Source organism: Cydia pomonella, chromosome 21 (genome assembly GCF_033807575.1).
Source record: "Cydia pomonella isolate Wapato2018A chromosome 21, ilCydPomo1, whole genome shotgun sequence".
Classification (NCBI taxonomy): domain Eukaryota; kingdom Metazoa; phylum Arthropoda; class Insecta; order Lepidoptera; family Tortricidae; genus Cydia; species Cydia pomonella.
In genome coordinates, this window is record NC_084723.1 from 9,281,373 (window position 1) to 9,352,690 (window position 71,318).

The 71,318-nt window shown below is 37.8% G+C and overlaps 2 protein-coding genes across 4 annotated transcripts; one reads left to right on the forward strand and one right to left on the reverse strand.

Moving 5' to 3' along the window:
- The first annotated feature begins 9,232 nt into the window (after nucleotides 1–9,232).
- LOC133529737 (2-aminoethanethiol dioxygenase) lies at nucleotides 9,233–17,660 on the forward strand. The gene has a single exon (XM_061867536.1). It carries the CDS (start codon nucleotides 11,249–11,251, stop codon nucleotides 12,113–12,115), a length of 867 nt encoding a protein of 288 aa, XP_061723520.1. The 5' UTR covers nucleotides 9,233–11,248; the 3' UTR covers nucleotides 12,116–17,660.
- LOC133529735 (phosphoacetylglucosamine mutase) lies at nucleotides 16,925–59,221 on the reverse strand. 3 transcript variants are annotated; one of them, XM_061867534.1, is made up of 13 exons: nucleotides 58,974–59,221; nucleotides 48,784–48,854; nucleotides 47,647–47,779; nucleotides 47,021–47,116; nucleotides 45,816–45,967; nucleotides 45,107–45,145; nucleotides 40,790–40,992; nucleotides 39,495–39,619; nucleotides 25,854–26,013; nucleotides 24,975–25,129; nucleotides 23,555–23,744; nucleotides 22,751–22,921; nucleotides 16,925–22,170 (listed from the first exon to the last, which is right to left on the reverse strand). In XM_061867534.1, the coding sequence occupies exons 1-13, from the start codon at nucleotides 59,075–59,077 to the stop codon at nucleotides 22,090–22,092; spliced, it is 1,680 nt and encodes a 559-aa protein (XP_061723518.1). In that variant the 5' UTR covers nucleotides 59,078–59,221; the 3' UTR covers nucleotides 16,925–22,089. The 3 variants fall into 3 exon arrangements, with proteins under 3 accessions (XP_061723518.1, XP_061723517.1, XP_061723519.1); XM_061867533.1 differs by having other exon boundaries at nucleotides 45,098–45,145; XM_061867535.1 differs by lacking the exon at nucleotides 45,107–45,145 and having other exon boundaries at nucleotides 58,974–59,218.
- Nucleotides 59,222–71,318: the final 12,097 nt, after the last annotated feature.

Genomic DNA, 71,318 nt, shown 5'->3' on the forward strand with positions numbered 1-71,318 from the left:
TCTCGCGCAAACTATTCAGTTTAGAAAAAAATGATATTAGAAACCTCAATATCATTTTTAAAGACCTATCCATAGATACCCCACACGTATGGGTTTGATGAAAAAAGATTTTTCGAGTTTCAGTTCTAAGTATGGAGAACCCCCAAAATTTATTGTTTTTTTTCTGTTTGTGTAAAAATCCTAATGCGGTTCATAGAATACATCTACTTACCAAGTTTGAACAGTATAGCTCTTATAGTTTCGGAAAAAAGTGGCGGTGACATAATCGGACAGACAGACGGACATGACGAATCTATAAGGGTTCCGTTTTTTGCCATTTGGCTACGGAACCCTAAAAATCGAGTAACATACATACAAAAAAAAAACAGTCGAATTGAGAACTTCCTCCTTTTTTGAAGTCGGTTAAAAAGGATTATTTTAAATACTACGTCGGTGGCAAATAAGCATACGGCCCGCCTGTAGCAAGCAATCTCCGTAGTATATGTACGCCTGCAACTGCAGAGAAGTTACATGCGCGGTGCCGACCCTAACACTCCGCACCCTGGTTGAGCTCTGGCAACCTTACTCACCGGCAGGAACAACACTATGAGTAGGGTCTAGTGTTATTTGGCTGCGGTTTTCTGTAAGGTGGAGGTACTTTCCCAGTTGGGCTCTGACATCCGTTGACATCCGTTGTGCTGTGCCCTACCACACAAAGCGAGATGACATTCATAGTGCTCAAACCTCTCTTTTGGACGTAGTTTAAGGACAGCCTAGGCAAAATCCACTATAAAATAATAATGAATTAATTTAGGTATCTAACCCCTGACAAGCGTTTTATCCCAATGTTCATAATTAAACAATTTCGCCTTACTTTAATTAAGCGCATTATTTCTGCCTGCGGTTATAAAAAGGACAATTACATTTAAAAAATCTGGTCTCTCAGAAATGAATCGGGTTTTTCCATTTTTCCTCAATAAGTATACAAATTTGTAATTTACTAAGCATTTTTTACTGGGTACAAAAATAATTAAATAAATAGTTCAGCGGCAATTAAAACAGTGAAACCATACAGATGCAGATGAAGAAATATCGCCCAACTCGCCAGTTTTACTCTAAAACAACAACAACATGTCCAGAGCCGTAACGCGGGCCGTAAACCCGGATCCCTTTCATTATTGTACAATAGACAAATAATTAGTTGCCGCGAATATTTTCTTTTCGGGAATTAAATGGTCTATGCGGGGTAATTGGCAGGCGTGTGCCTCTACCGCGGGTTTTCAAATTACCTAGTCATTTCTCCTACTAACGTATTCGACTCTATCGGATTTCACACTAGAACAATGTTTTAGCACAGATATGTATAGGTATGTATTATCATTTATCAATATCTGTGTCGGACTGCGGTGGCAGCATGGTTCCATTTATATCACTAGTCACTATCACTATACCCGTTACTTTCACCCTCACATACTTGTTAGAACGTGACAATACTTTGTTTCAATGTCAAGGAAGGAAAGTAATGTTTTTCATACAAAAAGACTGGTATAGTAGTATAATATTATGGAGATATAAACTACTATTAAGGGCTTCAGAAAGGAATAGACTTAAGTCTTTACGTACTGACAATAATAAATAACAGTGGTGTTACTAGCTAACTAGTTTGAATCTAAAAGAGGCCCTTGAGGCGTTGTACCAAGTCATCGCTGTATCGCAATGCTGATGCATTGTGCGAAAAAGCCGCTAGGTCTTCGGTCACCAGTTACGTGTTACGTCAACCAGATGCTTCTCGATTTCTGCAATTTCTTACGTAAAAATCTTGAGACACAATATGTGAATACAAATTTAGAAAAAACAAAATATAGGTACATACTACTGGAAAACTTTCAGCCCACAGAACGAATACCCGCGGTAGCGCCCCGCCTCGGCCCAATTTCCTAAGAATTATTTTTCCAACATTCTAGTATAGCATTTTATTAGTTTACAAAAGATAATCACCACGGTTCCCCGAACTACACGTGTCGTCTGCACACAGAAACACAGTTAACTAATAAAAGACCTTAAGTCTATTGTATTAAGGTATATGAAAAGTCACTGAACTGTGTCAAAGTTGGTGTAATCGCTTTAGTGCCTGTCCCTGTCTTACGGTTTGTTTAATAGGTGTTTTTAAGTTTTTTAAAGATCCAGTGGTGTTTTAACGGTGGAAGAAGCATGTGCGATGACTGTATGTTATTGTTTCACGTTCGTTTATTGCCTGGAAAAAAGATTCATTGTCTATGGTTGGTAAAAAAATTATTCGGGTGAGGTGTGACTGCTTTAAATCATCAGAAATCCAACTAGGTAGACTCCGACAAGCCAACTTTGTCAGTAAAAGGCGGCAAATTTTAAAAATGTAGGCGTGAAGGATCGGTCTTCCATACAAATTAAAATTTGCAAAAGTATCATAGGATTCACAGGTTCTTCCGCTGAACTCCATTTAGCTGCAGTACTGGACTTAGTTGGTTTTTACGGTACAGAAAAGACAAATCATTAGGTTGTAAGCTTAAGAGGAAATACCAGCAGAGCCCCTTCTCAGATTTGAGAATTTGAAGTAAATGTATCCGTCGCGCTGACGGGGCGGTTCCTAAAATTAGTCCGATATGGACAACTGCAGCTTATAGGCGGGAAACCCTGCGTAAAAATACATTTTCCTCCTCAAAAACTTAACTAATCGCCATTAATTTTTGGAAACAGTGAAAAAGGAATTATCTGCGTCTGACCGTTATATGCCCATTTTGTATGCTAGGCGTCTGTTTACGGCGTATTTTTTTGCGTTTTTATTAGCGCTGTTTGAAGTTCTCATAAAAACCAGAATGACAAAAAAGGTATAATGGTAATATTGAACTAAAATATTCATCTAGGGCCAAAAATCCAAAGAGAAAAATGTCGAGAACCTTTGTATGTAAAAATAACCACTAATGTTTCCCCTTAATCTGTGTATGAACCATTTCTATGTCCTCTCTTTCCTTTATTGTCGGACGCTAACTATACCTAAACATGAATAACTATCAAAAGATCACAGACGCCATTTTATGTAACAGCAGTAACAATACGCACTCACACGAGTAAACACAGGAAGCTCCCTTTGTGTCTGTCCGTCTGTCCGTCCGCTAGACTTGTTAGTACAATGTATCCGCTTGATATCTACTTGTATGTGAAACTTATGTCAGATATTTTGGGACTGGATAATATTATAACGTAAAATATTTTTGTTAGTTGTTTTTATACTACTTCGGTGGCAATGGCAAACAAGCGTACGGCCCGCCTGATGGTAAGCTGTATCCGTAGCCTATGTACACCTTCAACTTGGTTGACAGGCGAGTGTTAACTGCGTCATGAAAAAGTCATTGAACTCATTTTAGCGCCTTATTTAGAACCAAAGGGTAAAATGGAGCCTTATTACTAAGACTCCGCTGTTCGTCCATTTGTCTGTCTGTCTGTCTGTCTGTTCGTCTGTCACAAGGCTGTACTTAGCATAGCCGTAATAGCTAGACAGTTGAAATATCACAGATGATGTATTTCTGTTGCCGCTATAGCAACAAATACTAATAAGTACGGAATCCTCGGTGGGCGAGTCCGATTCGCACTTGTCCGGTTTGTTATTTACATAAAAAGTTCTAGTTTCTATTTTCTGTACTTACCTACCCAGAAACTAAGAGCATTTGTAAACCTATTCATAATTTCGGTTCAGCCCCAAATCTGCGTCGGGACCGCATTTAGGCCATACGTTATACGCAGTGACACAAAGCTCCACTGTCCAGGGGTTCCAGGTTTGGGGAACAGACCAGGGTGCTTAGCCAACATGCAAATCGCTTACGTTCCGTGGCGATCGAAACGCAACTGTCACTGTCGCGCTAATAAGTAAGAGTGATAGAGAGATACAAAGCGTTTCGTTGTCGTAGTAGGGTGCTTAGCCAACGTGCCAATCGTTAATGCTCCGTAGCGTAATCATCTCTTTCTATCACTCTTCCATATTAGGGCGATTATGACAGTTGCGTTTAGTTCCTTACGGAGCGTTAACGATTGGCACGTTGGCTATGCACCAAGATAACTTTTATTTTTCTGGCAACACACTTTGGAGGCACTATCATAAACCTAACCACCATAAATATAATGTTTTGGCCACAAAACATGATGTTTGGACCAAATATCCCTTTTGCTTAATAAACCTTAATGCTTACTCTCTACCTACATGTGCATCGTATTTTATGACATCGTGGAATACAAACGCTGACTGAAGACACAAGCTTCATAATCAAGAAGTAGCCAATTCTATATCCAGCTCAAAGCAACAATAGCAGCAGCATTAGCTAAATCTAGATCTAGGAGTCGTTAGATCTTGTAACATCCGTGCTTTAACGTCGGCTATACAGTCAGATTTAAAATGACATATGTCTTTAGGAATTTTGGCGTTAGTGGCCTAGCGGTAAGAGCGTGCGACTTTCAATCCGGAGGTCGCGGGTTCAAAACCCGTCTCGTACCAATGAATTTTTACCAATGAGGAACTTATTTACGAAATATCATTTCATATATATATATCAGTCAGGTAAGTTCTCACCATCAGGCGATTCGTAAGCTCGTTGGCCCCCCAATAAACCTTAAAAATAACAATGTGGTTATACCAAACCAAAAAACATATTTATATTTCTAAGGTTGGAAGTCAATTTTGACATAATGGAAATTCGAAACATTTTTTAACCTTGGTGGAGGGAGACGCCTTACAAAACAGTATGCTGATTTTTTTTATACTACGTCGGTGGCAAACAATCATACGCCCCGCCTGATGGTAAGCAGTCTCCGTGGCCTATGTACGCTTGCAACTCCAGAGGAGTAACATGCGCGTTGCCGACCCTAGCATCCCCCCTCGTTGAGCTCTGGCAACCTAACTCACCGCTGCGGAGGAGGGGCACGTCAAATGTATGGCTATAATGCACGTAACGTGGAAATAGCCATGTCAGATTAACGTCAGTCCATACAATATAGCCCTTACAGGCGACTCCGGTTGTTAAATCCAAACTTTAAACCCACCTAAAAAAAAACTATAATTAACGTACGTATACGATACTGTTAGGCCGATTGTTGTATGACGTCTACAAGCGGCCTTAGAATGATCTATCATTGGGATGGGATCCTTTCTTGCTTCGGCGTAGCTGCAACCAACCTAGCTAGCGACACGGCATCGGCAAGCCACAAACAGCTGCTTAAGTAACTAGATATAGATACATGCACGCCATGTAGTAGGTACCTAATTAATTATGAGCTAGAACTCACAACCTAATTGAAACCCCGCAGAATTCTCAGTCTTTCAACCATCTGCAATGAACACTAATATAGTTCGCTAAGCGGTATAGGCTTCACGCCTATTTGTTCAAAAAAACATTTTGTACTCAATCGAGGGATTTGTTCCTGATCCTGATATAATTAGACCTCAAAGACCATAACAACCATAAGTAGAGAAAGACTAAATTAATATTGGTTATTTTTTGGCGAAGGGTCGGTTAGCTGTGTGAATAAATTCACTAATGGCAGTTATAATGCTCCCCTGTTGCTCACTCACTAAATGTTGGTGTTCTAGCGAATGGATGGCTTTATGCTGCAAAAAGCATATTTGAAAAAGTAAAACAATCTAGCTACGTTGATATATTACATAAACCTAGGTAAGCTAAACAATCTTGTCCTATTTACTCCCATTTCCCTCTTGTCACTTTCATATGGATCTAAATCTTACTTATATCACATATATTAGATAGGTTGACCTAGATATATTGAGAATCTTTAAGTACCTTCTTATAGTGGCGGATGATCGTATTTTACTGGTTTTGCTTTATTGAATTACAGTATAGAAATTTTCGCAATCGCAACCCGTACCACGCGACCAAAACATCATAATCGCCGTAAAATTTATGGCGTTTACATGTTTAGGTCACGAGATTCACGCTCCGCTTCTATGGTTTGTTGTCAAAACAACAACTCAAGGCGCAAAATACTGGTTCTCTGTGGCGTTTCTATTCGTAGTAACAGTGTTGACCGAAACTTACTACAAGTCACCATTAACCATTATAAATTTAACGGTTCAATTTATAGTGGTTAATGGTGAATTGCAATTGACTTTCGGCCAACACTACGTAGTACTGACTACGTCTTCAACACACGCACTTCGGTTTGTGGTGACAAAAATGTCAAATATTAGGTATGGGCTGACATTTTCACACCGTTTCACGACTGTCAACTGTCACATAACAAATTTGTCCCTTAGTCTCCAGGCAGACTCCACTGTCACTTACATAACTAGTAAGAGTATTGTAACTACTTTTATTTTAAAACATCCTAAAAAGTGATTACAGCTTTAAAAATAAAACACCTAGTCAATTTTGCCGTTTTAGGCAGTGTTTGAAGGGCTCAAACGCTTAAATGTCAAAGACAGGAAAACAGGCTGACACATAGGTTTTTTTTATAATATTAATCTGGTTTGAAAAAATCATTGCTCTAGGGTCAAAAAGCGCGAAGGATAGAGTTAAGTACATTTGTATGGAGAAATTACCAATCCACTTAATTTAATTCGTGGTTACCTCTCGTCCACCTCAGCCCGGAAACCTGATGCCCAATCCGTGTAATTGCAGATGTTGGTCTGAAATAATTTATTTTAAACAAAACGGGGGAATCGGCGCAATGATAGCTTTTACTGCTAATGTGCTCTAACTGCGTCATGCCCACGACCACGACAGACTTAGGATTTTTTCATTTCATTATTAGTCTTTAAGCCGCGACGCAAAATTAGAGGTGTTATGCGTTTAGCGCCAATGCATTGACATATATCTATAAGAACGGGTCTTACCAGCACTAAGAATGGTGTTAATTCAGCGGTGTCACTCACGAATTCGAGCCAATAGTACAGTCTAACGCAACTATGTAGTTGCGACCAATCGCGCGCGTGATGCGAACTTATCAACCAATCGCGTTGTGGCGTTAGACTGCACGATTGGCTCGAATTCGTGTGCAAGACACTGCTATACTTTCCTCATTCTTATTGCCATGACATTACAAATCACCATTATTGCAACATTAGACACTTATAAAGACATCTATATCTACATTTACTTTTGGGAACTAAATATAAAGTCACACTTTGCAGTATGGGTATCAGCTGTCTTAGTAGATTAATTAGTCTATGATTCGCTTGCATGCACCAATCAGCATGAGCGATCTTCAAGGTCGTGTCAAAATAAATCGAAACCAAAACAAATTTTCAAATCAGAAACGGGTTGTTATGTGAAATTTTGTATAGTATGTATTTGTTGTTTATTAATTTTACTAAGGTTCTGCAGTTTCGTGGTGGCATAGAGTATTAAATATAAGTAAACTATTTACGCAACTCGCAGCCTCGTCCGTTATATCAAATAATTAACAGATTGTTTACGACATTATTGGGCTCAAATATAGACGTGGCCTTCAGTATCTTCAGATTCTTCACTACATTGCTTAGTGAAGCTACATTCAGTAGGAAGTCTTTTGAGGTAGGTAGACGAAGGTGCACTACGATGTGTGTTAGGCGTTGGTATCTGGGGGCCTAGCCAACATGACGTTAGCGGTGTAGTCAACGAAACGCTTTTCTCTCTCTCTATCACACTAATTGGAGAAGTGATAGAGAGTCATTAGCGTTTCGATCGCTATGGCGCAAAAGATAGGCTAGGCCCCTAGGTCGACAAACGTCGGCAAACAATTCTTGTGTATATATAAATATATAATATATGTATATATATTTCGGTGATCTCGGAAACAGACGACGACGATAACGATTTCGATGAAATTTGCTATATTGGGGTTTTAGGGGCGAAAAATCAATCAAGCTAATATCTCTAGGAAAACGCGCATTTTTGAGTAATACTCGAAGTAATAAACTCTCGATCGGAATACAGAAACATTTTTATAGAACGATAAAAGTTTTATACAGTGTTTTACACGAGACCAATTACTAAGTAGGTACCTCTACATATCCACTAAGTTAATCCAACATTGGCATCATGTCAATAAAGGCAATCCAGTGCATTTGATTCGCAACCATTAGCAATATGTCTTGATAATGGATCTAGTTAGATTTCAGAGCCGAATTCTTAAGAGTTCGCAGTAAGCTCGGCCGAATTTCACCTTCCCATAGGTATTACCTACAAACGGACTTTCGGTCTCATTTCAAAACTACGTTATTGATTGTAATGAAGCTTTGCACATACAATTACATAAGTTATATCTATGCCTGTAATTAGTTTATATAGCTCCAATTTATAACACAAACGAAATAGAACAAAAATAAATTTTGTATGAAAAACTTAAATTCGCTCCTTTTTTTTAACTATTGTATCTGTAGCTACTATATGTATATACTAATTACAGCTGGTCGGCTTTTTATCATTTGTCACTATGTCTGTCATGTTCTAACAAGTTTATGTAATTGCAAAAGTGACGCATGACATGACAGGTGATAAAAATGCGACCACGATTCCGCTGCAGCGGCAGCAGCATGGTTCCATCTATATCACTTGTCACTATGCCCGTCACTTTCGCGCTTACATACTTGTTAGAACGTCACAGGCATGGTGACAAATGATAAAGAACCGACCATCTTAACCCTACAGGACAAGACGTACCTTATCCTGTTGTAAGTACAAAGTTCCAGAGCAATTTAGCTAATCGTTTTGAAATGACATGAAAAACCGAGCTTGGTGCAGACGCTTAAGATATGTTTGACAACTTCAGTAGAAGGTGTTCACTAACACTCACGCGGCCCTAACACAGAAATCGTTAAAAATAGACATTAAGCTACATCTACAACTAATTTAAAGGCAGGCAGCAATTGCGATTCTTGGAAGCCCACCCACGTGTACCTGCCAAACAAACGGACGAAGCGCAGTAGCCCGGCTATTCCGAGCCTCTTCGAGCTGATGGTCCTACTGGAGTTGATTTGTGGGATTGGTGTGTATCGTTTTGTGATAGCGTATTCCTGGCGGTTATGCGGTACATTTGATAGTAGGCAGATTTTGAACACTACCTACCGAGAACCGCCTACCGCGAAAACCGAAATTGGCAAATTGCGGGGATCTTTCTCTTTTACTCTCACTAAGACGTATTAATTTAATTTAATTTAATCATTTATTTCGGATAACAAGACCCATACATTATTTATTATATAATATAATAATAAAAAAACAGAAACATTTAAAAATTAATAATAAAATAAAAAAAAACATTAAGTAATACAATAAATTAAATTAACCTAAATCTAAGTCTTATAACTAAAATAGCCCAACAACACCTCTATTGTTCAATTTGTTCATGTGCATAGCGTTCCACTTTGCAACTATTGGACAATCTAAACTGTCAATAACAGTGTTCAGAAGGCTGTTGGGGCTGACTCTAACACGGCGCATCAGGGAGGCCACTCTCTTACGCATTATGGCTTGAAAGCTATCTACGTGAGCTTCCGCAAACATCCCCGACGCACTGCAAAATCGAGGCAACCCCAAGAACACCCTGAAACCGTTATTATACTGGATGCGTAAGGCATTGAGAGATTTCTGCGTACACTTGACCCACAGGCTGCACGTATAAAAAGACTGACAAAATGCGTTGTTTTGATAAAAAGAGTTGTTTTGACACTCTTCGTGCAACGTGCAAACCTGCGAGCCAACATGTTGCTTCTCACCGCCAATGCCCTACGCTCACGCTCCACGTCAAGATCGTCAGAGAGGTCCTCGGTGACCCAGTGCCCCAAATACATAAACTGAGTGACATTTTTTAACTCAGTTCCTCCCAGTTTTAGTGGTGGTATGAACTTCGGTTTTTTTGAACCCGCCTTAAACACGAGTAGCTCACTTTTCTTGGAGTTGTATTTGAGACCGTGGGTCTCCGCGTACCTCTCACAGATTCCTATCAATATCTCCAGGGCTCCGATCGATGGGCTCAGCAGAGCCATGTCATCAGCGTAGCTTATATTGTTCATTATTTTGCCACCAACTGAGCACCCAATGCCGGCTCCGGTGAGCTCCTCGGTCAGGCTATTGATATATAGATTGAAAAGCCGCGGAGACGTCAAACCTCCCTGCCTCACGCCGCATTCCAACCTGTACTCCTCTGAGTAGTAGAGTGACAGAGAAAAATGCCCGCATTTGACGAACTTTAATTTTCGCGGTTATAGCCCTCACACTGGTAAATACCTAGCCTATTTTAGTGATCCGACCAATATCGGATTTTTGGAGAAACCTTAACCGAAGGTTGGCTTTGCTTTAGTTTCGGCCGAAACATGATTATTATGTCGAACCCTATCGAAACCCAAACCGAAACTTCGGTCGGATATTACCGAAAATACAGTTTCGGCAAAGCCGAAAGGTGCGGCAGTATTTTGACCGAAACCGAACCTCGGCCGAAACATAATTTTTCCGCCGAAACCGAAACCCAAACTTCGGCCTGTGCTGTAAAAACCGCTGCAGAGTTATCTTGGTCTATTTATTTATTTATTTTATTTATTTATTACGCAACTTTTATTTGACAAGACCCTACATAAAGCTACCTTTCCACCTACCGTTTACGGTTAATGAATTTATCTACTAGGTATGTTTAATGTTTCCAGTTAATCGATATAAACAGTTTAAATAGTATCGATAAAACACAGACGAAACTATTGGAATCTCAATAAAATCGCGTTTAAACAGAGGTATTTATTTAAGTGGTTTTACAGCCCGCCACACGCGGTAAATATCGCCATTACGACAGACCACACAATACCTTAGTGATTTACAAAACAAGTTTAAATTTAGCGATGAACTGTACTTATGCAATGAATGAGTAATGAGATTAAGTACCAAACCTACGTGAAAGTAATTTAATCTGAAATGGGTAGTAAATCTTTAATTCTAAGTTGAGTTGTTGTTAGTGCCACCTATTGCAAATTCAAATAATGTGATGTCAGTTCATGTTTGACGCATTGAGTGCTAGATGTCGCATTCTTTTTAGTTTGTCTACTCGCCAAGAGATGGCAGTGTAAGGGCAGCTAAAATAACAAATTATTCGGTAAAACAAAACTTTTGTTAATTTGTTACTATTATATATATATTGTGCCTTAAATACCTACTTTTACCATTTATTGTTGTTCTTTATTTTGAAACCTTACCTTGGTTTGGACTGAACACCAAAACCCCATTGGAACATTTGGAACAGAACAATCAATAGGCATAGAAAAATGACGTTTGTTGACAGTTTCGCTTTGTTATCGTGCAGATTATTTTCTACTTTTCGGTTTCGAACAAAATTCTTGTGTTTAAATATAGGCAAATTTCATATGGATTTGAAAAATGAAGCAAAAACAATGGATATGGTCAGCGTGCCACCAATCGTGGCGACATACCGGCTCGCCCTGCAAACCTTCGACGAGAAGGCTACGGCCGACCTCCCTGCCAACATAAACAAACTTAAAAAGATAATGGACACATTAAGAAGCGAAGACCTAGGTTTGGAGAGACGGTTATGCGATCCGGCGACGTGGAAAAATCCTGACAAAGCCCCATGTACGTACATTCAAGTATTTCAAAACAATGTCGTCAATATGAGTATTTTCGTGTTGCAACCTGGATTCAAGATGCCGTTGCACGACCATCCTCATATGCACGGTCTATTGAAGGTAATATACGGTGCCGTGAACATTCGTAGTTTCTCCGAGCACCCTGTGACTGAAAAGATGAGCGCTATAGACATAGCAATACGCGCAAAACACGAGGCCGCTAGGCTCGCTCACGGGACACACGTAAAGCGAAAGTTTTTCGCTGAAGTTTCACAGGATCGCGTTTGTAAAGAAAATGCTGAGACGTGTGTGCTGACTCCGACTGTATCTAATTATCATGAGATACAAGCTCTTCATATGCCGGCAGCGTTTTTCGATGTTCTATCACCACCTTATGATACCTTGATAGAAGGTATAGGGCCAAGGCGATGTAGCTACTATAAAGTTCTCAACAAATTGAGCTCTAACTTAGTGGAATTGCAAGAAACGGTAGCGCCGGATTGTTTTTTCTGTGATCAGTCTCCTTATTTAGGCCCTAAGCTGGCATAGGTACAAATTAAGTTATTAGGTAGCTATAAAATTGAAATAATTGACCAGAAATTGACCTTAAATGAATTTGATGAAAAATGTTTAATACATTTTTTAGTTATTATTATATTCATGATAATATAATACTGTAACTGTCAAAAATAACTTTGTCTTAACACACAAACAGAGGTTTTTACAATAAGTATAATCATAAAAATAATGAAATTACCCTTTATAAATAATTATAAAAGTAAGGTTTATGAAAACCCTCTTTATCAAATCTGTGTAAGAATCAAATGGCCATCTAATTAAGCAAATATTATGACAAAAAATAATTACGTAATAATTTTAAACTAAAATGACAGTCAGTTTTTTTTAAGTACTGCTATCCATGTCTAATACAGTAATTTTCTTGGATTACTTTTTATAACAGAGTTAAAAATTATCATAAATGCTACTCAGAAGGTAATCTGCCTTCAAAATTACAGTAATCTATGGCTGTCAAAATAAATAGTTCAAATATTTTAGTGCCTTGATTTTAAAATGTTTTCTGGATGTCTTAATTAAAACCAACAGAAAATTTACTCTTAATCCAGTTGTCAGAAACTCCTAATCTCTATACAAAGTTGTATTATTTAATATCACAGACCCATATTAAATATTTGCACCCCTGGTATTTTAAGTTTAGCTGCCCCAAGTTGTCCAAAGCTGACTATAAAGTTTGGCTTCTGCGAAGAGGAGCTGGAGTGGTTAGAGTAGCGCTACCTTGTTTCTCGCAAAATAGGGACAATGGTTGTCGACTTGCAGAAAATGCCCAAAAGCACTAACTAACTTGGCTCCTGTGAGTACTGGGAGAGATATTTATATAGCCCTGCCAAAACATCTGAACCCATTCATTTCTTTATCATTCCATTAGTCTTTTAGTAATTGTATACTTATTGCAGCACAATATAAAGGAATCACTATTCAACATTATATGGTGGTAAGACCTATTTTAGATGATACAACTTTGTATGAGGAATTTCATTTTTAATTACCAGCAGGGCCAAATTTAGGGGAGGGCAACTGGGGCCTCCACAAAAGAGGGACCACAATAGAGACTTCGGAAAATTGTCTATTTTATTTGGAAAATCTGGGGCCTCCACTCCTTTGTTGCCCCGAGGCCTCCAGACCTCTAAATCCGGCATTGATTACCAGTCTGGTCTTTGTATATTTTCTATGATTTCACACTAGGGATGTAAGAAGGGCACTAAGTTTAAGATTATTATCAGTCAGCATCACTAGTTAAATTATTTCAATGTTAACAAATGTTACATTATCAGGCATAAGGTGCCACTGATAAAGTAGTGCCTTTTGGCTGGGAAAGACACAAATATAGAGTCTAGATGTTACCACTAAGTATAATCATTCAGTCCTATTGATCTCCATGAATTTTCTGTCATACTTTTAGGTAATTATTATTCAAAGTCGAAATGCACTTATACATGAAGAAAGGTCAATTAAAATAGGCTTAAATCCATATCTTTTATAAAATTATTTGTAACAAGATTCTATATCTTAATCTGTTTAGGCATTTTTTTTTTTGTTTTATCTTTAATGTGACTGTTTTCAATCGATTTCTTATATTTATCATTGTTTTACCAAGCAGACCTTTAAAAATATTTTTAATATACAAAAATGACAGTTTTAGTTGAACTTTATCCATTCAATCACGAGATTGATTAATTTGATGAATATTAAATATGTATAACAATCATGAAGTACGTAAATCATACGTTCATCCATAATTGATTTTATTATGTGACTTTTAAAACGTATTCTCTTCTGCAATAAATTAAAAATAATTTTATGAATGTTAGAATAGAATAATGATTATAATTATATAGTAATGTACCTTGTTAATTGTGTCATATTTAACTTTATAGTTAAGTATCAGGGTATTGCGACCACTAACATTAAGTGATACTAATCAAATCAGTGATGTAGCTATAAACTTGTGTGTGGAGTGAATGTTAGAGAAATACTTTTGGTGTGACCCTCGTAAGGCAACACAATAAGTTTTGTTTTTATGTTCTAGATACTAAAATTACAGTCACAGTAACATACGAGCAAGCAAATACCGGTTTATTTCCGTTTTCTCCGAACTTTCATAAGAACGCGAACGTTTTAAGAACTTTATTGTAACTTAAATAAACCGGTTTATTTGACAAGTGACGAGACGGCCGGCCGGTCCGGTGGTGTGCCGCGTAAACAAAGACACCGATATAAGAAGAAACCGGTTTTTATTGTTCTAAACCGGTTAATCTGACAAGAATTTTATGAAAATGTTATTTTAAAAACCAGTTTAAAAATAATGATTTTGAGAACGAAAAATTAAAAGGTTTTGCGCCAAGTACATGATAACGGTTTGGAAATTTAACCGGTTTCCGAGCCTTGCTTACGAGGGTATCTGGAAAATCTGGTATACAGGGCGTCCCAAGACTACGGGACATCAAGGGAAAGTACCTTAAATATCGTAGATAGGATATTTTGCTGAAATTATGTTATTTTTAAAAGTCAGTAATTCTGCATTTAAAGGTTTTCTAAGAATTACTTGCTTCGCCTGGGAATCGAACCAACTTAAATGTAAAAAAAAAATCATCCTATTTTTATGATGCCAATCGATAGAATGGACAAAAAATAATAATTCTTCCTAAGTAACATAGTATTTTAAAAGAAAGGAACGACGTAAAATGTTTGAGTCAAATTTCAAGAAAATTATTAAGTCGGTTCGATTCCCAGACGAACCAAGTAATTCTTAGAGAATCTTTAAATGCAGAATTACTGACTTTTAAAAATAACGTAGTCTTCTTTCAGCAAAATATCGTATCTACGATATTTAAGGTACTTTCCCTTGATGTACCATAGTCTTGGGACGCCCTGTATATAAGTTGACCTTAAATAAGAATTTTGATTAGCTACACCACTGACACTTTAAGGCTGTTTCTTAATCTTTGGAAGGCTTATTAAGTATTTTATATTTATGTTAATCTGCAATGCTATTGTACGGTCAGCAGAGGATATAGTCCTCTATCTGATTCTGTTGTCTGACCATACTGAACACTTTTACTATAGGTCAATTTATCAAATTATATATTTCGTAAATTTCGGCGATTTACATATCGATGTTTTCTATCCAAGAATCCATTCTTATTTTGTTCGCGATTTCGGGGTTGACCCCTAATTTTAAAACTTTCAGTATGTCCCATTTTCATGTACACCTAAAATACGTGAATTGTTAGTAGGTATGATACGATGGATGAAAGAAATTCAAAGATTACATGCACAACAACAATGTTAGGATTCACTTTAACGGTTTTAACTAAAACGGGGCATAAAGTGACCCTTTTCCTTGCTGTCTGGTATAGTTTTGTAGTACAGTGAAGTTTTAAAAGACTGAGCTGACCGTCCAGTGGCACCATCATTAGGGGAATTGTGTTTTCTAATAAACCAATTAATATCTGTATAAATCAGGACATTCATATTGTTGTCCTACTTATTCCCCAATTTTTAATACTTTTGACTCTATCACCTAAATGTGGCCACCATTTGCCGTTTAGTTGATAAAGCAAAATAAAATTACCTACATATGTGACACATACCAAAAGTTGGGGAAACAGTAGGACAACAATATTAATATAGTGATTTATACAGAAATTAATTGGTTTGTTAGACAACACAATTCCCCTAATGAGGGCGCCACCGGACGGTCGACTGTCTTAAATAGTAGTCCTACAACTTTTAAGTATGTAATATAACCAAAACCGTACTATTATACTGTAAATTTTATTAAACAAACGCTGTTATTTGACGCCATTAACTATAGTTACTTTTTGTAATAAATAACCACACCAAAACATTTTCAATGGTATAACATTCCAAAATCTGTTTAAGTTAACATGTGTAAAAAGCACAGAAAGCTATAATTTTGCAGCTTTCCGTACCCTGGCGAAAAGTCAGATGAGATGATTTTTCAGTCATGTAGAGTACCGTAAAATGGGGTGACTGTGAAAATTTAATTTTACGCTACTATAACGGTTTCTTGCAGCACCTGAATTATTTAAACTAACTGAACTCAACAACTTGAAGTCTGTCAAAATAGCCCCGTTTGTAGTTTTTGCTTTTAACTGATAGAGTGATAGCTATATTCGTCAGTAATAAAATTGTGTTATCACCTTTTATACAGATTTCTCCCGTCAGGGTATTCAATTTTAAACCTAGATCAACTCTTCATCACGTAACTGTATCTGAATACTCTGAATTCGTTTCCCTATATCTTTTTTCTTGTTTCATCTCTCGGTAGTTCACCTGTGTGCAGTAGCAGACTAAAAAATTAAAAAAATACATACATAAAAATGGGGCTACTTTGATATACTTAATCAAAATTTCCGAAGTCACACCATTTTTCGCTTATGTCTCCTAGAAACCGGTAAATGTAGATAATGTCTTTAAAATTAAATCAGTAATGAAATAAATACAAATTGATTCTTGATCTCTAAAATATGCAGTTTCAATGAAATATTATTGTGAAAGAATTTTACTTTAAGTTCTAAGTTTGTAGGTTTCACTTAGACCTAAGTCTCGTTTTGTAATGGTTTCTCGGACATAGTATTGTATTAAATTGATGTTTTTGTTAAATAAAATATAATGTTGTTAAAAATGTCTCGTTTATTTTGAGTGCTCTTTTTGTTTAAGACACCCCACCACATATTAACATGAACTCGCCTCCAATATAAACGAGATAGAGTCAATTTCTGCCTGTTACTAGAGATTAAAAATAATACTAAGAAATAGTTATTATTGATTTATTAAAAAATAACAGTAGCATAATAATAAAGTAAACAATCGTAAGGAGCAAGAGAGCATTCAAATAGTCTTCAAAATATTACACAAATTTTACTACAATACCGGGCAGATTTTAAGAAAAACAATTTACGAAAGGGTAATGGTAGTCTAGGTTTTAGATGCTTCGAAAATCTAGAAGAACTTAAATTATAGACAAGGTATATTCGGGTAGTTACGAAAGGAAACAGACTAAAAAGTACCGGATAATTACGAAAAGGAACTCTTATTGCAACGGAATATGAGTGATTTTAAACGATTTTCGGGATTACCCAATTTACGAAACTATCCGAATACACCTTATATATTTTTCTACACACACACTTATGAGGACCTCGCTCCAAACGACTCACTAACGAACACACATGATTGCACACACGAATTAAAGATCTACTATAGAATTAATAAGCGAATGTAAATATATAATTTGTTTTGATAGTAAAATAATTTTATTATAACGTTAAACTAATTGATGGTCAAGACTTTATTGTCTAAGGCATAAAAATTTCCTATAGAGCACCTAAAACAAGTCAATGATATAATTTAACCAATTATTTGTACTGCTTTTAAGTTAGAACACCAACAAAGGTGCTTTTCCATTGTTTTTATTAAACTAGAGCTATGACTACAATGCTTGACGAAATAAAAAAAATAATAATTTAGAAATAAATACCCTGGTGTCATTTTCTTTAGTTTCATTTACCTACTAGAAATGAACTAAACGAGCGTTATGTTTTATCAATCAGTTTTTTAATACCACGTCGGTGGCAAACAAGCCTATGGTACAGTGGTAAGTAGCGCTAAGGACGCTGGTAGCCTAAGGACGACTGCAACTCCAGGTACTTAGGTTTAGATAAATCAATTTTAAGATAAGTGATCGTTCGACGTTTTTTCCCATAAAGAATTCAGATCACGTAATATTTATTAAAGATGAGAAAATATTGACTTTGTAAGAGATAATAAGAAAATAGTGCAAGTGTACAGCAAATAAAGTACATAGTTTTGTGTTTTAAGTAGTCTTCAAACTATTGTTTGTTTCCTTACGGAACCCGAAAGTCTATTTTGAGGACGAAATAATTACTTTTCCTACTCCTCTACTGTTATCTGTCATTTATGCATTCATTAACACGAATATAAGAACATACATAAAAGATTTCAAGAAAAGTCTATATTGTCTATTCCTCATAAAAGCTCTTGTGCTTTTATAAGCTATAATGTTACTGCGATTAATGGCTACCAACCTAACAAAACCAAAACGAATACAGTTTTAAACTAAGTGCATTGATGCCAACTTACAAAATATTCATTTGGTTGCATACTAAAAATAATTACTTCATAAGTCAGAAACACGCATGTGACCCGTAATATAGCAACACCCATAGACTACGAAGACCGCTTAGCGTTGCTTGTTAGTCTCCGTAGGCTACGGTGGCCAAAATTGAGAAAAAACTGTCCAAAAAATTAATTTAGCAAGTAGCAAGTACCAGGGCCTCATGAGTTACGAGGAGGTGTCGCCGACCGGCCGGCCGCGGCCCGGGGCGGGCCGGGCGCGTAACAAGGTATGCTCGCGCGTCTTGGCTATATACTTTTGCTGTAATTTGTTTACCTAAATTAAGATTTATTTTTGTTGACTCGTAGGAAAAATATTGTATGCAACGTTGTATAAGTAGGTCAAAAAATTCTCGTGGCGTATTCCTTTACAATGTTCGCCTACGCCTTCGGCTCCGGCTCACATTGTAACTCACGCCACTCGCCTTTTTTGACCCTTCTTATACAACTGATGCATAAAATACTATATTAACGAAGCCTTTTAGGCCAAAAAACGATGAATGAACCAATGTTTAATTGTTTACGTCTCTGTTAGAATTACTTTTATTTCGGAGCCTATAACTTTTAAAATCAAAAATTCTACTGCCCTTTTTTATGACACTAGGGTATGGTCCGTTTAAACAGTATGGACCTTAAGACAAAACACAAAAGTACACAATCAAATTTTAAGACTTAAAAGACCGAGTATTTCAAAATACACTCAATGACACAGATGATTCGTTGACATAAAATGCGACTAGGAATCACGTAACACCTATAACGCAAAAAACAATACAATGCCTACTTGTGACCCTACTGAAGTATGGTGCGGCTAACGAATTTGTACAGCGATAAAGCTTTCATTCAAATCCAGGAATAATTCATACATAATTCGATAAGTAATTAGGTCTAGTTTTAAAGTATAAACATAAGCACTTACAAGTTAATAGACATGCAAAGTCATGAAAAGAATCGCCGCTGGGTTGATGCCACCTGGTTAGATAAATATTGACTGTTTTGCGCCCCACAATTTCAATATAATGAGACAATTATTTAAGGTCATTATCCACCGTCTATCAGGTAAGCTTTTGCTTCTAACTCTTGCGCTTGTACACATACCCCACTTACAGAAGGTCGGTTAGAGCAAAAGCAAGGCTCGGAACCGGTTTTAAAAATAGCGGTAAATACCGGTTTATTTCGGTTTTACTCGGTATTTTAACCTAAATAAACCGGTTTATGCGACGATTGACGAGACGACCGGCCGGCCTGGTGGTGTGCCGCGTAAAGATAAAAACCGGTTCAAAAATAACGGTTTTACGAACGAAACCAAAATTAAAAGGTTTTGCACCAAGTAGATAACGGTTTGGAAATTTAACCGGTTTCCGAGCCTTGAGCAGGAGGAGTGAAACTCATTCTTTTTGACAGTGTCTGAGCAAAGTACGTATGTATATGTACGAGTATAAATATATGTATAAATACGAGTTTTTATCCTATGACGGACTCTCCTGCAATAAATTTTATATGCCGGTATTTTCCACATTGACCTTAATTATAATAAAATTATTTAGTCCCTGAATTGATAAACCAAGAGTTTAAACTCAGAACTTTACCTTAGCTATCAAATCAAGCCCTAAAACGTTTTCGCTTTAAAAGTGAGGGGTCACTAGAATTTTTTTGTTAGTTACAATCTTTACATTTTTTTTTTATCTCAAGTCGCCCCATTTACATATTAAGTATATAAAAATAAAAAATAAAATTTAAAAATTAAAGTTGGTCCTTAATATCAAATGTATACAACCACATGACATAATATTGTGGTAATTATAAAAGATTATATACTAAATAAGTAAACGTAAAAAATGACAGATCGTCAAAAATGTAATGTGTAACTTATTCATTAAAATACAGGACCTGTTCCATAGTTGCCATGGCACTTCAATGTGTGTTAATAAAAATAACCAAAATGCTACAAAAGGTCATTGTTTCTCTATTAGTCATAGTTTTTAAATCAATACAGGATTGTGTTTGAAAATACATGAAAAAAATGTACCCTGTATGAAACAGGCTCACAGTCAGATACATATTTTTTATAACAATTTTTCTACACTGCGTTAGAAGCGATTGTAGTTTTCCCAAAACTATATTTTCAAATTTAGTCTACAACCCAAATAAATAATTATTTTCAACAGAAACAATAATTAACTACGAAATTCAGATAGCTCTTTTGCGCTAATTAACTCTAAATTCGAACCACAATGAAGTCGCGTCCTCTTATAACTAGATAAAGGCAGTGATTACAATATATCTCTAAAACGATTTTGACAGTTTACACGGAATCCTAACAAGCATAGAATTTATTTAAAATGTTTAAACTACTCACGTATTATTAAATCGAATAAACGATCGACATGTTTAGATCCGCGAAATTAAAATATTTTTTACATGTTCGAGTCTCACGGGAGTTTCATAGTTACAATTATCATATAATTTTATTAAAATTGTGTTTTAAATATATAGCTTTTAATTCGATAAAAACTGTCAAATTAGCTCTTAGGATTACAAAAATAAATTATACATGCAATAAAAAAGGTAAATCCTACTATTAAAAGTGGATCTGTGTTAATAAAATTGATTACTTAAGTGATTACGCAAATTGTGATTTGCCCATAAAAAAGACGAGTAAAATAAAATCTCCATAAATCTTTTAGAAATTGCAAAGTGAATCACAAAATGGGTGTCTAAGTCTATGTCACTTCTATAAATAATTATCTCAAATAAAGAATCCTGTCCAAATATTCTTCATTCCATACACTTATAACTTAGCATATTTGTCACCATATGTGGCGTTTTCAACCAAAAGGGTACTTATTGTCGGTTTTAAATAAGGCGCTATTTCCATAAAGCTTCAATATAACCGCAGCCAAATAACACTTGACCCTACTCATAGTGTTGTGTTCCTGCCGGTGAGTAAGGTTGCCAGAGCTCAACGAGGGGGGTGGGGTTAGGATCGGCAACGCGCATGTAACTCCTCTGGAGTTGCAGGCGTACATAGGCTACGGAGACTGCTTACCATCAGGCAGGCCGTATGCTTGTTTGCCACTGACGTAGTATTAAAAAAAAATGAAACTAACCTTATCAACAACCGACAATGTGGCCCCTTCTAGTTGAAAACGTCACATATAAGCCATTACATGACTTTCCTTAGTTCTTTCCTTACCACTAGGTTAGTGAGCAGAAGTATCTGTCTTTCAATATTTAGTACTAACATTTCCTTTCTATTCTCATATATATGTAAATATATTTCTCTCACAACTATATAGTCACAACTATATATATATGATGACATTTATTCCTCGTTCGTAAATTATATTTTCTGCAAATCTACATAGTTTTATATCAATATTATGGGCTCTTAATTTATACTTATTTAACTTTAGTGATTATCACTCATAATTATGTCACTATGGGGCATCACAAAGCAAAAATAATCACTATATTTTAGATGCTCCATCACTTCTACATCCAATAAAAGATCCATATTTAGTGTTAAAATCAAAAACATAAAATAACCGACTTTCTATTCTGAGCTAAATCCACAAAAATACCTCTATTCCCAGGATCCATTAAAGCATGCAGCGGGGATCTCTAATTTTAACCCCTTGAGTCCCACGGACGTGATATCGCATTCAAAATGACAATAAAATTCAATTGTATGTTTACAACCTCAAGGTCGATTTTTCGCTGACAAATATTGACCTCTGGGGTTGAAGTGTAGAAGCTGCCGGGTGCCTGGAGTGTTTGTCAGTCTAAGCGAGCGGTCGGTCGCCCACGCCACCGGCCAGGTCGAAAACTGCCTGCGACACTTGTGCTGCTAATTTGTCTGCGTTCTGAAAAAGACAAATACATGAAATATTTATAAAAACCGTCATACTACGATGTAGGTCATAGTTTAAGGCACGTATCTTTACTCAATGGCCTGCTGTCACCGCTACGACACGCTAGCAGTTGAGAGTCGTCAGTTGTGGCCCCAAGACCACGGACTGTCCGTCGATATCTGTCGACGCTCACCGGAATCGTCAACCGGCCATACACTCTCTGTTAGTATGCCTCCATACCTCTGGCCTATGATCTACTAGATGACGTCACTTTTTGATATTTATCACATAGCAGTAAAATAATAAGGCTACAAAGTTTTGACAATCCACCCCTATTTGAAATTCTCTTTGGTATTAGTCACCAGGCCGAAACCTGAAAAGGAACTGTTAGTGTATGACCTTTTGTGAACTGACAGACTAATATCATCAGGCGACCTGGTCATCTGTGGGCCCTTTAGAGTGTACCTATCCATCTTCAAGCTGATGTGCGTTGCAAGCTCGCGTTCAAACAGCTTGCTCTGTACTGCTGATCGCCGAGCTCGCTGAGATAAAATCGGCGTTTTTAGCGTCATTAGAACAGGGTTGGACTTACCTCTTGAGTGTCCGCCTCGGCATACACCCTGACGACGTCCTCAGTGCCGGATGGGCGCACGAAGGCCCTGCCACTCCTGTATGTAGCCGCCAGTTCGTCCACGCGGCTCTGGAGCCCCTCGGGCGCCGTGCAGCGCCGCTCGGCGTCCGCCGTTGATATGGCGTTGCGGTCCTGAAATGATTGTCGACTCATAATCTTATGTCGAGGCAATTTATCAGACTGCCGCGAGGCAAGAGCGAGAACCAAAAGATGTCCACTGCTGGATCTACCAACGATCTGTCGTGCGCTGGGGCTGCCCTCATCCACCGGGTCACCCGCAAACTTAACCAACTCGTGAGTCCACCTTGATGGAAACCTCTCGCTGCGTCCACTCAAGAAACCTTTCTGCCGAGAAGCAATGCGCCTCGTCCACTACTGCATTCGTATAGCCCTCTGATCTATGTGAATGACCTTGAGACAACAAAATATAACTTAACACTATGGACATACAACAGTATGCATACAACAACAACAGCAACAGAATGTATGGTTACTTAACAAAGTGACATGGCTTGAATGCACTGTGACCCTCGGCCGTCTTCTATATAATCTTTAAAGTTCTGTCCTCTTGCCCAAACTGTTTCTGCTAGGAATAGCTAAAATTAGACATAATGCACTTGCATTGTGATCTTCAATTTTGCTGGCACGGGAGATCCATATACATAAGCTTCCATCCAGTCTGTAACGTTCTGTCCCCTTGCGCAGAGGAAACCCTACTAGAAATAGGTAAAATACAACCCTAACGTTATAGACATAAGGACTCACCTGCACTGTGACCTTCAGTTGCCGACACGGAAGGTCCGTATAAGCTTCCATCCAGTCTCTGACGTTCTGTCCCCTGGCGCAGAGGACGGTTTCTACCAGGAAGAGGTCAGAAATGGCGTCGCCGACAGTTTCGTTGGTCATGTCGATGAAGTTTAGGAATAGTTGAGCCGCTTTCCGCTGTTCTGGTTCACTGTAAAAAGTAACAAGGTTCACAGTAAGCTTTCCAAAGCAATTTGGCGCTAAACTTTACATGCCTAAAATGCCTTTATTATGTTTTGTGATTGTGATAGCGGCCAAGTAAGTCAAAATTTACATTTTCATGTTTTTAAAACCTATCATATAACTGCAATTTAACTATTTTTACAGTACATACGGTGCTACTTTACCGCACTAGTGCGAAAATTAGCACATTACGTTACTATGTCGAACATTTAAAGGGCCATATGTACTGTAAAACGTTGTACGATACATGTGCGAATAGGTAATTCGCAACTCGTGTATTTTTCGCACTTGTATCGTAATGTACTAATACAGTACATATGGTGCTACTTTACTGCCCTAGTGCGGTAACTAGAACTATACGTGTGTATGTTGAAAATTTAAAGGGCCATATGGACTGTTAAACGTTATACAATATACCTGCGAAAAGGTCCGGGGAAGTTTCAGAGTCGCGCCAATAATCGTAAAAGTCAAAGAAAACGCCTGAGATGGTACGGCTACGTCCACAGTGGCGAAGACCACCCGGTCAAACTGGCCTTGAACCTGCCTGTAACCCAGCCACGCGGCCATGGGAGACCACGCGCCACTTGGCTGACGACAGTGACGACGGTCGAAAGAGACCTTGAAGAAGCTCAAATTGACACATTTTTTTTATATTACGTCGGTGGCAAACAGGCATACGGCCCGCCTGGTGGTAAGCAGTCTCCGTAGCCTATATACGCCTGCAACTTCAGAGGAGTTACATGCGCGTTGCCGACCCTAACCCCCCCCCCCCCCCCCCTCGTTGAGCTCTGCTAGGAATAGTTAAATGTTATTGAAAAATAAATTGTATGACAACTATATACATAAACGCAATATTTCACGGTCAAAATAGCAATTTTCTTGATCTTCCATACATTTAGGTCAGACTAATGTAATGTGACGTCACATTACATTATCATTTTGTTAGAAGCGTTTCAATCGTCGAGTGCGAGCAGCAGACTTAACTCTCATTTCTGACCTTTGTGTTGCTCAAATGCCATGAGTCCCATATAGACATTTGATCCTCAGGAAAATCAAGATCGATTGACATTATTTACAAAAAACTGTCAAGTAGCCAATTGTGCTCAGTGGAGGATGCGGTCGAGGTCGGCCGACCACAAGTAAATGAGACTACCGGTCTAGGGGAAAGAAGAAGGATGAAATGAACAGTTGAACTTACCCTTCTTGAGCGATGCGTCGTATCGTAGTCTTAGCCTTATCGCTGTATAGAACCGTGCCGTGTCCGTTAGCTTCGAAATATACTCCGATGTCGTATGACTGCGCCGCATGATGGAGGTGCTTTACGCCTGTTTTCACGCATGACACTGGTACTTTCTGGAACAGAAATAGAACTGTAAAGTGAATTGTAAAATTCGGATGACAAAAAGATTGTTAAATTCGTTTTCTGTGAATTTTCTCGCTTTCAAACACGTCTAAGACTAAACAGCGTCTTAGATGTGTTTGAAGGCGTAAAGTCAGTTCGGTTCAGTTGTATTTTTGAGCAGCTATTTAGTAACGTATGTAGCTAATCTTATCAGATCTCCAATTTAATGAGAGGATAAAACAAGCGTCGCTTTAGATATTTTTTTTGTCGTAGACTTTACACATCTAATGCAATCAATGAATATCTGCTTAAACACACATAGCCAGATATTGTGGAGAGTGACTAGGACGCACAGAGATGGCATGAAGGCGTATGTACGTACCAGATTTTCCGTAATAAATTTGGTTGACGCTTCGTTGGCGTATGCGGTCTGAACGAGACCAAGTTTCAAGTCGGTCGCTTCGCTCGCCTTTAGCAGCTGTGTGACGTAGCTCGCTAACAGAGTTGCGATCTTATTCGCCTTTACTTAAAGTTTACTTTCGGGCAAGACTTACCCGATCTTCGGTGATGTATTTGGTGGACGATCCGTTGGCGTATGCGGTCTGCACGAGCCCGAGCTTCAAGCCGATGGCTTCGCACGCCTTAAGCAGTTTTGTGACGTAACTCACCAACACAGTAACTTTATTGCTGGTCATTAATATTTTTAAGTGGAAATGTTTTCATTGTGACACTTACCAGATCTTCTGTGATGTATTTGGTGGACGCTCCATTGGCGTATGCGGTCTGCACGAGACCGAGCTTCAAGTCGGTCGCTTCGCACGCCTTTAGCAGCTCTGTGACGTAGCTCGCTAATAGAGTTGCTATCTTATCGCCGTCCAGGAGGTGCATTTTGTTACTGAAATCAAATAAAACTTACAATCAATAAATTGTAAGGCGATCTTAGCCTCAACAACAACAACTAATAAACTGTCCTTACTACCTATTGTTAGTCTCATCATTGGTTATCTTTATGGGAAGCTCGCTCGTAAGGATCGAAGTGGTTCACCGCCAACTCCATAGTACCTTACATTCTTAAGAGAAATAGAAAACAAACTTTACAAACAAAAGCTTTTTTTTTTAATAATAGCCTCAAGTACAGTTCATGTCATCCACCACGACGTGCAGATACGTCAAATCTAACCTTTAATAAGACAATACAAGTCAAGGTAAGCGTCGTCGTGAATGACACGATCTGCACATTGTATAGATTTGCAATACGCTCATAGCAGTAATGAGTACAGTTGCACCGATTTGTTGACGTACACTAGCTTGCAAGTACAGTTCTGTACTTAGCTGTTTTTGCTGCTCTGTACCAGGGTTGCATACGACCGGAGAGATGTTTAGCACATCCAAGCTACCTCTCCCGATCTCACGCACACATTCATCTGATGGTTATGTATGCACGTATTAATAGCTTTTGCTTTCATAAGTTCCGTTTAAATTTGGCCTATTTTTTTAATTCCATCCTGACATGAACCAGGAGTTAACAACAAGAATCACTATTTGATACATAATATAAGATATTGAAATAAAATAAACACACAAGGTTTTGTCTAATTGCAAGAAGGGCCATTTAATTTTAACATCGTAGTAGATATTTTTTTTCTCATTTTTTTAAAGCCTGATTATCCCGCACTATTTTAAGCGTATCCCCAATTTTATAAAGCTACCTATATAAGGCACTGGTCCCACCGCCGGCTACAAACTATAAGCGAGTGAAACTATAAACTACAAACTAGTGGGCGAGCGGCGAGAAGCGAGTATAGTTTTACTAGTTTAGACGCTGAGCTATAAGCGAGTGTTTGCGTGCGACGGGCGATTACTCGCTCCACTAGCTCAGCCGGGTGGCCCAGCATAAAGGTAAAAAACTTAAGAGGGCCCTATTCGCCAATGACCTATACAGGGTGGAAATAGATTTTGGGTCAGTGAGTGCAGCACCAGATTCCGTACTGCTAAGCGAAAATGGTCTTAGAAGACCTTCCTTCTATTTCAAATTAATAAAGATTGGCGTTTAAAGATTTTTGAAAAAACATACGGGGTGCGAGAAAATTTTTGACAAACTTTTTTATTATGTCTATCGATTCTATTCCTATCCAGTATCAATAGTTTCCGTGGGTCAGCTTTCGGTAATGTACAAAAAAGTCAGAAATAAATAAAAATGTTTTCGTACATTTACTATGAAGAAAAATTTACAATTGAGTGTTACAAAAATAGGTACCTTATTAGTGCGGTAGAGACAGGTAGATGCGATTAACCCGCAATTTTTTCCTTTATATAATAAGTTCGATCGACCACTTGCAAAGTATGGTTAACTATGTACAAGGTATATTTAACTGCCGCAGCCAAGGTGTTAAAAAAAAGAAAATCCTAATCAAAATGTTTGTTAAATAAATCGATCTCTTTCAATTGGCACATGGCACACGTCAAAATCTATCAATCTAAAAAAAGTATAGAATTTTTTCATTTTCGTATAAGCACTTGCTGCCACTGCCACTACACACACGCTTTTATAAAATACATCATCATCGTCATCCGAACTGGACAACAAAGATAGTTCATATGATTGTTTTAAATTCATTGTAAATACGTGCACTCGCATCCGCCTCATAAGGTAAAATGATCGGTCTGATCGCCAAGCAGGCACCGGCGAGTACCGCTGAGCTAGTTTTATAGTCGATAGCTTTTATCGCGGCGGTCAACTAGAAAACAGTGGTCCCACCGCCAACTATCAGCGAGCTCGGCTATCAACTAGTAAAATTATGTACTAGAAACAGTTGACAATCAGCGGGCGGCTAGTAAACATTGTATGGAATTATCGCTTACTCGCCGGGCGGTGGGAGAGTGTCTTCGCCGGCGGTGTGAACAAGCCAGCTATGAACTATAAATATATATCTCTCTCTTTTATTTACACGAAAGCGATTATCTTTTGTTCGTTTCTTGAGCTAGAAAATAGCCGATAGTTCATAGCTTACTCGCTCGCGGTGGGACCAGTGCCTAACTTGCCTGTCTTGCTGAGAAAAATTGAAAAATTGCAAGTTTCTGTTTGAAACAATTGTTGACTGGCATTTGTACCTTCTTGTATTGCGTAATAGAGATCATTAAGTAAAGTAAAATAAATCATTATAATGGTGCAATAAAGGACGAATAAAGAATAAAGAATAAAAGTTTTTGGCAAAAACTAAATTTTTGGTACAAGCTTTTACCGCTGACTATACTTTTCCTTCCACAGGCAAAAAATACACATTCTCAACACACACACACACGATATAATTCTAACGACTCCAAAGACAATTAGTTTGTGTTGTTTTATCACAAAGTCCCCATGACCACCTCCTGTCTACATCATCAGATCAGCTCCATGTCATCATAATATTGCATTGTCATCCGATATACATACATATGTATGCAATATTTCAGCTCAATAGAAAATAAGGAAGTGGGTCATAGTAAGCCCAAACTATCTCTGCCAGCCATGCTTCCGCGTTTACTAGGACTGCATAAAATGCAGGTCTAGTTTCCAGTGCACCCGGTGACCTAAATGTGAAAATCAATAACATGGAGTAGAACGAGATAGTCGTCAAATGCCTCCCAGTTTCAGTCTAGCCAGAACTTCAACATGTGTAAAATCTAGTAGGTATATTCTAGACAGTACCCCTAGTGTAAATATTTTCGACAGCGAAACGTTACGTACGCGTTTGCGTTAAGTGTCATTTTGTATGAGATTTTTGACTTTCCAAAACGTCCCGCTTGGCGCGCTGTTCAAAAACCTATACAAAATGAGACTTAACGCAAACGCGTACGTCACGTTTCGCTATCGACTAAATTTACACTAGGGGTACTGTATTTCGTAAACGACACGACACCGTTTCCCAGCAAAACTATCTTTTCAGCAGAATCAAAAGTATATCCACTGCCAACTATTTGTTTCAGCTTCTACCAGGCGTGCATAAAATGTAGACGGTAAGCTTTAGCTTAACAAATACAACCTGTAGGGCTAAGATGGTCGGCTCTTTATCATTTGTCATCATGGCTGTCACGTTCTAGCAAGTATGTAAGCACGAAAGTGACAGGTATAGTGACAAGTGATAAAAATGGAACCATGCTGCCACCGCTGCACTATTTAGGTGAACTATTTGTCTAGACTAGAACGAGACGGATAGAGGGGGACAAACATATTGCACTCGTGACCTACAAAATTATGTACGAGTAAGTTGGTACCTATCAAGTTTAGTTCCGTTTTATATCCCATAGATATATCGTGTCATTCACGAGGACGCGTGCCTTGAATCGTATTTTTGTTATTAAAGCAAGAAACAGGAACTCCTTAGGCAGAATTGTTGCAATATGTAGCTATGAATAATAGTTCCAAATCTCTCCAGAGTAGCCCTAGAGTAGCTAAGAACCTAGGCGTTATTCGCGGAGTGAAGTGTGCTGTCTGAAATTTCGATTTCGATAAAATAGGTATGTCTAAAAACACCGCTATGAAACCAGCTTTCAAATGAAAAATCAGTTGACCCATTTAAGAGCTATGGTGCCTACAGACAGCAATATCCTTATTTTCAAGACACATACACATACATACACACATGTCAGTCAAACTTAATAATAGTGCTCAATTATCATTGAATCACAATTTTTTTAAAGTCTATAAAGAGTGCCACTGCCGGACAAAGGCCGAATGGTAATAACGTCGATATCGATTTAATAATGACATTATTGACATCCAAACTTCAAACATCTCTGAAAATAAAACAATTTAATTAGACCTTATTTCTAGTATCAGTTGAGAATTTAGTGATGTGCCGTGGGAAATTTCCCGGAAACAGGAATATTCCCTTATGGGATTTTCCCCGGAAATTTCCCTCGTTCCCAGGAATATTCCCAAAACTCGCTCCCGAGAACGTTTCCAGGTAATTTCCCACCTAAGTAACTTTCCCGGGAACGACTCAACACTAGATATGCGGATCCTGAACACATCATTGAGAGCTTATAATATGTAAACTGTACGTAATTAGGCATTAAAACACTCGTGTAATGACTTCATGAAACTCACTTTCGTATCCCACACTCGTATTTTAACGCCATGTACATTATGTAGCAGTAACATAAACTCTCCAGTTGCCCCGCTAACTCTGCTAGATTATGCTTCCGCGTTTACCAGGACAGCATAAAACAGAGGAGGTTAGGTTTAACCGAGTGCACTAGGTCACCTGCTTTAGAGACTGAGGGTCAACAACACAAATAATATATCAGGAAAATAATTTTTAAAAAACTATAACCCGACTATGGATTATTTTTCATATCACAACTCATACTTTGCGGAAGTCTATTAATATTAATCTCATCATGACCGGCAAAGTGGATGGGAAGAGGCCTGGACGCGGACGCAGTCCAGTACGTTGGTCTGACCAGATCCGCACCGCTCTTGACTCCACAGTTCACATGGCGTTCCACACCGCCAGAGACAGAACCAGATGGAGAAAGATCATAAGAGAGAAAGTAGTAGAAAATGGAGGTCACGACCCTCAATGTTGAGGAATACTAAATCTATATCATCCAGGCCCTGGGTCGAAATTATTTTCTTTGTCTTGTTTTGAACCACTCGGACACGCTAGTATTTCTCTATTTTAACAAATAAATAAAAAACGAGCGAGTGCTGTAGATTACATTTACCATGAGACAAATTAAAAACGAAATTTCATCTCATACAAAAAGCTACACTGCTTTGCTTTGCCCGAAGGTTGACTGGTAGAGAATGCCTTATAGCATTAAGTCAGCCTTTTGTATTATTGTATTTTCTTTTGTGCAATAAAAGTGAAATAAATATATACACGATAAATCCGGCAACAAAAATTTTTTTTTGGGCTTATCCGTTTGGGAGGTAAGTACACTCAGCCGAAAAATTTCACCTGAATCATCCTGTTTTGTACTAAAAGACAAATTGGGACAATCGAACTTCATTCATTTTAGTATCTGGTACATAAAAACACTGAAAACACAGTTTTTAAAATTGTTAAAACCATAAATGACCCTGAGACCAAAATAAAGTGAGATCAGTTGCAGCAAACTCCAATAACTCTGCTTGCATTTTCTTCCGCGTTTACTAGGACGGCATAAAATAAAGAAGGTGCATAGTGGCCTAATAATGGGCACTCTAATGAACTGTACCCCTACTGGCTCTGAACGTGGATCACTTAGTAAAGAACTTATCGGACGAAGTTAGTGGTATCACAGCTTGAGTGTAAGCAGAAATAGCTTCGCATAACGGAACAACATATACATAACACACAGAGCTTCTAATACTGTCAAAATGACATGCCAAAAACGTTTTCCAAACAAAGATAAAATTGTATGGCTACTAGTAGTTTTAATTTGTTTTTGTGAATAAATACTCCGTTTCGTGGACATGTTTTCATAAATGTCTTTAAAAAAGTTCGACTAATAATAAAATTACATTTTTAGTACAATTAAGCTTTTATCGCTAACTCTATTTTTTTCCACAGGCAACTAATACTCATCGAAACAATTCTAACAACCCCGAACACAATAAGTTTGCGTTGTTCTATCAGGGGGGTTGTCGTTGAGATTCAAGATGGCGAAGACGTCTCGAGAATTTTTTTTTTGTGTTTTGCTCATTTATGTTGTTCAAAGTGTAGTATTGATAGCTTATTATGCAGTGAACTATCGTGGAAGTGTGCAGTTAATGAAAAACTAATCTTGAAACGCGTTTAACCATGTTTTAATCAACATCCGGCAATCCATCGTGGCTTTTAGTAAAGTCCAGCTATCTATTTACTAAAAGCAACTACCGAACAACGTCATGCTCTACGAGCACACTTAAAACTTACAACGAAACTTGACATTGGCAAAATCATCATAGATTTGATGGAAGCCATATTTTAAAAGAAGAAGAAGTAGTAGTTGTTCTATCACAGAATTCACAGAGTTGCCATGGCATGGCAAAATTTCAGCTCAATCGGAAATCGGGAAGTGGGTCAAAGTTAGCTTCCAAGATTTCACCCACCCTCCACCCTAGCAAATAAACAAACATATATTTACATACTTGTACTAACAGGGCAAGTTAAATAAAAGCTTGTAAAATATTCGAGTTTTTAAATGATAAAAGCGCAATGTGCAATGGGATCAAAGTTCAAACGCAACCTGTAACTTTGCTCGCGTTTTCTTCTGCATTTACCAGGACTGCAGAAACCATAGGAGATGAACTGAGGCCCCAAAACGGAACTAGGTCTAAGGAAGACAGATGTAGGTTTGGAAGAGACGAGAGTAGGGACAGTTCAATAATAACGAGTACATCATTTAAAAATGGCATGTTTTCCATAATTCGCATTTTATAGTTATTTGTTTTACAAGGGGGCAAAGCTGTTGTTTAACCGCTCGTGCATTGGCATTGGTGTCACTATTGATTGATACCCGAGCAAGCGTAAGATTCCAAAATTGAACCACAAGCGGAGCGAGTGAAGTGATCATGTTTTCCTAAAAAAAAACTCAAAAATAACGGGGTCATAGTTCAAACGCAACCTGTAACTTCGCTCGCATTTACTTCCGCGTTTACCAGGACTGCATACACTGCAGGAGATGAAGATCACAGCCCAAAACGCAGACGCAGCGAGACACAGTTCCACAATAACGAAACGAGCATTTAAACGTAGATTGTTTTCCATAATTCGCATATTAGACTTTTTATGGTGACATTGTTAAGTATAGTTTTTTTATACTACGCCGTTGGCAAACAAGCATACGGCCCGCCTGATGGTAAGCAGTCTCCGTAGCCTATGGACGCCTGCAACTCAAGAGGTTACAGGCGCGTTGCCGACCCTAACACTTCGCACCCTCGTTGGGGTTAGTTTGAATATTAGAATGTTTTTATGGTGTAATTGGCATTCTAAAAATTCATTAAAGATATGACAAGCAAATATTTGTATGGGACCAACTCTATCAAGGCAATAGAAAAGTTAGAAATGAGAGTCAAAATCGTATATTTAGCTAATATATAACTTTTTAGGTAATATTTTCTTAAAAGCCTAGTGCTGGACGCTAAGGTCGGACGTATCTTGTCAGACGTCAGACGTATGCAAAATATATATTCGATTCTTCACATTGAATAGAAAATTGTATAAAAACTCCTGAAATCTGCATCATTGTATTAAATTTATGTTTAAAAAAACATACAGAAAGTCAGACCACCAGGTCAGAGTCCAATCAGATCTACTCTAGAATATTCTTCCGCGTTTACTAGGGCTGCATGAAATTCAGGAGGTTGCCATACTAGGTATATAGGTCACCAGTTCATCTTGATATTCTAGATGCTATAGTAATAGTACCTATCGATCCTTTATACAGGAAGGTGATAGAGAGCTATAGCTTCAGAAGAACACAGTTCTTACCATAGCATATATTTCATACATAGAATTGTCAGGTAGACTGAAATAACAACATTGCACACGGTCAAGTCTACCAGAGTCTAATTAAAACTTTTCATAAACGTGTCCTTAAGCTGCTGCAAATATTGGATGAGGGTGGGACAGTGGTGCCAGCCTGGCGGCTATGGTCCACAATAGTTATTTGACAGTTGACATATGAAAAAAAAGAACACATTTTTTCCACTTTTATTCCGCCACCACGCATTTAGCACATATCTTTTACATTCTTTGTTACCTGCAGAGAAAGTGCATAGGAAGAGATAGCCATGTGCAATCTTTAAAAAAAGATATATGCAAGATTTTAAATACGACAGATCCTTGCACTACCTGTTGACTATTGTATGAGTTCTAAATTTCCTGCTACCTAAAGGTTGTCTGGAAGAGATCGCTTTTTAGCGATAAGACCGCCTATTGTTACCTTTTTCTATTTTCCTTTAAAATTCATTTGTAATTTTACATGTATGTAAAATGTTTAATTGTTGGTGCAATAAATAATATTTACTTTACTTACTTACTTACGACAGTATTTTTTTTAGTTTTTGTTGTTGACAGTAGTATGAGCATTTTGAAAATGTAGAAAATCTTCAGGACTAGGTCGCGGACACCGTAAAATAGGATTTTTGTTTTAGTTCTCTTGTTACAAAATGGCAACAAAAAAGGAAATTTCATTGGGTCAACATTCAATCGATGCTACTCTGAATTTTCTTACGCGTTTACTGGGACCGCATCAAATTGAGGAGGTAGCTGTAGCTATACTATATATTAGGTATGTAGGTCACCTGTTATATGTACTGGCGGGCTTGTTTCCGCAACTTAGGTTACCTATTTATTCGGCAGGGAAGAGATAGATATACCGCAGTTAGGGGGCGGCGCAATTGAATTATTTAGAAGTACTATTTTTAACCCCCGACACAAAAAGGGGATGTTATAAGTTTGACCGCTATATTGATTGGGATCATAAATTAAGTAATATTACAGTTTACACCAATGCGCTACATAGATTCAACATTTAACTAAACAAGGTACTAACTAATTAAAACTAGCCTTAATCTACAAAGTATCTATCTTGCTCTTTCTCAAGCACCCTCTTCCATTCTGACATCAGTCTCGCTATCCCTATATGTGTGTATCTGTCTGTGTAAAGCGGATTTTCTAGCGGTACCTAGTTCTTTTACCTGTTTTTTTCTTATCAGTTCATCTGTTTCATTGTGTAGGGGGATTTTAAAATTTTGAATGGAAAATGTGGTTATTTACAATCTTATTTTAATGATTGCAAAGTGTTTTTATTAATACATATTTATAACTGCGACTCGCAATAAACCTCCAACACGTAAAAATATCTAAACTCTTTAGAATTACTGGGACATAACCTACTGGTCTATTTGTATACTGTTCTGGATTCTGGATTAAATAAGCTTATACTTTTTCATACGACCCTAGTACACCCGGAAGAAAACGCGAGCTGCAATCGCGGTTTGTAGTGACATGGCCTGAATTCCAAAGTTTTTTTTTTTAATAAACATTTGTTACCTATTACTATTTGATATATGGTTCTGACTTCTGAATAAAAACTTTCTTGAGTTTTTTGTTTAGAAAATAAAAAGAAAAAAAACTATGCTGGCTTATTCATATAGGGGAAGCACATACAGTGTGATATGAAAAAACAGAAACAAAATAAAATGGAACTGAAAAAAATATTGCAACATTTTACACAAGCAAACAATTCAAAAATGTGACAGGCAGTTACGAAGAAAGTGGCGCCCTCTGTATTTTCTACTATTTTGTCGCACTGTAGAGTTGGCCAAACGACGCCGTAGCTTTTAGAAGATTGCATGTAATCAAGAAATTTCGACCGGTACCTCCGAGATCCGGTGTCCGGAGCTCTGGGCACCATAGTAGTTTTTTATACTCGTTGACTGTAATGGTTGAATTAAGATTTCGTGTACCAAACTATAATTGCGTACTTTTCATGTATGGCCTCCCACTCAACTATAAGATTCATTTCAATACGCTGTAGTCAACTATAAAAAGAATTGGCCAATCACGTGCCGCTGCGCTCCCATAAAAGTCTAAACGGGCGCGGGGCGGGAGTCGGGAGTCGCGCGTTTATGTCTACATTTTTAAGCATTTTACACAAGCAAACAATTCAAAAATGTGACAGGCAGTTACGAAGAAAGTGGCGCCCTCTGTATTTTCTACTATTTTGTCGCACTGTAGAGTTGGCCAAACGACGCCGTAGCTTTTAGAAGATTGCATGTAATCAAGAAATTTCGACCGGTACCTCCGAGATCCGGTGTCCGGAGCTCTGGGCACCATAGTAGTTTTTTATACTCGTTGACTGTAATGGTTGAATTAAGATTTCGTGTACCAAACTATAATTGCATACTTTTCATGTATGGCCTCCCACTCAACTATAAGATTCATTTCAATACGCTGTAGTCAACTATAAAAAGAATTGGCCAATCACGTGCCGCTGCGCTCCCATAAAAGTCTAAACGGGCGCGGGGCGGGAGTCAGGAGTCGCGCGTTTATGTCTACATTTTTGTCTACTGACATACTTACCAATTTTCATTAATTATTAAGGTTTTTTTAGTATAAAAAGGATTATTTTAGATGACTCGGAGAAAAAGTATTGTATACAATAGTGATATAATCAAGCTTTTCAATCTCGTACCTTACTTGGGCAACTCGGCAAGCTTCGTTGCTTAAACACGGTACTCGACTGAAAAGCTCTCTATTAAGTTATTCACGATTGTACAAAATACTATTTTTAATAATATATAAACAGTTTACTAATATAATAATTATAACGAGTTCGTAGTTGAGTTGACCCTCAAACTGTGCAGTGAGGATACAACAGAATACTGAGATGGTTTTTTCTTCCGCGTGTACTAGGAATGCATAAAACCTAAGAGCACTATTCAAATTCAACACAGCACAAATGAAAACGACAGTTTCTGTATTGATTTTTCTACGTTCTACTATAATCAACCGTATACCGTTACAGATATGAGTGAATTTCAGTTTCATGAAATTCAATAATGAAAATGAAAGTTTCTGCATTATTAAGCGTTTTGCTAAAGCCTACCTTATGTTATAAACTCTTAGAGTTGATTCCAAATAAAGCTATGACAGCACAGCAGTAACTGTGTGAAGTAACATGTAAAAATTGTACTAGATGACAATAATATATTTCAAAGGTAGGTGGCGTTTTGAGTAATTTTGGGAGTTCACCACATAATGCTTTTGATCATGCTATTCTTTTTCGTTCACCAGGATAACATGGAAAATTAGATGAATTTTCGTAGTCACATTGTAATTTACAGATATGTATGTACACCCAGCCGCAAAATAAAGATAGTTTATTACTCAAGTAGGCATAAATTACAATGCGCTTATGAACGTCAAATTTATCGAACGTCAAAAAAAATTGGATATCCACTTCATTAATGAATTCCGTTCATGTGTCCATGTAATTTTGTAGCTTAATATTGCATCGCATGAGTGGAGCCATAGCAGTTAACAACTTTCGGACCAGCCCTTGCACACGACCTTATTGCCATTGTCTTAGAGATGTATACATTTTACGAAAGTGTGCTTGTAAAGATGTTTCTGAGACGCGTTGGAACGGTACGTGCTCGACTCCAAACGGAGGCTTTTGATGCTTCCATAAGTTCCACTGTCTCCATGTACCAACAGCACTCTGCAGTGCCTTATGTCATTGCAATAAGGTTTACGATAGGTAACTTGTCGTCGAGGTAGTAGTAAACGATCCGGTCGCCATCGCCGTCTAAGGACGCGACGCGTTGGAACGGTACGTCCTCGACTCCGAACGGAAGCTTTTGATGCTTTCATCACTGTCTGCATGTACTAACAGCACTCTACAGTGCCTTATGTCATTGCAATAAGGTTCGGATTGGTAGCTTATTTGTCGTCGTGGTAGTAATAGGCGAGGCGGTCGCCATCGCTGTCTAAAGAGGAAACTCGTTGGAAAGGCACGTGTTAGACGCCTACAAGCGATTGCGATACATTCATTACATCCCCGTCCTCATGTACTACAACCTCAGATCATAGAAAGTACTAGATGGCTGACGGAGGCGTGGCGCGTGTCGCCGCGACATGGCCACATCGTGGCCATACCGGCCCGCCGTAAGACAGTAGAAAATTAGCTGTCATTGAACAATGTGCGCGTCAATTTTATTGAAATGCCGAATTATAGCGTTATTTTGTGTCGAAATAGGAGTGCATCCAAAAACTATAAGGATCATGGAGTTACATACCACATTTTTTTTCACGTATTAGTCAATAAAACCACACATTTTAACAAATAAATCCAGTGACATATGATTTTTCTGAGTCAGACCATGTTGTCATACAAACGCGTGGCAATTTATCTATGCATCCTACATTGACGCTTTGGCATGGAAAACTATTTGTAGTGTCCATAGCAACGGCGCAATGCATTAAACCGCTAACGATATTCACAGGGGCATTATTGTTTCTTGGTACGACCGCCAACCGCTCCCTTCATTGACGCCGCGAAGTAGAGTGGTGCTCTTGCATATAATTGATCTTTGAGCGTTATCGATAAAAATGTTTGGATATAGTGTGTATGAAAGTAATTATTTTTCAAGTAAAATTTTACAATTATTTTATATGCACCTAATGTTTAATTTAATACTTATTAATTTGGATTAAAAATCGAATAAGTAAGCCAAAAAATAAACTGATTTAATTAAGTACAATTTATTTATAACATTATAGTTTATACCTATAAATATATTTTATTCAGGTTCTTAGCAACGATTCGAATAACTGCACTGGGTATAATCAAATATGTTCATGATTGCAATTTTTTTCAGTTTCCCGAAAAATTCCAGTATTAAAAAAAATGGATAGATGCTACAGGTAGAGGGCCCTAACTGGTTTACGAGCGAGAAAAGTGTTATTTGTTTGGATCATTTTCAAGAAAAATGTTTCCAGTTACACTTCACCTCATTTATATAACGATAGAATATAAATATGTTTAAAATAATAGTATATTGTTATACTTAGTCGATCCAAAAGTTCTATCAGAAAGATTTTTACTGATAATTATGATTACTCTTTCCTTATTATTCGTACATATGATTTAAAAGCTTATTTAATGGTGCATTATACTTACAATATAATTTACTATAACTTGCTTTCGCAGTTCTTCATAACTCTATGTAACATGCTGGAATTGCTTTCAATTTGTGACGAAATATGCTATAATAAACTGAAACTATTTTTTTAATGAAGCGCTCACGTCTAACGACAATCCCAAAGTAAACAATTTAAACAAACATTACATCAAATACTGACTAAAATTTAAACCAATTTGATTAGTTAAGCATAAACAAGCTTTCGCATCATGGTACATGTTTTTTTTTTTTTAATTAAAAGCTTTGTATTACATTTTATCAGTAAAAACCTTTGTGAGAGAACTTATGGATCAACTAATATACCTTACACGTACCTTAAAATTCTTACCTCGTAAATAAGGTCAAAAATTTAAAGGAATATAAATTAAGTCTATGGCAATTATAACTTAAAACAAAAATGTCAAAACTCTAAGGTCATGTTACTCATGTTCAGAACATGTAAAATATCGATAGCTCTATCGAATTGTCCTCACTCTAGTGCCGCCGCTCTAAGCTCCTACACCGCGCGGTTTGGCCAATCACAGCGCGTGAGTTGGTTGTCTGGCCACGCCTTTAATGATGTGGTGGGGGACAGTTGGAGACAGCGAGACTCGTTGAAATTATGCTTCGTTATAAATCTCCTTACTTCTTATATCTATGACTACAACACTCTTCATTGACCATCGGTGCACCTTACGTGTTTGCAACAAGGTTTAAGATTAGTAACTTACTTGTCGTCGAGGTAGTAGTAAACGAGCCGGTCGCCATCGCCGTCTAAGGACGCGACGCGTTGGAACGGTACGTGCTCGACCCCAACTGGAGGCTGTTGCGATACTTTCACGAAGTCTGCACCGCACTGTTGAAGGAATTATTAGACCTTTTTATTTATTTTTTCAGATGATTAAATTATTAGCGAGGGAAAGCGAGGTTACAAATAAAACATAAGTTACAGCCCAGATGATTTGTAGAGATATGCAGATGTTTACCGATTAACTCTATTTTTGTTGACATTTAACGGCACATTTAAGTGTAGAACGGACATTATGTACAACGATTAGACCGGATTATATCGCGTATAACGAATTTTTCTCAAACTTGCAAGGAAATGTTGACATGACTTACTTCAAATTACGTCGGGAAATACTACGTATCCGGTGGTCATGGAATTCAACCATCGAATATTAGTAATTCGTAATTTCTTTTAGCTGTGTAAACCTACGAATAAACCTACTTGGCCCGCAACCCTTCGTTTCCCGGCCTGTATAGTAATGTACTATTAAATACATCCCGACGTTTTGAGCCCTTAACAATTTTACAGCGCTCGTGGTCAACGGTAGACTGGATTAAAACTTTTTACGTGGGTAGTTTTGTACAATGTAATTGTAGAATAAAATTATCATTATATTACACTCAAGGCCAAAAGTATGGTCACAAGGTTGTTTTCTTTAATAAATAAATATTTATAGGACATTATTACACAAATTGACTAAGTCCCACAGTAAGCTCAATAAGGCTTGTGTTGAGGGTACTTAGACAACGATATATATTATATAGAAATACTTAAATACATAGAAAACACCCATGACTCAGGAACAAATATCCATGCCTATCGCACGAATACATGCCCTTACCAGGATTTGAACCCGGGACCATCAGCAGTAGGCAGGGTCACTGCCCACTAGGCCAAACCGGTCGTCAAATATATAATATCTCATGTTTCTGTCTAGCGAGTATTTTTAACCACAAAAGGTTAAAAATACTCGCTAAATATCAAAACATCCTAAAATATTGTCAAAAATATAAAAAAAAATTATGAAAAAGTAACATGATTATACCCTTTTAATTGCTTTGAAACATGTTGAACTGGCAAATATCATAGCCACAACTTGAGTAAATTACATCGCTTAAAAAATAACACTTTTCTATTAAAATATAAGCTTGTTTCCATACTTTTGGCGTTGGGTGTATGTCATCATCATATTAAAAAATAAAAAAAAACAATTATTACAATTCTTCGAATACTCACATTCAAATTCAATTTCCCTCCATTCCCCCCCAAATTATATAGCACCAGGTCCAACTCCCCATCCAGACTCTTCTTGATAATGTTGAGTTTCTTCCCCCCCACGCCGTTTGCGCCGTCAACGTATAGAGTAGTGTTATAAGATCCGCGGACGGGTAATTTTGCTCGGATGTTCTTGAAAGCGCCTACTATTTTTTCATAGTAACCTGGGAAATTAAAAAAAGGCTTGTGTAGATGTATTGGGTTTCAATAATGCTGATGTTTAGAAGCGCATTAAGTAGTATACCCCGTTTTTTTTTTCAGATTAGAAATTTTATAACCTCAAAAGTAGTGCTTATATTTGTTATTTCGAAAATTAAATCGGAGTAACTATGCACTGAATAATAGTTGTGAGCTTAGAAGCTCTGGTTACCTAGCATGAACGTGCGACTTACAATCCGGAGGTCGCGGGTTCAAACCCGGCTAGCGCAAATGAGTTTTTCGGAAATTATGTGCGATATATCATTTAATATTTATCAGTCGCTTTTCGGTGACGGAAAACATCGTGAGGAAAACGTACTAATCCCAATAATGCCTAGTTTACCCTCTGGGTTGAAAGGTCAGATGGCAGTCGCTTTCGTACTATTTAGTGCCTACGCCAATTCTCGGGACTAGTTGCCAAGCGGACCCCAGGCTCCCACAAAATGCCGGGACAATGCGAGGAAGACGACTACTTTTGAGGTTTAAAAAAATCTAAAAAAAACGAAGTTTTTTAATTTATTTATAAAAGAGAAATTACATCGGCTATGATCGCTTATCTGCCAAACTGCATAGCAGTTTGTTGGCAGAAAACTTATTCTACCCTCCAACATTGTTAAGTAAGTTATTGCTTACTTGATTTATAGCTATATTTATAGTGCGAGTGCGATTTCTTACAAACAATTGTAATAGCTTTAGACAGGCAGACTAGATAAACATTAAGCTAACATAAACATTAGTAGCAATAACAGACTATCTAACTAGGTTTGTTTACCTATTTAGTCAGTCTGTTACTGCATTGTCATGGGAACAGTAGGTATAGGTGCTCGATTTTATTTCAACCAGATACTGGAAAACAACAAACACACGGAGTGAAGCTAAACAAAGTGTGTGGGATAATGAAGCTATCAGGGTGCAGCATCCCACTGCCCCCGAGTGTATTAATATTAGCGCTATACTACCTATACATAATTATACATTTTACGGTAACACGTGCAAGGTATTAACTTCCTTTTACATAAATACATAAAGCAATCGGTTGGCCTATTAATCATGTGACCCGTTCCAGTCCAAGCATTAATGCTTTTTTTAATCGTTTTTTATACACAACCTTTGATACGTTTTGACGGGATCTTAACTGCTCTGGTAATTTATTTAAAATCATGGGCACTAAATATTTTCGAGTACGTTTTCCATAGTAGTTACAGACTTTCGGTATAAACAACCTACGTAGGTTTATTTCCTTGGTGACGCTTCTTGTTTGTATTTTATGGTCTATCGGTTTTTTATAATCATTACGCTGATACTGTTCCAGAGCTATAAGCAAGGACCGTTTTTCATGCACTGGTAATATGTTGCAAATCGGAAAAAGTTTGTCATAGTTACTTCTATTGGCCTGTTTTGTTTTTTTATCTACTAAATATTTTAAAAACCTAATTTGTATTGCTTTTATTCGATCTAGGTATGAGGGAAAAGTGCGGCCGTAGCTACTTAGACCGTAGGATATAATCGAGTCTACAAGTGCGTGATACAACATGTATAGTGTGGCTCTGTTTACTACACTTCGTAAGTGATAAAATTTTCCGAGCACAGATTTGAGTTTATCACATACGTTATTAACATGTGCCGCCCATGACATGTCGCAGTCTACTGTTACCCCGAGGTACTTAAAGCTATTCACGAAGACGATTTCACTACATCTGCAGTCTCGCCCCCCCTTGTGCAAGCAGTCGTAGTCATGCCCAACTATACTTAAATTCGCCTGCAGGGGTTTATTATATGGTGAGCGTATATGCATACATTTTGTCTTATTGAGGTTTATGATAATGCCATTATCGTGTGCCCATTTGATTACGTTGTCCAGGTCATTTTGAACTTTTTCCATTGCAACCGCTATGTCTTTGTCTGCGTACAGCATGCACGTATCGTCTGCATACATATAAATCTTACACTCGCGTACCACATTACATAGACTATTTACGTGCATGATGTAGCCGACAGGACCATAGACCGAGCCAGTGGGCACGCCGTAGCGCACGGCGGCGCACTCGCCGGCGTGACCGCGCACCACCGTGCGCAGCGCGCGCGCCGCCAGGTAGGCGCGCAGCCACGCCAGCAGCGGGCCCCGCACGCCACACTCGTGCATGGCCTGCAAGAGCTGCGAGTGGTCGAGGGTGTCAAATGCCTTTTTGAAGTCAATGAACACCGCCACTACCTGTTTTTTCTCATTGAGGTGCTCATTAACATAATCAGTAAACTCGGCAAGTGCAGTGGCGGTGCTCCGACCCCTCCTGAAACCGTGTTGCGCGTCAGAGATAACGTTGTGTTTTTCTAAAAATTCAGTTATCTGGCGGACTATTATTTTCTCTGTTATCTTATTAATAACAGAAAGAATAGCAATCGGCCTGTAGTTGCAGAAATCAAGGTGAAGTATATTACAGTGAACTTAAACCCTCTTATTCTCTAGCCACCCAAAGGCATAAAGGCCTTCCATTCCACTGTTTACGCTGACAAATCAAATTGCATTTGTTTTGGCCAATGCTCGGAACCGGTTTTAAAAATAGCGGCAAATATCGGTTGATTTGGGTCTTACTCTGAACTTTCATAAGAACGCGAACGTTTTAAGAACTTTATTGTAACCAGAATAAACCGGTTTATTCGACGAGTGACGAGACGGCCGGCCGGCTCGGTGGTGTGCCGCGTAAACAAAGACACCGACATAGGAAGTAACCGGTTTTTATTGTTCTAAACCGGTTAATCAGACAATAACTTTATGAAAAAGTTGTCTTGACGGTTTACGGTTTTACGAACGAAACCGAAATTAAAAGGTTTTGCGCCAAGTACATGATAACGGCTTGGAAATTTAACCGGTTTCCGAGGCTTGGTCTTGGCTATAGGTGACGAAAGGACAAGAGATGATGATTAGAGTTAACTTTTCTATAAACGAAAGATGTGTGATTACTGATTTGATTAAATCTGTTGAACATCAAACTATTCACATAGTCAGGTATGTCGAGAAAAAAACAAAGTAAAATTGAGGACAACAACTCCCTGGTGGTATGTATGTAACAGGTAGTGCAGAGTTCAAAGATCAGAGAGTATTACCGCATAGACACACAGAAATACATAAAATAATTACATAATAAAATAATGTTAATACATAAATACACCGCACAACAAGGCAGATATTAATAATGAAGTTTTTAATAATGGGAGGAAATTTAGCAAGTCTCGTTTTCACCGACAAAGTATTCCATAATGGAACTCGAAAGATGATGAACAATGTGTTGCTTTCAACAGCAGAAAATACCCATTTTACGAGTATACTTAATTATGTGTAGTTATTGACACAAAGTAACTAATAGTAAAAGAAATGAAATTAATGAAATTCTGTCTGCTTTGAAATCGCGAAGCGCCTGGTTGACGTAACTGGTGACCGAAGAGCTAGCTTCCTCGCACAACGTATCAGCATTGCTATACAACGAGGAAATGCCCCCATCATCCTTGGTACAATGCCTCAAGGGCCTATTTTAGATTTAAGCTAGTTATAATAACACCACTGTATATATTTATAATGTATACGGTTATTGTAAACAAAATAGTACTTAAGAACAGAAATTTCTATCACCTACTGTTGACGTTTAGCTACTCAACCTGGTCGTTATTGTACTGCATGAGCTGATTGTCAACGTGTGAAGGATAAAAAACAAATAATATTTTAAGTGTTTGCGTATGACATAAAGAGATTAATTGTGATTTGTAAGTAATGAAACACCCAATTGAAATATTGTTATTTATAAACGCGATCATAAAGCGATGTGCGGTATGCGGACCCTGAGAAGTTAACCCTATTGACTAAGTTAGGTGACGCACGTCGGTAAGTGTGCCAATTTAAGTACCCACTTTGCAATACAAGCTGTGTAGAAAAATGGATACTTAGTGAGGTAACTAGCTGTATTTGTAGCTTAAAGTCAAATATTCAGGCTTGGTTATAATGTAAATGATCATATTAGTTCGAATTGTATGAAGTTACGAGGTTTGCGAAGTAAAGCCGTAAAACTTTTGCCTACTGACCTCGCTCACCTGGAGTACTCACGAGAGAGTACGGTCCGTATTTTCTACCTGAAGACAGTAAGGTATTTTGAATGCCGTCTAAATAAATACTTGGTAGATTACTAAAATAAATTATAACATGTCAATAAATATTTCGGTGCAGTACACATATCACCTAGCCCCAAACTAAACTTTTCTATAGGTACTTGGCAACAATATAAAAATACAAATTGATACAGGTAAATACATAAATAAATGACATGAATCAGCCAAGCCCCACAGTAGGCTCAATAAATAAATGACATGAATGAGCCAAGCCCCACAGTAGGCTCAATAAATAAATGACATGAATGAGCCAAGCCCCACAGTAGGCTCAATAAGAAGTGGGTTTTGGAAAATAGGCGATAAATAACTTAACAGAAACATACATAACTGAGGGGAAAATATTTATGCTTCAAACAAACAAATAAAAGCCTTTACGGGGATTCAAACCCAGGACCAGGAGTTTCACAGACTGTGTCCAATGGAATTACTAAAATCAAAGATAAAAGTAACCGTGGACTCGTGTATCTAAAAAGGCGAGTTGTACACTTGCTTGCAACCAACTTTATGTAAAACAGTATGTAAAGTACCTTCTTCAATAGGAGTAATGCAGGCTGGGAGTGGTGACGATGCCGAACCTTTCAGTGCCATCACTCCATGTATTTGTATATACATATATAACAGTTATGTAAAGTACCTTCTTCAGTGGGCGTGCCGTAAGTGTTGTCGTTTCTGCAGCGCACGCAGTAGTGCAGGATGGGCGTGGTGACGATGCCGAACTCTTTGGCGGTGCCTTTCAGTGCCATCACGCCGTGTACCGCGGCCGCTGCTAATCGGGGGCTTGTGTATCTGTGAAAAAGAAATAAAAACAATTATTTTGTGATAAATAAAATAGTTATTGATTGTAGAAGATGTGTAAAACCCTGTCGGATGCTCCAGGTATCGCTGGAGCGGCATGGTGGAGGCGGATCTGCGCGAAGTCCGAGTCAACAATTGGCGAAAAGCGCAGGATCGAAAAATTGGCACTCTTGTGTCGGAGGCCAAGGCTCATATTGGGTCACTGAGCCAACGGAATAAGTAATAGATAGATAGGTAAAACTTTTACCCCCTTATTCATAAACGTCTACTAAAGTTACGATACCGCTAATAATCGTTTGTCCCTTTCCATCATACCAATACGTCGGAAAGGGACAAACGATTATTAGCGGCATCGTAACTTTAGTAGACGTTTATGAATAAGGGGGTTAATATCTAATCTTTCGTTAGACTCAGACATTAAATATATTAAATCGTGAGTCGTTTTAAGATATTTAATACAAAAGTGCATATTGCATAATGTCAATTTCCATGCGTATATTGCATTACACGGATGCGGTCTGCGGTCACAGGATATCTCTATTAGTATCAAGCAACTGTTGTTTATTAATAGATATCTTCACTGCCAAGGCACATATAGATGACTTAACTTTTGTGCTTATACTAGTAGATAAATCATATAATAAATGACGTATGAAATGAAATACGATTTGAATTTACATCATTTCCAATTAAAAGAATAAGGATTTTTACTTAATCATTGTTTTTATATCTCAGATACTAAAATGACAGTTGGATTGTCTCAATTCCGCCCGATTCCTCATTTTCATAAAAAAAAATTGATATAAAAGCAGCTATTTGAGTAATAAATTGGCCGATCGAACTGTAACTGTAACTCCTCTGGAGTTGCAGACGTACATAGGCTACGGAGACTGCTTACCATCAGGCGGGCCGTATGCTTGTTTGCCACCGACGTAGTATTAAAAAAAAAGTAAGAAAGAGAATGTGACATGCGTCAATGAAGGACATGATTCGTGACGTCACAGTGAGAACTCTGTACGTAGTATTATCTTTCTGTGGTCATACCTGGTATCCATGCCGATGAAAACGCTGGCCTTCAGTCCCATATCGGCGTTCACCTGCTTGATCACCTCCACCGTCGTTGCTTCCAAGTCATTGTCACTGGAAAACAATACATTCATTCAAATGATGATAGTCATCACTAGATGTTTCAGGCTAAACCTATCTTATTATATTTCTTATTCCATCGCGCGTCGCACTCAGTCATCCAATAAAATAAATCTATAGGAAAAAACCCCTTGTACCCTTTGACAGAATCAACCACTCCTTTTTTTGAGTTTAAGATCCACGTGGAATGGACTAGGGGTATTTTACAAAATGTAAACAAACAAAACCAGGAAACTTACGCACTATCGAGTCAGTATCTTTCTTCACCTCCCTAATGTTCGGCCTTCGGCCTCGTACGGAAGCGGCCTTCGGCCTCGTACGGAAGCGCGTGATGCTCAGACACTCCGGGTTTTCGGCCTTATGAGCTCATCCTTCGATCTTCAGAAACCTAGCTCACCTTACATTGGCCAGCCTTGTAGCAATTTCCTCGCATCTCTGCTGCGGCATTTGACACTCAGGGTTTTTCACTTTGACTCCAGGTTGTAAAGCTGTCATCATACTTAGGGTAGGTACTCAGCACTCACCTAACGTTGGCGAGCCTCGTGGCGATCTCCTCCCAGCTTTGCTCCAGCATTTCACCCTCAGGATCGATGAGTTTCACTCCATTGTCAGGCTCCAGGTTGTGGGAGGCTGTGATCATTATGCCTATTGTGCGACCTGGAATCACAAGCAGAACCGAAGCTAGACCTCAAAAATTCAATAATTGTATACAGGTAGATTATAATCTAATTTAAAGCCTGTGCACAACGGATAACGTGTGCATAGACGTGCGCGTTGTAATTGTAATTACAGTAACAACTATGCTTATGAGAGGCGACATATCGCTTGCGTGATTCGTGCGTGCACGCCGTGCATGGGTCCAACATTTTAACGCACGCGCACATTCAAGACTACGCACAGTGTACACGCAGCCGGTGTGCTCTCACGTCACGTACAATCAATTACTATTTGCTAGCATGAATAAACTCAACTAATGGCATATCTATCTTTGTGTGTGTGACGTTTTCGACTCGGTCGTAAACACGTCCACACTTTTGTTCGCTCATCTGCCAGAATAGTGATTCACTCGGCTTTTATCGAGTTTTAAACATGTATTTTAGAAAATATAAGATGTACAATTAACACGCGCAACACATTCAGATGTTGAAAGAGAAACGTGAATATTGGGGGTTAGTAATATAGCTAAACATGTGACCTTTATTCTATCATACAATACACTCGTTTGTTTTAGGAAATATTGGCTAGTTTTCGTTTTAATTCGACTGTTCCAATCAACACTTGATTTTGATTATATTTAATGTGTTGGTCACATTAGGACTAAATGTTGCCCTTAAAATTGTCTAATTGTCATCTCTTAAATCTTTGACGTAGTTTGCTTATGCCGTTGTAAAATAGTCAACATCAATTCAATTATTTATTTAATTCGAATCTGGGAGATCCATATATTTATTTATATAAACTTTATTGCACAAAATATATGTATAAAACAATGTACAAACGGCGGACTGAATGCCATATAGTGTTAGTAGTACAAACAAATCTTAAAATTAATTGAGGTAAAATTAATTCCATAAATTATCAAACTTTAAGATGACACCTATTTTCGAACCATGTTAAAGAGTCGCATAGCAGAGTTTTTGAACAAATATAAGTTATCTTACCATTTTTGACCCTGGAGCGGATGACCGCAAGCAAACCCATGCGGTACACCACATGCTCTAGCAGGCTGGCTCTGGAAGTAATAGAAATACGTTTATTAAGCAGGATATACTTTGCTCGCGAGTTCCGAGGACTTGTAGCGGAGCCGCCACACTTGCTAGGTGCATAATTTTATCTAAAGTTCTAGATTCACGAGCAGAGTAGGTACACCCTCCCGCTTCCTCAGCTCGAAATTGCACGGCTATGCGTGTTCGGATTTTTATTTCTCATACTCCTGGAAGTGGCTCATAGTTTATCTGTGAGCCAAATTGAAGGAATACGAGTGAGTGTCAACGGAGTACTGTTATTTTTGTTATAGAAACCGATTACTCATTAATCGATTTTCTATGTAGGGATTAGAGCCAAAAGATCGATTATTATCGATTATAAACTGTTTCAATTGTAGAAATCCCTAGTCTACATTATTATATTAATGATTAGAACGTAGAAGTATAACACTGAAATTGTATAAGTAAGCCAGATAACCAGCACTCAGTAAATAAACAGTCAATTTCCTAATGTTATCAACGACATACAATATAGTAGATAAGCTGATTAGTAAGTTGACTATTTTCAACGTACTGCACTGACTGATGAACTGGTGACTATTTAGACAATAAAGTAAATTAACAGTTTGTAGACGCCGTGATGTCTGTGAAACGAATTTCCGGCGTCGTAGCTGTTCAGTGTTCATGGCCGGTCAAAGGGTTAACAATCGAGAATAGGAAACATGTACAGTCGAGTTTATAAATACGACTACATTTTTTCATCTTATTCCAAAAGATTTAGGTATTTTAGATGAATAAATATGTACATATTTCTGAACTCGACTGTAACAGGGAAGAAATAATAACCAGAGTTTGCCCTAAAGGTACAGTCAACGGCAAAGATATACGCGGTGGCCGTGAGCATTGCGAGAGATTTTAACCACGCATTTCTTAGGCCAAAACAAGGAAAAAAAGTTATATCGTTGTATGAGTTTAGATCAAATTCACACTTTTTTTGTATGTATTGGTACATAAAATGTAAAAGCTATTGGCAAAACTGTAACTCAAAAAGAATTTGAACTTTTTTTTTGTAAAACTTTTTTTTTGCAAAGTGTACTTGTCACTTTTTGACATCTATCAATAAGGATATTTTGAACTAGGTTCCATAAGGGTCAACAAGGACCGTAAGTTTCAATCGCAAGTGCCGCAAATACATAATTACTTTTTAAAAATGCATATTTGCGACACTTGGCAATTTGGGCGTCGTCTGCTGCCGTCCCCGGCTTCCTGGCAGAGCGCCGGACATGAGATGGGGCCAGCGTATCAACGCATGTTACATCCCACGCCAGGGGCCGCCCCAGGAACCAAGGTACGAGCGAGCAGCCGTCGGGCCTTTTGCCATCTGCCGCTGATAAACCAACTGGCTCCAGGGTTGCTGGTATGGAGACGGTACCGAGTGCTCTGCGGATTAGGTCGTTTAGGGCCGAGTGTCTATAAAATCGGCCGGCGCTTGACTGGCAGTGGAGTCCGTGGTGCCCATAAGCGTCAACAAGGCTTCCACAGCGGGAGCAAGCGTGTGGCTCGCAGGCTTTCAAACCTAGCCTGAGGCATACGGCTACGCGCAGTGACGCCGGGTCCAAAAGGGAACCAATGTTCCGCGACGGCAACGCGCGCAGCCAATGCCCTGACTCAGGTTCCGATACTGCGAGCAGTCTAGCACGTTCGCAAGGGTTCGAACTATTGTCCAAAAGGGATTTGTGGGTTGTTTTGATTTTTATCTGGTCCCAGGCTGCTTGGCAGGCTTTTTCGGTAGGCGGACTCTCGCCGGGATTTCCAGCACTCCAAGCTGACTCTGCATCTGCCAAGCTCGCCACTACTACAACCGTGGGATTGGTGACATTAAGAATGCCACGGATGAGATGGGCGACGCTGTGGACAGACGAGAGAAAAGCGGGGAGAGCCAGATCGCCCGTAGAGCGAATACCCAGGCCACCATAATTAATAGGCAGAGTAGCCTGAGACCAGCTTTGAGAGCTGAAAGAGATGTTTAATATTTTGCAAACCGAATTTTTTAATATGTTGTCTATGGATGACGTGAGACTTGAGAATTTCCAAACAGGGCTGCAACGTAAAATATATAAGAATTTTGGAGAAAATAAACACAAACGTAAGATGTAAATGGCTGTATGAGCGTTAATTTTGAATAATAAATCTGAACAGTTGTGAAAGTTATCTAATTTTGAATTTATTGCTAAAGGGATGGCGTCTTCGAAAATAGGGGCACCGAGTAATACGAGGGAATCTCGTGTAACAAAGGTGAAATTGGGCGCGACAGAGTTGAGACTTAGAGTCAAAGCAGCCCGGGCGCTAGCTGAAAGCTTTTCTGAGATAAAAACCTCACACTTATTGAAGTTAAGTGTGAGGCCTATCTCAGCGAACTGCCTTGAGATTATATTTAAATCATTTAATACTGAAGAAGCCGTCCCTGCAAGTGTCCCATCATCCAGATACCATAAATTTAGTTTTGATTTTAGCTGAGTGATGATTGGGTGAATAGCGAGGCTAAAGATGACGGGCCCAAGCGGATCTCCTTGCTGACACCCAACGCATGAGGCAATTTCTTTTTCACCAAACATTAATTTGGATGGATTGCCGTAGCATTGTTTTAGGTATTCAAATATTTCCGGAATTTCCTTTAAAATTTCGTTTAAGAGAGTGCTACGGTCGATAGAATTAAATGCGTTTCTTACATCAACTTTTACCAAAATTTCGAAATTTGAGTTTTCCAGGAAAGTCCGTGTGGCGTGTACACCACGTGGCCTCACAACCGCCTCTGACACCGAAGCCAAGTTGTTTGGGCTTGAATTTGTCTGTAAGGCGGTCGTGAAACTCGTGGCAACACAATTTAGAGGCTAGTCGCCGTAGTGTGCTTCCCACCGCTATCGGACGAATGCCGCCGTCTTTTTTTTTTAAGGCTATCAGGTTAGCGCCGTATAAAATGGGAGTGATTTCGCTGCAGATTTTACCTGAAAGCATTAAATTTATCAACGCGGTCAGCTCTTTGAGGAGGGTTTCTCCGGCATCTCCCATAAGCGGGCTCGTCAGGTCCTTGAGGTGCTGCGGGGTTATGCCGTCAAGGCCACCGGCCGAACCATTAGGAAAAGAGCTGATCGCCTGTAAAGTTGCACGGTCCGTAACTTGTAGTGGTTGCGGAGAGATTTGAGGCGGCACGGGAAGTTGTACTGGTGTAGTTGAAATCGGATGCTTTTCTTTAAGAGAGGAGAACACTTCGTCAGAACGGGCGGCCAAGGTGTCACTAGAAAATAGAAGTTTTGTAGCGCCTCTTATGTTACCGTCAGAAACCTTATTTTCTATTGTCTTAATTTTATAGTTTAAATGAGTATTGCAAGGATTATAGGTTGCAGATTCCGCGGAATCGGAATCTACGGGAAAGTCAGGATGGAGTACATTTTCTTTGATAATAGCCGATAAAGTGCGATTGGATTGGTCTTGAGGGATATGAATATTTTTGTATGTAAATGTAAGTAAGGCTTCCCATGCGGGTAAATTATTATTAGACACAACCTTGGCCACGCATTCCGTCAGGCTCCGAGCTACAGCAACCCTAGCGCCTTTTGGTATACGTTTAGCTATTTTAGTGTGAGCTTTTAATACTGCTAGACGGGTACATAAATCTGCAGAGGGAGTCGCAGTGTTGGGAACAGAGGCCCCAGATCTGTTGACATGAGAGGAGTCCGTCGGGGGTAGGTCTATCCGAGGAACATGTTTCTTGGCAAGATGGATCTTGAGTCCATGGGTGCCCTTGTAGGGTTTTTGGTCTTGACAAATAGGGCATTCTGTGAGCTGGGTGGAGGCCGGATACATTAACACAAGACGATAAACAATACAAAATTATAAGCACGTATGTAGAAAATATAAGTAAATGTTGACATTTTGACACCGATATGTCCGCTGTATTTATATCCTTGTTTATATATATCAGTCACTGAGATGTCACTTTTCAGATATATTTTTAGGGTGAACCGATTTGGTGTTATTAGAAGAAAGACACCAGAAACATGGCAAAACTTCTTTCACTCGCCGTTCTTTCAGTGCAGATGATAATTACAGCAATACAACATATAAAATTCGTAATAAATTTGAATTCATAATATTATAATTTTTGCTCAGTTGACATTGACATAGTACATTTCGATGATAGTACAGAAAGTAATTATGTATTTGCGGCACTTGCGATTGAAACTTACGGTCCTTGGTCGTCCGACACCAAGAAACTAGTAAAAGAAATTTCTACTAAACTAGTCTGGGTGTCTGGCGACCTACGAGCTGGCGCTTTTTTCGCACAAAAACTTAGCCTCACTGTGCAGAGAGGGAACGCGGCCAGTGTCCTGGGAACAATGCCTCAGGCTAATTTAGGCTTAGTTTTTTGATAATATAGCTATTGTAATTGATTTAAAAATATTGTAATATTTGTGTAAGCTTGTCCCAATATATTTAATGTACTATTATTGTACCATAATTCTAGGGTCAACATCGCCATCAAAAAGCGTTTTGCACTAAGTAACAATAAAAAGATGTTTTTTTTGGAAGTGGCTTTAACTCTGAAATTAGGCGAATTCCAAAATGTTAAAATCTCTAGCAAAGCTCACGGGCACCTTGTATGTATTTCCTATTACTCCTTTCAAATAAGTATTATGAAGCCGATTGCACCTAACCGATGATATCGGTATCCAAAATTTACATCGCGGTCAACGGTGAATAGTCGGGAAAAGGAAATTAAATCCACACAAACCCAAATCCCCATAAATGCGTCAATATTTCCGCGGTCGTTCGACGTGGTTCTATGAACTGTTGTTTTGTTTATAGGCCGCCCTATTTTCCATATCGTAAAATATAGATAGCCGTTTTACTGTCCTGCCGTTCTTGGCAAGCCAGTGACTGGATCTTTACCGGGTTGCCGATTTTATTTCGTACGTTTGCATTTGACCTTTGGTTACTGACTTTCGCTATCTTGACATTTCTTTGAGAAGGATGCAAATGTCGGAATATTGCATATAGGTATTATGTTTTAGCTATTTCTCTGTTGTAGCAAATAATACGTTGGTGGAACACTTTTTAGTGATTTTATTCTCTCCCGTTGCTCAAGGGACAGTTTCTTACAAAAACACAGTTTCTTAGAAAAATAACAACTACGTTATACCCATCTTCCTCGCGTTATTACCACGGCTAATGGGAGCCTAGGGTTTGCCTGGGAACAGTGGGAACTAATCCCTAGATATGGCGTAGACACTAGTTTTTACGAAAGCGACTGCCATCTGACCTTCCATCCCAGAGGGTAAAACTAGGCCTTATTGGGATTAGTCCGGTTTCCTCACGATGTTTTCCTTCACCGAAAAGCGACTAATAAATATCAAATGATATTTCGTAAGTAAGTTTCGAGAGTAAGACTCATTGGCACGAGCCGGGGTTTGAACCCGCGACCTCCAGATTGTAAGTCGCACGCTCTTACCGCTAGGCCACCAGCGCGTAATACTAACATACTAAGTGCGCAGAAAAATGCATGTTTGATGAATTCAAACAGCTTATAATCAGAATTTTAAGAATTGTTTTTCCCCTGAACAACTAACCATAGGTACTACCTTTTGCGTCTACGAGATGAGACGAATTTCCCGTCTTTACTCGGTTCTCAATCTATCAGAATTCATCTAAATCGGTTCAGCGGTTCGGTAACAGACAGACAGACCGACATACGGTTTCTCATTTATAATATCACCTAAAGTAGGAATAGGGATAGATGACAAGTGAATAGTTTTAAATAGTCTACAACAATCAAGATTCACGACGCACTTATCATTGCAATTCAAATAAACTCGTTTATAACATTCTTGTTCAGCTAATGGCCTTACGAATGTTAACAGTCCTGACTAATGCATATCGCAGAGCCTTTCCTTGTACTAACGTCAATATCTATACAATTTAGAACCATATCCCCAGGATATAGAGTACAAAATGTATTATTATACATGCTACTATGTAAACAACGACACCCTAAATTAGTAATTAGTAGACTTTACTTCGTCAAGGCAAACTAGTCACTCCGCATTTTTGGTACAGTCGAATTCACAAACATCTTTACAACCCAACGTTCCAAAAATAAATTTACACACCTATAAGGATGGTATTCCTATATTTCCTATCCAATTTCTTTGTCCAATGTGCATTGCGTCTCACTCTTTCATTAAGCAAAATATGAGATGCAAATACATAATGGACCAAGAAATTGGACAGGTAACCACCCTTAGACACTGAGTCACTGACAATAAGCTAGTGGCTAGCTAGCTAAACTAGCGGCCGGCAAAACGTCCCATCATTTTGTCGCTTGCCATAAGGACGCCTTGACATATTCGTATAAAGATACAAGCAAATCTCTTCCTTATGGCAAGCGACTAAGTTGGCCGTTATTCCGGCGCGGTCAGTTATTAGCAAACCACAACAGTGTAAACAGGTACTAAGGTAAGTTCGTCACCTACTGGCGGTCTTTAAATTGGATGCGGATTCCGGTGTGCGAGCGGGACATCACTATACGCATAGCGCTGTCTCGCTTACACCCGCAACGACGTGCGGATACTGCGGATCGGCATCAGTGTTGAAACCACATAAATTAAGTTCCCTTTTACACAGCTTGGGTACAGTGATTTCACACTTGTTTAATAACGTAAATCGTGAAATATGTAATAAATTAGAGTTGACAGACGTCACCGTAACCAAAGGGATAGATGTGACCGAAATATCGTTACATTGAGGTCGCTGTTAGCTGTAAACTATAACGATTTCATTTAGAAAACATGTACAAAAATAAATCGAGATAGCCATTCTTTCTTATATAATCATCTCTGGCTATGACCGCGAAAATCGAAGTTCGTCAATTGCGGGCAATTTTCTGTCTCTCTAATTACGTCTTAGTCAGAGTAAAAGAGAAAGATCCCCGCAATTTGCGAATTTCGATTTTCGCGGTAGGCCCTGATACTGTTTAATATTTTCGGTTTAGAAATGAATGGTTGATTTAACGCACAATCGACATAATTCCACAAACAAACCGTTCCATTATACCTGGAGCTCTGACCTGTGCCAAGAAAATGGAAGCTAAATTTATCTCTCATAGGAATTCAGGAAACGGGGGCCTATTTCACAGACTCAGATACGTGTCAGACAGGACTTCCACCAAATGGGGAACATGCATGACTTTATTCACATGTTTTTTGTGGTTAATTAGATTTTTATCACTTGCCCATTAAAATTAAACACAGAAAAATCATTTGGAAGTTAGCAATATGCAAGACTTTTAGTGAATATTTTATAAACACTACACTACTATTAGTACTTAATAAAATTAATGAATGTTTTTTTTAAAAAAAACGCTATATGCCAAATACTTTTTGGAAAAAAGCTGATATACTCTTGCTGCTTGCTATCAAACTGCTGGATGGATTTCTATCAAACATAGCTAAGAACCACCGCAAGGAAACTAGCGTTCACGTTAAATAAACTGCATCAAAATCGGTCCATCCGTTGGAGAGTTACGGTGCCACAGACAGACAGATATTGGCGTCAAACTTATGACACCCCTCTTTTTGGAATGTGGGGTAAAAAAAATCTTGAATAAGTTATATTTTCGAAAAAGTAGTAGGTATTTATATGATACTCCATTAGCACTTCTCACTCTCTCTGGACTCTCATTACCTACTAATGTATAAAACACTTCTTTTATTTGTTCTCCATGTATAAGGAATTTTTTATACCCTGTTGGTTCGCCTGCTTGATGACGAACAGTTACTCAACGCAACTCAAGTGGTGTCACATGCGCGTTGCTCTATAGGTACTATGTACCTCTATGTTTCCTAACGAAAACCAAAGTCATTTTTGTTTACAACATACATACAAGTTCCTCATTTCTGGTAAATTAAAGATAGTACTTTTAAATTATAGGACGTGTCATTCACGAAAACGCGTGCCTTGAATTGTATTGTCATGGTATTAAAGGTTGAATTTGACAAATCTGGGTGACACGAACTATATCTTAATAAAATGTGGATAGATATGTTAGAATGAGATTATCTTTGCTGATTATGACAGGAATATAAATTAAATTATAATTACATTGTGAAACAGAGCATGTTTCATTATTAGTCAGATCTTGTTAGACTATTAAAATGAAGGTTGTCAACTTTGTACCTTAAAGGATTGTATTATGGATTAATATTGCTTAACTTAAGAATGAATACATGTTGTGAGTCATAATAGCCTTTGCTCATCTATTAAGAATTGTTGTTTAAAAAACTTGGTTCATTAACAATGTCTCATTCAATTATGCAAAAAAGTTATAAGTTAAACAATTTTTTAAGAATAGTTGGTAGCATAAGTTGCTAAGTGAGCAAGGTGTTCAAATGAACTGGACATGACAACATTATGACCATGAATATAACCATATGGCAGATAATACACACATGAAATCAGCTAACTGTATCTTCATGGCCAAATAATTATTAATTATTATGCCCATAAACACAAACCCACCTTATTCATAAAATTTTACAGGCCTGATTTAGTTAAATTATGTTTTATCCCTTTCTTACAAATACATAAGTCAAAATGACAGATAAATACAAATGTATTCTTCAGGCCAGTAACGCGTTTATGAATAATGCCATAATTATTTCTCATGCCAAATATATGTGACAGCAAGACAGGCCTTTTTTTGATATTATTTCTCAGCTTCTGCATAACTTTAACTGAGTTAAAGACATAAAAATCTACCCCTCTTTCCCCAGTTACTCTTCACTTCCCTCTTTTCATTCTACATATTATATTCAATACTCCGGCTTGTTCTATTGTAGTTGACTTCTCATAGAAAATTTGTATTTTGCGCTTTTTCCTACTGAAAAACCGGGTGTCTGATATATATAAGCATATTTGTATTTTGCATTAAAAATATATCACTCTACATTAATCATTTACAGTAAGGAATTAATTGTAACATACCAGTGTCTAATGAATTTATCAAAACAATACTTCATCAACTCACTGAGCATCAAATAGCTATCAAGGGATTCTATTGTCTATTATTACAGTTAATCTAACCATGACCGGCAATCAAAATTGATCTCAAATCACTTGACATAAGTTACAGTTTAGCTTGGTCAAACAATTGGCAAAAGCAATGCCATTTCTTTACCATGTGTTCCCTGTTCTATTTTTAAAAACAGATGTTTTATTTTTCTTCAGAGTTGATTGAACTGGCCAGTTACTTGATGATAACACTATGTTGATCAATAAAATATTGAAAGAGTGTGTATATTAAACAAATATGAAGAGTGCTTGGCTTCAAGCCAAAAATATTTAAAAATCATTAAGATGAAAGAATATTTTTTAGTTGTTTAGTTGAATAAATATGGATGTAGGTGTATATTATCATATTGACCTTTTCATGCAAATGGCAATGCCCTGGTTTGGTAACAAAGAATAACAGAAAACTTGTAAGTCTTCATAACTATTGTAGGCACTTCATGATTTTTTCCATTAGTTATTACTTTTTTTTAAACAATTTAAAATTAATTTCAGTCATTACTGATAATATACTAATATAATGTAAATAAGAAGGGTAAAATAATTATTATAATATTATTGCCCTTATAATTAACCTATATTTGTGGCCTAAACAGGTCTACACACTTTTACCAATGCTAAAGTTAATTGCAACGATATTTTAATTACGCCAAGGCCGCATTCATTTACCTATTCACCTGGACTAAATCAATGATGGTACGATTACGACACATAGTAAAAATTCGTAGACTATGAATGAATGACTAATCCACGTTTATCACCCTATCGCGGAGTCATTGACCATAATTACGCCGACTCCTTCCCGTTATAGGTACCCAAATACGATTTGAAATTATGAGTCACAGCCCAGCACGATTCTAAAAGGAAATACGCGAATCGACACAGTTGGCGACATGACATTTTACGCGTTGTCTGAGAGAAAGGCGCGCTAAATACTTCGTTTATTACAATATAATGTTGTAATAACCGCTCCTACTTATTAGAATGGAAAAACCTTGCATGAATAATGTAATAAGACTCACTTTGTGCGGAATCCGGCCGTGCCATACTCGATAAAGACATCGGTCGTTTTCGGATGCATTTCCCTGGCGAACGCGTAGACCACTCGTAAGCTACTCGGCGGCATCGTGATAGGAGATTTTTATTTATAAGGCCGCGTATCGCACACTTACAATCACTTTTAATCAACAAACGAGATTTCTTTCTACATTCCCGCTGCAAAACGTCAAGCAAAAGCAAGCAAGTAGACGTCATTGACATATCATTTTCAACGTCAAAACACTCCTTGATAATCCAATCCAATTAAATAGCCCATCAGTACTCCAATAATGGCGCTAGTGGCTTATGCTTCTTCTCATGTTGGTTTATTTTTCGATTGTACATTTTTATTTAGCAGTATTAACCCAACTGTCAAATTACAAAAATTGCTGTGGTCATCAAGCTTATTACGTAGTATCGCTACTCGTCCACAGGTGTCGCTTTGAGAAGTATTTACTCATATGTTACACAAAATACTCCATAGATGTCACTTTAATCAAATTTTTGGGACTTGAGCAAAGAATAAGAAGGCACAGATCCATCCGGCATTCAGCCACGATTGAAAATTGCCCAAAATTGTAATGAGAAGCAATTAGGAACCTAACTAAAACTATAGCATAGGACTGGTATGTAAACCAGAACCGTGTAGGTCTAGGTATGTCAAATCCGTCATGACATGATTGCACACGTCGCCGATCTGAACTAGATTGAATAACTATGCAAATGACGCAGGTGTTGATACTACAAACAAGTTAATTATACCATACTTACTATGATTACCTGCAATGACATGTATGCTATGCGTATAGGTCACAACCACGTCACAAACATATTTTTGCTTTATGTGAATACAGTATACCTAAATATCATAGAGTCAATCCAAGATAATTTGGCAGCGATTTTATATCCCAGAGGGCCTACCGCGAACCACGTTCGACGTGTTGCCTCTCTGTCGCACTTGTATATTCGTACGTAAGTGTGACAGGGAGACAACACGTCGAACGTGGTTCGCGGTAGGCCCTCAGGCGGTGCACGGGTTATTTTAAACGTCAAACTTCTTTGAAATTATGACGTTTACTTGACACTTGCACCGTCTGGGCTATTAAAATCGCTACCAACTTATCTTGTTATGACTCTAGTCATAAAGTTGGGTGCAGGCAGGTTATTATTATTTCCAAGACCAATTTCCTTTTTTATACCTACGTAAACAAGCATAAACCATCCACTACCACAACACGCAATTTCCTTTGGATACACATGTGTGGACGAAGTGTCTCTACATTTTGATGATAAATATTTCTAGGTGTTTAGTAGTCTGGGATCTTTACCAGACATTACGAACATACCAAAATCACGAAACACTTCGTCAAAAATGTGCCCAAAGAAATTAGAGGGACAAAAACACTCTGATATTGACTCACTTATGGATAATCGGTCGACGTCATACGAGGTTCCAGGTTCCATACGTTGAAACTACGTATATGCTGTGGAATGAGCTCCCTGCCCAGGTTTTAACGAGGGTTATTTTTATGGGGTTATTCAAAAAAGAAGTGTACAAAGGTTTTTAAAGGGTCGCCAACGCGCATGTAACACCTCTGGAGTTGAAAGCGTAAGCTACGGTAACTGCATACCACCGATGGCAAACAAGCATACGGGCATCGGGTACGCGGGCTGTATGCGTGTTTGCCACCGACGTGGTATACAAAAAATAGGTTCGAAGGTTCAAATTTGAGCGATTTTTTCGCACATGAGTATTAGGTATTAAACTGTAGTGATAAAACCTCATATTTATCAAAAATCGTCCAAAAACCTGAAATGCTTTTTTTAAATACTTATCAGTGTTGATTTCATACCAGTACTGGGTCAAAACTTCTTTATACTTATCTATGAGTTAAAATTATGCGACATGAGTCTGTCCTGTAAACATCATAAAATAAACAGAGTTTAAAGTAAAGCTTACCTAATTTTATTAATGTCCACAGAAAGGATACTAGTTATCTCGAACGTTTTGTGACCCACCTTAGCCTTTCCAAATAGCATAAAAAAATAATTAGGTACCCACTTAGCTCCTAAATCTAGCCACGCTAGCTTGCAATTAGTGGTCCTGTATAATATTCCCGATCCGATTACAAATAATTAATTTGACAGTTCGGATCTAATTATAACAATGCAGATTAGATGGCAGTATTAGATCAGTCGAAACTGTTTGAAAATAGGACATGTAGGGTGTACTGGTAGCAGATAAATCTGCGCTACGCTTCGCCGCTCGTGACTGATGAACGGGCGGCGGTGTAGCGACAGCAACACAAACTTAATTATGTACTAAGCATAGTCGAATAATACTAATGAAATCAGTTTTTGTTGGAAGTATTTCAAGTATTGCAAACTGTCTGCTTTGCAATGATTAAACATTACAGAAGCGTTTAAGTAGATGAACTTTTGAAGAATTTCATTGAAGGAAAATAGTCTCTTTTGAACTTAACTGCGATTATCTCAAAGTTGAAAACTAACAAAATTCATATATTTTTAATATTATTTGACTTCACGTTTAAATTTAGTTATTATTTTTTCCTGCACCATCATACACAAATGTGTCTGTTTGACCCTATGGTTGACTGATAATCTATTGTATTTAAAACCTTGACATGTAATTATTATTACCAATAAAATAATATAATTATGATAGAGAATGCCTTTTGGCATCAAGTTCGCCATTTGTACATTTTTCTTTATTTATGCAATAAAGTTTAAATTAATAAATAATAAATAAAATTATTTGAAAATTGAAAGGTCGTTCTGATTACATTGTACTATAGTTATTACTCGTATATGACCTACTTATAACATAATTAAAGTCAATCACAAGATATTTGACCAACTTACTTTTGAGGCCTAGGTATGTTCGTTCTTTTGGCACTGACGCAAACCGCGTGTTCACTTAAGTAAGTAAATATTCTTTATTGCACCAACAATTATACATTTAAGTAATAATGATAAGTAGGTGTAGGTATATTATGTTTGGATACCGGTTTATTAGGCCAGTAATCCTTCACTTTCACCCAAGAGTCTAATACATTTATTAGATTCCATCGCTCACAATATCTAGAATCCTCTTGATATTCCTAATGTAGGTAAGTGCCTATCCTTTACATTTCATTAAATTGTCGAAAGGGACTCAATGTGCTGGCTCCCGCCCGCGGACTCCCAAATGTCTGGGCACTATTGTTTCGTCCGGGAAAGATATATTATGGGAGGCAAGCCGATGATTGCTAATGCTAACCATACACGTGCCGCCACAATACTTCATCGTTATCTTCATCGCTTCCAGTTAGAGCTAATATTGCCTCGCAATTACCGTTGACATTCCCGACAACCGCCATTTCACCACGTGCAAACAGGTGAGCAGCCACCTTACCACATGCCAATACTGACTCTTTAACCTTACAGAACTCCATCAACTCCATGGCTCCGCCATTTTGAAAATTTACAAGTACTGAGTCGACAAAAATGCAATTATAATTGAACCTTGAGCAGGAAAACTCACGAAAAAAGGGTTAGAAATGCGACTTGTAGAGGAGAACAGTTGGACATCCGAACATGCGAAAGCATTTTGTCCACATTTGTCTGGTTGTTGTCCAATTCTCAATCAATTTTCGTGAGAAGTGAGCAGCTTTGGTTATCCCATAGTTCTCATCTAGTCATCTCGCTTCCAGATAATGATACACCGTGGTGCATTCATTTTACTAAGCTAATTTTTATAAGTGGGTATTTTTAGTAAATCGCGTGATATTTCGAAGCTCTTCTCTTCTTCTTCTTCTTTTTTTTCTTTTGCTCTCTTCTTCGCTGCTGCTGCTGGTATCGTTATCTTTGTATCGTTTCGTGCTTCGTGTGTGTGTTAGTTTGTGTTCTCCAAAACATGTCGCACGAGTGACTAAAAACACATGAGAAAAACCGTAAAATTTGCTTAATGTATGACTTACGATTACGACATTTTGAATTTGATTAATTTTATTTTACAAAATGTTCAAACAAAATACCTTTCAAGATTCCGTATTGATTCACGAGAACCCTGAAGCCATAAGCTAATCAAGCCACGATCTACTACCGCAACATGGAATTATATCGTACAAATTGATATTTCAAAACGACTCCACGCTGCTACTAGCCGAAATGGCTAAATAACTTAATGTAACGCAAAAACCAACCTAATACGACATACTATTTTGTATTAAAACACCTCTCTTTAAAATAACACGACGGTATCAAATAGAAAATATACGAAAGAGAATCATATGCAAAAAGTCATAGAGTTCAATAATATTATAGTTATAGCATTTGAAAGAGGTGCGGAAGGTCTATTTAATTTGGTTAGTTCCAAATCGGTCCCATTATGGGCCCTATTACAATAATGACATTACAATATCGCACGGTATCGTAATAATAGACAGATAAAATGAACTGTCCTGAATGACCAAAACAGCTTAAACGATGTTGGTTTTCAAAGTATGTTCGTCATTGCGGATGAGTGTGGGCATTATAGGCATTTCAGTTAGCTTGGATGGGCGAATTAGACTAATGCAGGCTTAGTTTTATCAAATATTTATTGAATAAATAGGAAAGATATGGGGAATATTAGTGGTGGGCAAATGCATTACGCTTTATTCGTTTCCGTTACAACTGGAAAGGAAACTACTACTAGAAAAAGCTATTGTAATACCTAAATAAACACGCAATCTTTAAAGAAACGAGGCTCCATTTCCTCGTAGAACCTAACAAAATATATCATTATTTATTATAGAACATTTTATAACACCTTAAATTGAATTCATAGTGAAATATATTGGGTATTTTTTACTTACGCTTATTTTTAAACCTACTGAAAACCAGGGCGTAAACTTATTGCGGTGCGGCATCATGCTAACCTACGGATGCTTTTTAACATTTCTGTGTTTTAAATTTATATATATTTGTTCAGATTGCGACGATATAAAAATAAAATTTCCTTATTTTTGAACAATATAGAAACATTTAAAGTAGCTCACAGCTCAGTCACTCGAAACTAATTACCTCTCCCCGTTCTCGTTGCCGGGGCACGGCACATTAGCTCGGGTCGACTCTAATTTTATTAATTACTGCTGCCAGCCATTGACGAGGCGCAGAGCTGGTGAGACACAGGAAGCTTGAAGATAGGTATACAGTTTACAATAATCATTTAGGAGGAGCCTGGTGCAACGTATAGTAAGGGGTATTCTGGTATTTCCGAAACATTTTTGCAATAGTTAATGGTATGTACCTACTTATACGTTTTTCCATGAACTATCGTAGATTAACGGTAAGTTATATCTACTTTAAATATACAGTGGGTATTTTTAATATAACTGCAAAATTAAACTAGACGTAGGTTTTAGTGTTATAAAATAAATTTGAAAGATTTTTTAGTCTTACGTACCAGCGCAAAATTAATTTTTGAAAATTTTTGAGCGGTAATGTAAATCATACATCATTTTCTTTTTGGTGGAACCAATGTAACACTTGTAGCTTTATATGATTCCTTCCCCCTTTTCTGTCATAGAGAAATAAAAAGTAATAGAGTGCTCACTCCATACATTAGTTTTGGTACCAAAATGTTTATTATTTTCGCAGTCGACATCTAGCATCGAGTAGCGGAACTCTCAGTACTGCTACTCAACAATAGATATCGCGGCAAACAAAAAGTCTAATGCTCAACAATTTTCAGAGTAAGCGTAGGAGTTGAAAATTGTTCCGGTTCCGGTAAGCATTTTGGTACCAAAACTGATGTATGGAGTGAGCACTCTATTACTCCTTATTTCTCTATGATTCTGTCAATGAAAAGACATTGATAATATCTACTAGTATAGTATTACATAATCATTGATGATACAAATGCCCACATTTTTGTAACGGGACCAAAAAGATAACGTGCTAACCCATTATACTAACTTGCGTATTTTTACATGCAATTAATATAAAAATACGCAAGTAAGTATAACGGGTCAACACTTATTGACTAGCACGTTATCTTTTCGCGGATTAGAAAAGTAATATTTTTTGTTTTAATTAGTATGGATTTCCGCAAAGTAACGCCTGCGCTGCTGGTCTATTCATTATGTAACGGGACCAATTTTGGACGATCTAATATAAATATCTATGTAAATCGGAACCAGACATTAGGCTCAGTATGCTAAATCTCGATTTTTTTTCTACGCATGACCCACAAGCACTTTTCAAAATAGAATTCCAATCCAGTGGAACGCCGTCTTAACTTAAAACGCGGACTCATTACTTCGAAATCGCACGATTAATAACGAGACCGTCTGTCCGTCCTAAACGATGCCGAATCGTTTCTACGCCAACGTGCCGTGACCACGCACACTGTCGCACTAGACTGTGGACAGAGACCATTGGAATATAATAGACTTATGCGAGCTGTACACACTCGTCGAGACACCCCGAGACAAGCCGAAAACGAGTGTGTAAATACTTACTGCTGCCTTCTGGTAGACGAGGAAGAGCTAGTTCCTCGTCTCGCCACGCGCTTCTCAGATTGGATCGGAGCGAGGCTCGGCGAGAGGCTCTCTTGCACAGAAAGAAACTAAAGCAATGAAGGTCGGACGTCTTTCAAGTGTGTTGTCGTGCAACCACTACGTAGCGCTTGAGGAGGTTATTCAAAAACCAATGAGAGAGCAGAGGCATATGGAATAATATCTACCTAATGGTAATTACATATATGCCGAAATGGGTTACGTATTGTATATCATATTTCCGAAGAAATGTTCATGTGTCCGAAGTGTCACATAACACAAATCAAACCTACCTTACCTACCTCACCTAATAGGTACTAATAATGCATTTATGAAAAAATAAGAAACGGTTTCGGAAATCGTTGGACAACTGACATTTACGTAAACGACAGTTTAAGTAAACGATAAACTATAGGAACATAGAAGAAAAGTTTTGGAATATCGATGAGTTACCATGGAAATAAGACGCCGTCACTTACTGGATGAGATTAAATCACTAAAGAGCGTTGTAACGTAACATAATATGTAAATGTAAACGCTGTATAACAGGGAAATTAATTTATTTGCCACTACTCGGTATTTTCATATTATTGTCAGTGTAACGAAGTACGAAGTTGCACAAAAATCAAATTATTTGTACCTACTACGTGCCTTCCTATAGATCCTATTCTGAATGAGCTATTGAGCATAGCAAAAATTAAGTCCTTATTATCAACGAGTCTCTGGTGTCAGCACCACTGTGTCGTCGGCGCACACGCAGACTACCTATAAATAAAGACACATGTCGTGTCATTCATAATTGATTTACTACAAATCGCTTTTGTCGTAATGTTTGAAATTTCGGAGATTTAAGGATGTTCGTTGAAACGCGGGACTTGATAATTAGTGTGTGCTTTATTAATGGCCAATCAGTCTTTTATATTTTTATACTGCCTCTGTCTGCTATTTAAGGTGCAGTAGGTTCATAAAACAGAGTTTTTGAAAAATCGTACTGATTTTTATATAACACAATACGGTTGCCAAAAATTTTATAAGCAATTTTTAGGATTTTCTCTAGGGACTTCATCGATTCGAATCCTGTATTTTTTGATTTTCGCATGGTAGAAAAAAAATCACGAATATAGGACTAAAAAGCTTATAAGTTGTGGTTACCTATAATTAGATAAGCATCAGTCCTGATTGTTATATAGATTTAAGAGCATGTAAGAATAATACATTATCTGTTGGTAATCCTAAATAAAGAAAAAAAACGAACTTAAATTTTTTTTAACAATGTATGCACCAAAGTTTTTAAGTATCAAAATTTGCTTTTAAAAATGCGCAATTTAATTTTTGAGGGAATTCAGCGATTACTTTTTAATTTTTTTTATCTTACAACAAATTAAAACTCAAAAACATGATATCCGCGGTCCCGAACACGCACATCCGTCTCGCTCACGCTTAGCTCAGGGAGAGTGAGATGACAAGGAAAAGAAAACGACACGATAATACACCGCAGGTCCAGTAGACTATGTGCGATGTTGGTGGTGGAGGAAATACAAGCGACGCCAACGTACGACGTGGTGAAAATATGAACTTGTATAACTGTATAACTGTCATATAGCGGCCGTAATATGACGGACGCAAAAATAATCTTCCTTCAATCACCGCCCTCTACTGGTGTGGAAGAGACTTAGGAGGTAGGAGGAAAAAAACACCGCCCTCTAGGAAACCGCGCCATTTTGTTTACGTTGAAAACGTTCTAGTGACGTCATTTCACCGCTCGCAGTATTGCGGGCGCTATATGACAACACCGCTCTATCCTAGTAAAGCAGAGCTTAAGGGACTAAAGCAAATTCCATATCGCTTTGCTTCAGTGTGGACTAGGAGCGAATAAACAGAAGAAGAAAAAAGTTCAAGAGTCAATACATAACAGCCTTCCGAAACTGCACTAAATGCTCTACCCGTCTAGTCCTAATTGGTGCGAAGATAACAGTTCAGTTGTTCAGAGAAATCAGATTTTATCCAACAGTAAATTTCTTTTTTTAGGACCTGGTAAAACGTTTTGTGAAATTATGTATATACATCTAAATTTGTCACTAAAATATATATTGTATTGTAGTTTTGTAAGGTATTGTAGTTTTTACAAAATAATACTTTTTCAAATCTGGGGGCAAAAGTACACTGGCCTCAGAATTATATCTGAATGATATTATTTATAGTAGGGGAGCCGGAGATGCTAAATTTGGAGTTACTCGAGCGGTTTAAATTTAGGTAAATAAGTACTACCTACTACTTACATATATTTTTTTCGTTGCTGTATATGTAATATGTACAGTAGCGAAAAAAAACAGAGACACAGTATGCTGCAGATATTATAATCTCTATAGTTCGCGTCATTGACGATGACGCGCAGATTTGTTAAATCTAACCTTTAGTAACATAACATTACGAGTAAAGGCATGCGTCTTCGTGAATGGCACGATCTATATATCGTATAAATCCAATCAGATCAGAATATTATACACATTGTAAAGTTACTTCTTATTACGCCGGTATACGTAAAAAAAAGCATAGCTAAAGCTTATTTTACATTTAGTTGTAAATAGTTTACAAAAATGCGTTACAGTGACTTTGACCAATACATGAATGATCCTGTTGAATCTTCGTGAAAAATAGCGTAATTAATTAGTGAATCACTGAGTAAAGTAAATAAATCGGTATGTAAATAACTTTACGTCATAATACAAATTTCAAGTATAAAGTAATAGAACGTCTATCAAAGTTTTAAGCGACCTTTACTAACTATTTATAATAACATTTGAACTTCATATCATAAGTATTAAGCTTACAGCAGTTTAAAACTTATTATTAATACGTTTTACCATACCTTCCATACAATTTTAAATATTAAGTAAGGAAACTGATGTCTGGTCTGGAGCACTCTAAGTTTACATATTTCTCTATGGCAATACTGAGGCGGCATTTTTCTTCCGTGCTTACCAAGAGCGTATAAAATTGAAAAGCTTTGAACACTTTCAATTTCAAAATGGACACGGCTGACCAGAATGCATCCATTCTCTAAATATGCACTAGATGGCTTCTCGTAACCGGAATCATACTGCGCATGTCTAAGTAACCTATACAACCTAGGTATTGCAATAAATCGAAGTGCAACAGGCAATAAAGTTGTATTGGGCTATTAAAGAGATAGAAAGAGATGGGATGAGGGTGAATTTTCACGGTAACTCCGGAAATCAACCTCTTGCTGTTTATGGTGCCTTAGTAAACGCGGAAGAGGAATTGCTTCCAGTACAGATCTCAGACTCTCAATGAACCTTTGAATCTAGAGAGTCTATATTTGAGGACAACAGGAAAAATGTAATTAGTTATTTTTTAAATAAATGTTTTTTTGAAACATAGCCTCAACATAGGTCGCTTCAATTTAGCACGAATAGAATAACGAAACTTTCATAATATGAATGTCAATTGTCACATGTATCCGTATACAATTAGAGCCGCCATTTTATTGGTTAATGTCATACACACAAAGATAATTTCATTCACTCATTCGTTCCATTCGTGCCAGCTCTTGTGAATTGAGCTGTACCCAAGGACCACACCATACGATATAATTAAAACCGGAAGCTTTTCTTTTAGCTTTGCCATAGTTGCTAAAATAGGAGGATAGCGGTCCGGTCCGCTTCGGCTTCTCCTTGTAAACGTAGTCCCTATTTTCCTCTATGGGGCATAGCTATTGGGTAAAAATATTTTCTAAGTATAATAACTATATCCAGATAGGAAAATATGTTTGCATAGGGAAGCAATCCTCCACTATCCTCTAAATGTGTCACGATTACCGCTAAGTAGGCTAACATGAATGCACATATGTTTTTATGCCTAAGTCGCACAATCTTAGAAGAGGTGAATGGCACTAGTGGTTAAGAAATGAAATCAAAATCACGCAAGCTGGTAAAAAGTATAAATTAAGAATTAGTCTTGCAATACAGCGAGGAAATGCTGCCAGTATCTACGGCACCATGCCGCAGGGGGATATTTTTTAGTATTTTATTTTAAGTTTAGTATTATTTATTTTTAGATTTAGGTTTTAAGTTTTATAGTTTAATTATGTTTTATTTTCAAATTGAAGTATAAATTACATTTAACCCTTTAACGGTCAAGGATGAAAGAAATCGTCAATTGTGGCCTCATCACCAACATCATTCATTCTATTCGTCATTCTAAACAAATGAGATCATTCAGCTACATACATAATGAAACTAAGATGATGTATATATATCGATACGTTTCGCTCGCACAAAATTGATATTGGGTCAAAATGAACGCTTTGAAATTAATAGCATTTTCCACTAGTCTGAAGTTCTAAACTCCTCGAAATTAGGGAACATGCATGACGGCTGTACATTTCCGCCGACGGGCCGGAATAAACTAGTTTTCAAATCGTTTGAAATAGTGAGATCTATTGAGTACGTAGTAGTGATGCGCTTTAGAGTGCATCACTACTACGTCCCTTACGGTCCTTACACTTTTGCTGCCCTAGTAAACGCGGCAGGAATATTCTCTCCAAAGCCTTGCAAGGGCTCCTCGAAATTATGGAATAGTTTGTGAAACATGCATGACGTCTGTTTCGTTCAGCTGACGGGACTGGAATAAACTTTGTCATAAGATTCTATAAAATAATGACATGACACCTAGTGAGTGTACACTGGTGATGTATTCTAAAACTGCTTGTGGTTGTGCTGCCCTAGTAAACGCGGAAGGAGCACTCACTTCAAAGCCTCGGAGGGATTAATCGAAATTCTGGAACAGTTTATGGAACATGCACGAGGTTTGAACCTTTCCGCTGACAAGACCGAGAGAATAAACTGGTCACCACATTGTATAATTAAAATTTAAAATAGATCCCTAAAAATTATCCCTTGCAGTTATGATGCCCTGGTGAACGCGGAAGGAAAATTCACTTTAACTAAAGTCCCACAGGGGCTTCTCGAAATTACGGAACGGTATGTGGAAAATGCATGACGTCTGTATTGCATCTCTGACGGGGCTGGAATAAACTGGACATAGAATTTTCTGGAATTCGCCTATTTTCAGAGTTATTAGAAATTAACTCGAACTCGGCGCCGTCGATTGGACAGAAACGGCTTTGGACAGAGAAGCATGGCGGCCTTTGGTGTTGGAGGCCAAGATCCACTTCGGCTCGCTGCGCTGCGCCACAGCAGTAAGTAGTAAGTATTAGAAATTAAAATAAATATTTTATTTATTGTTGCTTAATGCAAAACGCCTTTTTAATGACGATGTTGCCACTATGAGGCCTAGCCTAGTCTTTTAAATATTCTTATTGGCAGATATCAAAAAGTACCAAGTAGTACATACCTGCTTAAGGAAAATCTGAAGGGACCATGTCAAAAACGAATCTTAAGCTGGAAAGCGCTTTAACTGTAAAAAAAATTATGAAAATAAGTGGCAGGGACCAGTGTAAAATAGCGTATTAAGCGGTAAATTGTATTAAAAATGGTCATATTAAGTGGGTTCTACAACTTCTACTGTACTTATTTTGTGCCATAGTTTGTTTACCTGCTTAGCACCTATGGCGGCATTCCTCTTCCGCGTTGACCAGGAGCGCATAAAATCAAGGAATTATTCCAGGCACTTCGTAACTATTTGTGCGCATGTGCAATCTAGGTCTTCTATACTATAAGTACGTATTATTAGAAAGAGAAATTTTACTATAATAGTCAATCAATGTGGTAGAAGGAGATAAAATGAAAAAGGTTGTTTCCTAGT

What these genes read in the sequence shown, in the direction of transcription:
- LOC133529737 (XM_061867536.1), top strand. Translation starts at nt 11,249, where the DNA reads ATGACGTTTGTTGACAGTTTCGCTTTGTTATCGTGCAGATTATTTTCT.
- LOC133529735 (XM_061867533.1), bottom strand. Translation starts at nt 59,077, where the DNA reads ATGCCGCCGAGTAGCTTACGAGTGGTCTACGCGTTCGCCAGGGAAATG. An exon ending in GAGTACTCCAGGTGAGCGAG is followed by an intron (nt 40,993 to 45,097) that starts GTCAGTAGGCAA and finishes TTAATTTCCCAG; the next exon opens with GTTACTATGAAAAAATAGTA. An exon ending in AACTGAAGGTCACAGTGCAG is followed by an intron (nt 22,922 to 23,554) that starts GTGAGTCCTTAT and finishes CAATCATTTCAG; the next exon opens with GACCGCAACGCCATATCAAC.